Below are 72089 nucleotides of genomic sequence, written 5' to 3' on the forward strand. Positions count from 1 at the left end.
TCTAACAGTTAGCTGCTATTTTAAGATGGCTTCAAATGAAACAATTTCACTTTATTTCTCAATATTGTTTTTAAATTGGCTAACATAAATATGAGTTACTGTGACTTGTATCTGAGTTTTACCTACTAGGCCTAGTTATTCAAATCCACATCAATGTTTTACAATTACTCCATTCATAAGGTATATTTCATTGATGTCAAGGCTTTTAAATGTTCTATATGTTTTTGAGTACATAGTTCAATGTATATTTTGCAAGGTTTTTTTTGTGGTCATTTTATTGTGTCTCCAATAGATGGCAGTAGCTAAACACACTGAACAAAGAAACACTGACAGCAACAAGATGGCCTACATTGATAGACTGGTAAAATCAACTAAATACCACCTGTTAGTTTAGTGGTAATGAATGGATTTTATTTCACACAAAACACAGGCAAGACCCATTACTCACCACATTAGGTTAAAGGATGCTCAGGGTTCAATACAAGTCAAGCTCTTTACAGGTTAAGCCGTATCGACAGCATTTTAGGCAGATTGTCAATTGCCATCGAAAATAATTTCAACTCATTGCTACTTAAAATGGAAGTCTATGGGGCAATTACTTTATTGTAAGTATACTATCAATATGTTTGTTCTTTTACAAACTGGGGGTGGATTTTTTTCCCCCTGCTGTGAATTAACATCATGCCTTAAATACACCAGGAACCTACTGAACCAGTATATTCCCTTAAAACCTTTATTATTACAATATCAGAGTTGGCATACAACATAACTTCATGCAAACATGGACATTTACTGCAGGCAGAAGATCAGATTCTTCAGTTATCAACTGTTAACAAATTTCAAGTTTCAAATGCATTTAGCTCTCATTTAAAGTCCACGAAAAAAAAAAACATTTAAATATGTAATTTTATTATAGTCATCAAAGATGAGTTTTAAGGGATACAATTACGGACCAGATGGGATCTTTAAAGGGTAACTAAACACCAAAACAACTTTTTTTAGTTAATGATCTGTAAGAATGGAGCTTCATAAATGCTGTTCATTGATTCGAGTACATTTTTTGACAATTGAGTATAAAGTGTTTTGATTTTCAAATATATGGTGTAAAAACGTCTGAGTGCTGCCCTCTTCAGGTTAAACGGAAAGCTCCTGCAGTAGGGGTACTTGCTGACGTAGCGAACTCTCAGACGCCACTCTGTCACGCCCTTGGTGCGAGCTCACCACGCCCTTGGCAGCCCCTGGTATAAAAGCATCTGATTCCGTCAAAACTACTGTAGCGAGTCAGGAGTTGGATTTATGAGTATTGAAAACGATCAGGATAGCATATATTAGCATCTAGTTAGCATAGCATTTATATAGTTATTTAGATTATTTTTGAAAACAATCAGGATAGAGTATTGTTGCATCTATTTAGCATAGCATTATATAGATAATTTAGATTATTTTGTGCTCTAGTAGCATAGTACAGTTAGGATAGCTTCAAGTTAGCATAGATTTATCAGTGTTTAGTACAGTGATCAGGATAGTAACGGAATAGAGGTGGACATGGGCTTCTCCACACAGCTGCACACGCAGTGCCAAACACTGCTCGTCCTGAATGGACTCCTCCACCGCAGCGGCGTCTTGATGTGAGTGATCATGGATATTTTAATCACAATTTATGGTTAGGATAAAGTTAATCCTCTGGGGTCGACAAACGAGCCGGTGCATTTTGCTGGATTTTTTCACATAGCGGCAGAATATCAATATGAATACATGCCCACAGAGCGTGCGTTATTGAGATCAACTCGACGACAAAACTCATCAGATGCCGGTCGCGATGCGGGAGTTAAGACCGCAGTTTGAGCCAGCGGCTCGAATGGATTTGGCCCTGTGTCTACATACAATTCACCCTCATCCACTTCAGGTAAAGGGGGGGGGGGGGGGGGGGAGTCCTCGACTTCAAAAGGCAGCTACTTGCGTCGCTCCAGTCTCGCTCTATTTTAGAGTCTGACAGCAGCTGTCACTCACGGCGGGTCTCAGGTGCACGCCCCCTGGCCCCGCTGGGGTCTGCCCATTTTTTCAGCATTTTTCAAATATTGCTAGTGGGTGGAGTCAGGCTCTGACCAGGGGTTTAGTTACTCTTTAAGTCTTTGAGTCTCAAGTGGATGTCTAAAATTAAAAAGATTTCACCCCACAGGCGCGGAGGGAGAAGAAACTTCACAAATCAACTGTATTCTGTTGAATTGCTGATACAAAATACTAAAATTGCAGATGGACAATAACTCTACTTAAATCTTAAGATGTTCTTCAAAAGAACATTAAGTTCCTCTTTATAGTTTCAATATGCACAAGTTAATTTCCCAAAATGACAAACAAAACTCAAAACATCAAAGTAACATAAAAGTTGTTCTTCTGTGTTATAATTGATAGCCTTCTGTGTGGAATACGTACACCAAAAAGTGACTTGTATATTGAAAGATGTCAAATATATGTGGTACTATATATAACCGAACAAAGGTTATTAACACGTATAGTGTGTGGCACTGTACAAGCCATTTGAAAAGGAATTGATAGGGTGTCCTTTACAATAGGACTTAATTGACATTTTATCCATTTCAGAGGTTGGCCAGAGGATAAATATCCGTCACTGAGAAGCAGAACATCATCCTGAATGGGATTTTAATTGAAACTGAATTATTGAGAGACTTGTACTCTACTGACAGAAGATTTGTCTGGACTCTGCTGACAACTGGTTATTTGAATTCAATATTGACATGACTTGTGCGATTGCGCTTCTCAGGACCGACAGATTAACTGTGAAGAAACAATTAGTTTCTGCATTAAAGAGAAACTTCTGCTGAAAATGAAGCAATTATCTTCTTCAGCAAACCCATCAGGTCTGTTAATAAGTGGAAAAGTGTGAGGCCTTTGACCAGTATTTAGTTCACACTTGGTTTGCTCTCAAACAAAAATCCATTGTTGTCTGAATTTAAGCGGTAAAGGCCTTGGAAAAGCAGTAGCATGCAAAATGTTCACCGCCGTTATGCGTAATGGACCCGAGCGCACGCATCAAGCATCATGACAGTTGTTGTGGTTCGTTATTCCCCAACAGGGAGCGTCTAAACGGCAAGGGGTTGGACACTTTCCATTCGCACCCTGTTAATAAGACCTGACTCATTCAATTTAAGCAGCTCAGACAAATCTTTTACCCTCACACGTTATCAACTCTTAGTAATGTCTGGCTCCATCACATTTTCAACTTTGGATCTTTTAGGATCCTGTGCTCATGTGACTTTCAATTCTTTCACATTTTTACAATTAATTCATCTTTAATCTCGTTGAAATCTTCAAAAATAATCTCAACTAGAACTATTGTTACTAATTGAACGTGTTACTGTTTCCAAGCGCTTCGTGAAGCTTCTAAACCTTTTGTTTTGATCCAGGGATTCGAAGCATGTATCAAAACCATAGACAGTAAAAGAAATGGACAGAGCGACCCCATTGATTTCAACAGAGAACATTGAAGCCTGTTAAAAGCTGATCACCAGTCATACCATGCAGGGTCAAACTGAGCCTGTCACGTGAGCAACTGTAACTAGGGGTGTCCATGGTTAACCGGTTAACCAAGTAACCGTTTAAAATTCCATAACCGAGTGAAACCATTTTGCTCGGTTAAGTGGCGTCAATACATATTTGCACAAAACTTTTGCGGGTTTTTCTTCTGATTGTCGATAAAAAAAATATTGCGAAATGACAGCGTTTCTATTAACGGTGTTATGCGACTAAAACATTTTTTTTCCTTTCGCGATAAGCCATTCCAAAAATGATGGCAATGGACAGCCACCGCACTAGACATTATTATTATTTGTGTGAGGAGACGTGGTGTGTCATCCAAGCATTAATGGCAGGGAAAGTCACAGAGTTTCTGTGTGTTTGTCCCTCATTTCTGCTCCGCGGTCTTGATTGTGGCATTTCTTTGAGGTTTTGTCTAGTAGGCTATATTCCTTGTATCTTTTATGAATTTTAAAAAAGAACTCTGCCTCGTATTATGTCCAAACGGTCTACTTTTGTGTTCATTCGTTTCCCCTTATTTAATCCGTTGGCCTAATTGCAAAATGAAAAACGGTTGTTGTATTTTGTAAATAGCAAAGTTGAACACCAAAATGTTCATTTGAACTGTAGGCTTATACACCAAATGCTGCGCAAAAATATATAGGCTATATATAGGCTACATATCGACGAATTTGCCCCTTAAACATTTAAAATATTTGACAAATTCATATGAAAAAAAAGATTTTACTGGTTTTCTGAGGCCAAATTAGAACCTGGAAATGATATTTTCCCCCGCAATGCTGAATGAGAAGAGCCGTAGGCCTAACCACAGCCTGCAGAAATGGGATTTATAAGCGATTTATATAGGCTATAATAAATTATAATAAAATAATATAAAATAACGAGGCATTAATTATTTATTAATAAACTATTGTTTTCTAAATCATTTTCGGCTAAAAACAATGCTCCATCTCCGGATGCACATTTAGAGAGAAATTAATTAGCTACAATTACATAGTCAGAAGATATTGGCCTTCGATTGGAATTTGTTCGTTTTAAATTGGACATTTAAAGCTTTAGCCTACAAAGGATATAACCCCTGTAGACTAAAGCTTTACATGTCCAATTTAAAACGGACAAATCCGAATGCGGTGGCTGTTTCAGTTCTCTCGCTTCAGTTCGCGAAGATCATGAAGCGCGCCTGAATGTTAAAGAACAACGTTTTCTTGTTATTGTGAGTTTACGCAAATAAATGTATTTGCGAATAATGCATTATTATTTTCTGTATGACCAGAAATGAAAGAGTATTTTAAGTTGTTTGTTTCCACTGAAAGAACTGCAAGTGTTCACATGGGCGTCTCGCAGCCTTCAATGCGCGCTTCACACACACTGGATATGCGTCAAAAATATTGTGTTTATTTGTGCTTTGTTCCTTTTTTGGATAAAGGCATCTTCTACATAATATGCAGCCTAATAAAATGTTACAATAATGATTATTATTATTATTTGCGGACACGGAGTTAATGTGCTTATTTTCAATTGGCAATTTCATTTTGAAGGGTGATGGAAACGCACCTACTTTAACTTCTCTGTTTACCACTGCGTTTTATTTCTATAAATTAATTTCGTTTCAAATGGGGTGCAAACAGTTATTAAAAAGGTGTTAAAAATTAACTCTGTATCTCGAGGTTGCGGCGCGCACATGGTTAACCGAGTATTAACCGATAAGGGCCTCGGTTAACGGTTAATGAAAAACTTGAAAACGTGCAGCCCTAACTGTAACCCCTACACCTGGGTCCTACTCCAGTGGGACTCGAACCTGGGTCTCCAGTATGAGAGTCAGGCGCTCTAAAAAGGAGGCTAAAGACTGCAGCCGCTAGCGTCTGTTGCTAGAGCGCCTATTGAGATAAGAGGAGTGAGGTTTACTTGCACAGCAACTACTAGCTGACCTCCGTTATACTCATCCCCCTAAACCTCACTCTCATCCGGGTCACGGCACCAATGCAACCCCTCCACCCGGGTCCTACTCGACCCGCTCTGAGCGGGCCTCAAACCTAGGTCTCTGGCGTGAGAGTCGGGTGCTCTAACAAGGAGGCTAAAGACTGCAGCCTCTAGTGTCTGTCGCTAGAGCGCCTTTTGAGATCAGAGGAGTGAGGTTTACTTGCAGAGCAACTACTAGCTGACCTCCGTTACACTCAACCCCCTAAACCTCACTCTCATCCGGGTCACGGCACCAATGCAACCCCTCCACCCGGGTCCTACTCGACCCCCTCCAAGCGGGCCTCAAACCCGGGTCTCAGGTGTGAGAGTCGGGTGCTCTAACAAGGAGGGCAGCTAAAGACTGCAGCCTCTAGCGTCTGTCGCTAGAGCGCCTATTGAGATCAGAGGAGTGAGGTTTCACCATTTGCTCGCTCCAGGAGCTGCGCTGGATGGCGGCCGCTGTCAGCGGTACTTCCGCCTGTCCCGCGCCCAGTTTGATGACATGTTGTCCCGCATCGGAGCGAGGATCACCCTCGCCCTCATCCATCTAATCTAGCTGTCATTTATTTTTTGTTTTGATGATAAATAGAGCCAGCCTTCAAAAGTTATTAACCTGTCCTGTGATTTTTTTTCTCTCTCTCACGTCCAGACACGAATTTATGCACATATGTTGATTGTCTTTACAACATAATACTATTTCATTTAATCTAGCTATGGAATGAATAACATTCAATACAAAATGAACATGTCTCGTATATAGAAATAATGTTTTAAGTGATAAAACATTTGCTTTGTTGTGCATAATCCCACCATGCATTTAGTCATATTAACAAAATAATTTATTGAAGCATCCAGACACTTCACAACGTGAGCAAGCAGCTAGGCTCCTGATTGGTTAACGCGGCGCGAATTCACGCCAAAGTTCAGATTTTTCAACTCGGGCGGCAGACGCGAATTCGCGTCAAACGCGTGAATGCACAAATGGCACTAACTGAATCATTCGCGCTTATCGCGCCAGACGCTCAATTCGCGCGAACTTGACGCGCGAATGAGGCGTATTCGCGTCTTCCGCGCCTCGCTCCACACCTCATTCGCTCCGCAGGAATTTTTCACGCGCGTAAAGCGTCTTTGCATTGACTTAACGTTGAAATCATCTGCGCCTGACGCGCTATTCGCGTCCGGTGTGAACGTAGCAAGAGATTGTCCCTGTAATAAGTCAAAGGTGACATCCTGAACGTTAAATGATTTGGTAATCAATAGATCCGATTCTATGACATTCAATACCAAGCTCCATCATATAATTTAGCCTAGATATCATATAAAAACCAACAGCACACTAATGATTCATATATTGACTTAATTCTGTGGATGGAATTGTGACCGTCTTACCACAGTTTTATTTTAAGGACCGAAAGATCCTCTAGAGCCGGTGCGCTTCTCGAAACTCCCACATTATCATGCATGAGCTTTGTTTTTCCACCAGAACCGAGGTGGACTGGTCATGCTGTAGCCAATTACAATAATGAATTAGTCACCACTCGCAAGTGTTTCTCTCAGAGCAAACCACGTCCAGATACGTGATATCAGGAGTCCTTGTCTTTGTGGAGCTGTTAGAAACTGGCAACTGCCAACCTTTTTGCTGCATCCCAGTTTTTCCGCAACATAAATAGCAGTTTGGCTTGTCAGAATTTGCAACATCCATAATTCCCAATACATATTCTAGTGGTCAGAGATCTGCAATAGTAACTGAGCAAGGAAGAAAGATCATCAGTCCTTCCATTATAGCTATATGTACTTGTGAAAACACACTAAAACACAATAAAAATGAATTTGCAAATAGGTTTCAGTATTCAGTCTGAATTGTACGGTCGGGTTGTGTGCTTTAAGCCATCTGCCCTAATGCCTCCATCAATTCCCATTTTACTACAGGATAATGGGGAAAGTTTATGAGATATAAGTGCTCTTTGCTTAATTCATGCAACTATTTCGATGTCGAGGGACATCAACAAGCCAAAGTGGCATTAATCAGGCCCATAAGCTTCACTCATCTGCATTTTGCCATCACAACCTTTTCATTGTCATTGCGAATAGTGGAAAAATAACAGTGATTACCAGTCATCACAGACAGCAGTTCTGTCTTGTGTGTATATATAGGGACTTGTGTCTTTGCAGTATATATATATATATATATATATATATATATATATATATACACACAGGTACTTGTGTATATAGGGACTTGTGTATTTGTGTATACTGTATGTATATATATATATATATATATATATATATATATATATATATATATTAGGGCTGTCAAATGATTAATCGTAATTAATCGCATCCAAAATAAAAGTGTGTGTTTACATAATATATGTGGGTGCACATTTATACACAATTATGTGCGTATTTATCATATCTTTTCCAAACTGATTTATTTAAAATAATACGTTTGGCAATTGTGTGATGCATATAGTGCTAAATATGCCTTCTTTCTTCGTTTCTTTACCATCGTTTTTATCCTCTTTGTCTTTTCTCCTTCTCACTCGTGCTGTTTTGTATTTTCCTCCTTTTCACCTCATTTTCTCTGAATTATGTGGTAATTGATATGGTAATTGTGTTCATGCATTGAGCAGTGAAATGCATCTAACTCTCTAGATGTGATGATTGTACACAGTGGGAGGATGTCAATCAAATGAACTAGAATCGTTTTGTTTGCCAGTGTTGGCCATTATGGGGATGCCATTTGTCAATCAAAATTGACCCTATTTACTTTCCTATGTTCTCATCTAACTATAAATGATTTGATGGTGCACTTTATTGCAAAGGACATAAAATGCTATTTTTAATGGATTGGATGGAAATAGGCTATTTGTTATTTTACAGTAATTATCTGCTGATACAAAATGGTATTGTCTTTAAAATTATGCCAACATACTTCATCGCAGTTTTACTAATCTTTCTGGTGGAATTAGCGATTATATGCTAACTAATGTGCCTCATGTAAAGACACCTGATCATGTCAACACTCAAGCCTGTCTGTCCTAGCATCAATTTTGCAGTAAAACAGTTTATACAGTAGCTATAGGCATCCTATGAGAATGATTTAAAATGTTCTGAATGGACACTTTATATGGGACACAGAGCTCCTCACATGAGTGTTGCTAAACTAACAACACAATACTCTTAATAAAGAATAAATAAATTTAAATAGACTATTTCATCCAATATTTGTATTGTATTATTATTAGGACACACACCTGGTCCAAAAATACGGACAGCTTACAGTATTAACATAGACATAGTACACTACACAATATTACATAGGCATATTTACATAAAGGCTAAAACGCCAATGATTCCACATTCTAGAGGAAAACCTAACCGGACTTAGTGCCGGGTTGATCAGTGCTGAAATGATACTGTTTTCAGAGTCTGATACTCTACACATACATCTGTACTAGGCATGGGCGGTATCCAAATTTTCATACCGTCAAACCTCCTCCCTATTTTACCGCGGTATACGGTATTACCGCGTGACTAATTAAAAATTATGAGATAAGGCTCAGACGGCATCACACATGATGACACGTTCAACTAGAGAGTGTCGGTTCCAATAATGCATCTAAAAGCTGTCAATCAACTATCAGAAAACAGGAGATACACATTGTCTCACACCAGAGAATGTGAGCAGAGTGATATTTCCTCTAGAGAGGGGAGCGCATTTCTGAAGATCACGCGCCACGAGCTCTCGACGCGAGCCAAGTGGAGCCGAGATACAATTATGTATTAATAAACTAGTGTTTTCTATGTCAGTTTCTGCAAAGATAAAGATTGCATTGACGATGCAAACTGGCATCTTCATGGTATGAAAACACGAATAAAGAGTAGCCTAATGCACACTTCATATGAATAAGCCTATAGCAGAGAGCAGCCCATTTCTTTTAGCTTGTAATTGTTTTGTTTAAAAGTATAGACATTTCAAGCTTACATATATATATACACTTTTCAGATCATTAGGGGCCAAGCACCGAAGGTGCGGAGGCACCTATTGTATCTGTGCCGGTTCTTATTATTATTAGGGGCCAAGCACCGAAGGTGCGGAGGCACCTATTGTATCTGTTCCGTTTCCTATTATTAGGGGCCAAGCACCGAAGGTGCGGAGGCACCTATTGTATCTGTGCCGGTTCTTATTATTAGGGGCCAAGCACCGAAGGTGCGGAGGCACCTATTGTATCTGTGCCGGTTCTTATTATTATTATTAGGGGCCAAGCACCGAAGGTGCGGAGGCACCTATTGTATCTGTTCCGTTTCCTATTATTATTATTATTCTTCTTCCGTTTCCGACTGGGCGTCTATGGCAGCCCATAGACCGGTTTGCGGGAAAGTTGTTTTGGTTTGATATTCTGATAGAGGACAGTCCCAACTTTAAATACACCAATTTTGGTGTCTCTAACTCATTCCCTCTAGCGCCACCAACTGTCCAAAGTTTCACTTTTATTATGCTAATAACTTTTGAACCGTAAGACCTATCAACAAAATTCTTTTTTCCTCTTGTTCCTGAGCTCATGCCGATTCGATCGCACCCTATGACGTCATTTTCCGTCATAAAAAAACGGCCGCCATTTTGAATTTTTCAAAAAACCTACTTTTGCGAACTCGTCCTAGACGGTTTGTCCGATTTTCACCAAAATCGCACCGGATCATCTCCAGGCAGTGCTGACAAAAAGTTATGGAATTCAAGATGATTCGAATAACCGTTTTCGATAAGCGCGCAAACTAATTTTACGTAGCGCTTGCGAAAACAGACGTGAGGCTGTATCTCCGCAACGCTTACTCGTTTTCAGACCAAACTTTGTACGTGTCATCACAAGCATGACCTGAGGCTACGTGCTGCGTTTCGGCGCAGCGCCACCTAGTGGTCCGGAGATATGAAAAATGGCTATTTTTGCTCGTAACTTCTGAACGGTTTGTCCAAAAATCATAAACTTCATCTCGTTAGATTCAGGGCATCATGCCGAGTCGACCGATATCCAATTTTCCCAGATCGGCCATTTTGGCTGTCGGCCATTTTGAATTATGTGCTAAAATGCTGTATTTTTTGAACGCATGAACGAATTGTTACGAAACTCGGTATGGGTCATCAGTACGATGCCCTGAAGAAGCCTGAGAAGTTTCGAAACAGCGCCACCTAGTGGTGAATTTTTTTTTTCAAACGCTTTTAACTTTGGGTGTGGTACACTTATTTTCACGGGAGTCATCTTTCTGAGGTCCTGAATCGTTGCCGAGTCCAACGATACCAAATATGTCGGGTTTCGTCTCACGGATGGCGTAGCATAGCGATTTAGCGCGAAAAAAACACGTGGCGATATCTTCAAAACCGCTGTTCCGATCGAGACGAAACCATCGTCAGAAACACGGAATCATAGCTTGTTAACTAAATTCAAATGCCCAAATGCGAAAATATTGATAGTAAGGGGTAGTAAAATTGAAACAAAGTCATATGTCAGTCATTTTTTACGTGTTTTTTCATATAAATGTTTATAACTCGGAAGCGAATTGAGATATTTTCACCAAAATGGACACACATATGTATGGGGTCACTCTGAGGACACACACAAAAAATTGTGGGACTGAGCCTCTTGGTGGCGCTATAATAGAACAAAACGTGAAATTCCCATTGACTTCAATAGAGTTTTGTGAATTAAAATGCTATACTAAACAAATGCATTGGTGTAATATTACGAAACTCAGTGTGTGCCATAAGCAGCATGCCCTGAAGGTACTCAAAAGATTTTGAGACAGCGCCACCTGTTGGTCAAAAGTTATAATTAATTTCTGAGAACGCTAATAACTTTTGAATAAATTTGCCTATTGCAATGAAACTGATCTTAATAGATTCCTTGGGTTATGCCGAAAACATAGATATCAGGTTTTCCATAATCAGCCAAACTTCCTGTCCGCCATCTTTATTTCTTTGAAAAACCTTCTTTTTCGAACTCCTCCTAGACCGTTTGTCCGATTTTCACGAAAATTGAATCGTATCATCTCCAGACCGTGCCGACTAAAAGTTATGAATTGCACGATGATAGACAAAACCGTTTTCGTATACCACAGCATCAAAGTTTAGGCATGCTGCCAAAATTACTATTTAGGCTTTATCTCTGCAATGCCTTCACATTTTGACACCAAACTTTGCATGTGTCATTGTCACCTCACTCTGACCACATCACATCTATTTCGTAACTGCGCCACCTATTGTTAGAAAGTGATAACCCATTAAATCGTCTTATAAGTTAATGTTTATGTGATTTTCTTAGCCATTTGCCCAAAGTTCTCTCAAAATGCCCTTAATTGCTCCTTGCTGCAGTTGGTCTGCCACTCCTTGCCATTTTGGCATATGTTGCCGCTTTTTGCGCTTGGCCCCGGTAATGGCTGCTTGCAGCTATATTTATTATTATTATTCTTCTTCCGACTGGGCGTCTATGACAGCCCATAGACCGGTTTGCGGGAAAGTTGTTTTGGTTTGACATTCTGATAGAGGACAGTCCCAACTTTAAATACACCAATTTTGGTGTCTCTAACTCATTCCCTCTAGCGCCACCAACTGTCCAAAGTTGCACTTTTATTATGCTAATAACTTTTGAACCGTAAGGCCTATCAACAAAATTCTTTTTTCTTCTTGTTCCTGAGCTCATGCCGATTCGATCGCACCCTATGACGTCATTTTCCGTCATAAAAAATGGCCGCCATTTTGAATTTTCCAAAAAACCTACTTTTGCGAACTCGTCCTAGACGGTTTGTCCGATTTTCACCAAAATCGCAACGGATCATCTACAGGCAGTGCTGACAAAAAGTTATGGAATTCAAGATGATTCGAAGAACCGTTTTCGATAAACGCGTAAACAAATTTTACGAAGCGCTTGCGAAAACAGACGTGAGGCTGTATCTCCGCAACGCTTAATCCTATTCAGACCAAACTTGGTACATGTTATCACAAGCATGACCTGAGGCTACATGCAGCGTTTCGGCGCAGCGCCACCTAGTGGTCCGGAGATATGAAAAATGGCTATTTTTGCTCGTAACTTCTGAACGGTTTGTCCAAAAATCAAAAACTTGGTCTCGTTAGATTCAGGGCATCATGCCGAGTCGACCGATATCCAATTTTCCCAGATCGGCCATTTTGGCTGTCGGCCATTTTGAATTATGTGCTAAAATGCTGTATTTTTTGAACGCATGAACGAATTGTTACGAAACTCAGTATGGGTCATCAGTACGATGCCCTGAAGGAGCCTGAGAAGTTTCGAAACAGCGCCACCTAGTGGTGAATTTTTTTTTCCAAACGCTTATAACTTTGGGTGTGGTACACTTATTTTCACGGGAGTCATATTTTTGAGGTCCTGAATCGTTGCCGAGTCCAACGATACCAAATATGTCGGGTTTCGTCTCACGGATGGCGTAGCGTAGCGATTTAGCGCGAAAAAAACACTTGGCGATATCTTCAAAACCGCTGTTCCGATCGAGACGAAACCACCGTCAGAAACACGGAATCATAGCTTGTTAACTATATGCAAATGCCCAAATGCGAAAATATTGATAGTAAGGGGTAGTAAAATTCAAACAAAGTCATGTGTCAGTCATTTTTTACGTGTTTTTTCATATAAATGTTTATAACTCGGAAGCAAATTGAGATATTTTCACCAAAATTGACACACATATGTATGGGGTCACTCTGAGGACACATAAAAAAAATTGTGGGACTGAGCCTCTTGGTGGCGCTATAATAGAACAAAACGTGAATTTCCCATTGACTTCAATACAGTTTTGTGAAATACAATGCTATACTAAACAAATGCTTTGGTCTAACATTACGAAACTCAGTGTGTGCCATAAGCAGCATGCCCTGAAGGTATTCAAAAGATTTTGAGACAGCGCCACCTGTTGGTCAAAAGTTATAATTAATTTCTGAGAACGCTAATAACTTTTGAACAAATTTGCCTATTGCAATGAAACTGATCTTAATAGATTCCTTGGGTTATGCCGAAAACATAGATGTCAGGTTTTGCATAATCAGCTAAACTTCCTGTCCGCCATCTTTATTTCTTTGAAAAACCTTCTTTTTCGAACTCCTCCTAGACCGTTTGTCCAATTTTCACGAAAATTGAATCGTATCATCTCCAGACGGAGCCGAATAAAAGTTATGGATTGCGTGACGATAGACAAAACCGTTTTCGTATACCACAGCATCAAATTTGAGGCATGCTGCCAAAATGACTATTTAGGCTTTATCTCTGCAATGCCTTCACATTTTGACACCAAACTTTGTATGTGTCATTGTCACCTCACTCTGACCACATCACATCTATTTCGTAACTGCGCCACCTATTGTTCGAAAGTGATAACCCATTAAATCATATTATAAGTTAATGTTTATGTGATTTTCTTAGCCATTTGCCCAAAGTTCTCTCAAAATGCCCTTAATTGCTCCTTGCTGCAGTTGGTCTGCCACTCCTTGCCATTTTGGCATATGTTGCCGCTTCTTGCGCTTGGCCCCGGTAATGGCTGCTTGCAGCTATATTTATTATTATTATTATTATTCTTCTTCCGACTGGGCGTCTATGGCAGCCCATAGACCGGTTTGCGGGAAAGTTGTTTTGGTTTGACATTCTGATAGAGGACAGTCCCAACTTTAAATACACCAATTTTGGTGTCTCTAACTCATTCCCTCTAGCGCCACCAACTGTCCAAAGTTTCACTTTTATTATGCTAATAACTTTTGAACCGTAAGGCCTATCAACAAAATTCTTTTTTCCTCTTGTTCCTGAGCTCATGCCGATTCGATCGCACCCTATGACGTCATTTTCCGTCATAAAAAAACGGCCGCCATTTTGAATTTTCCGAAAAACCTACTTTTGCGAACTCGTCCTAGACGGTTTGTCCGATTTTCACCAAAATCGCACCGGATCATCTCCAGGCAGTGCTGACAAAAAGTTATGGAATTCAAGATGATTCGAATAACCGTTTTCGATAAACGCGTAAACAAAATTTACGTAGCGCTTGCGAAAACAGACGTGAGGTTGTATCTCCGCAACGCTTACTCGTTTTCACACCAAACTTGGTACGTGTTATCACAAGCATGACCTGAGGCTACGTGCTGCGTTTCGGCGCAGCGCCACCTAGTGGTCCGGAGATATGAAAAATGGCTATTTTTGCTCGTAACTTCTGAACGGTTTCTCCAAAAATCAAAAACTTGGTCTCGTTAGATTCAGGGCGTCATGCCGAGTCGACCGATATCCAATTTTCCCAGATCGGCCATTTTGGCTGTCGGCCATTTTGAATTATGTGCTAAAATGCTGTATTTTTTGAACGCATGAACGAATTGTTACGAAACTCGTTATGGGTCATCAGTACGATGCCCTGAAGGAGCCTGAGAAGTTTCGAAACAGCGCCACCTAGTGGTGAATTGTTTTATTCAAACGCTTATAACTTTGGGTGTGGTACACTTATTTTCACGGGAGTCATATTTTTGAGGTCCTGAATCGTTGCCGAGTCCAACGATACCAAATATGTCGGGTTTCGTCTCACGGATGGCGTAGTGTAGTGATTTAGCGCGAAAAAAACACTTGGCGATATCTTCAAAACCGCTGTTCCGATCGAGACGAAACCACCGCCAGAAACACGGAATCATAGCTTGTTAACTAAACACTAATGCCCAAATGCGAAAATATTGATAGTAAGGGGTAGTAAAATTCAAACAAAGTCATGTGTCAGTCATTTTTTACGTGTTTTTTCATATAAATGTTTATAACTCGGAAGTGAATTGAGATATTTGCACCAAAATTGACACACATATGTATGGGGTCACTCTGAGGACACATAAAAAAAATTGTGGGACTGAGCCTCTTGGTGGCGCTATAATAGAACAAAACGTGAAATTCCCATTGACTTCAATAGAGTTTTGTGAAATAAAATGCTATACTAAATAAATGCTTTGGTCTAACATTACGAAACTCAGTGTGTGCCATAAGCAGCATGCCCTGAAGGTACTCAAAAGATTTTGAGACAGCGCCACCTGTTGGTCAAAAGTTATAATTAATTTCTGAGAACGCTAATTACTTTTGAATAAATTTGCTTATTGCAATGAAACTGATCTTAATAGATTCGTTGGGTTATGCCGAAAACATAGATATCAGGTTTTCCATAATCAGACAAACTTCCTGTTCGCCATCTTTATTTCTTTGAAAAACCTTCTTTTTCGAACTCCTCCTAGACCGTTTGTCCGATTTTCACGAAAATTGAATCGTATCATCTCCAGACCGTGCCGACTAAAAGTTATGAATTGCACGATGATAGACCAAACCGTTTTCGTATACCACAGCATCAAATTTTAGGCATGCTGCCAAAATTACTATTTAGGCTTTATCTCTGCAATGCCTTCACATTTTGACACCAAACTTTGCATGTGTCATTGTCACATTACTCTGACCACATCACATCTATTTCGTAACTGCGCCACCTATTGTTCGAAAGTGATAACCCATTAAATCATCTTATAAGTTAATGTTTATGTGATTTTCTTAGCCATTTGCCCAAAGTTCTCTCAAAATGCCCTTAATTGCTCCTTGCTGCAGTTGGTCTGCCACTCCTTGCCATTTTGGCATATGTTGCCGCTTCTTGCGCTTGGCCCCGGTAATGGCTGCTTGCAGCTATATTTAGGGGCCAAGCACCGAAGGTGCGGAGGCACCTATTGTATCTGTGCCGGTTCTTATTATTATTATTATTATTATTATTCTTCTTCCGACTGGGCGTCTATGACAGCCCATAGACCGGTTTGCGGGAAAGTTGTTTTGGTTTGACATTCTGATAGAGGACAGTCCCAACTTTAAATACACCAATTTTGGTGTCTCTAACTCATTCCCTCTAGCGCCACCAACTGTCCAAAGTTGCACTTTTATTATGCTAATAACTTTTGAACCGTAAGGCCTATCAACAAAATTCTTTTTTCTTCTTGTTCCTGAGCTCATGCCGATTCGATCGCACCCTATGACGTCATTTTCCGTCATAAAAAAATGGCCGCCATTTTGAATTTTCCAAAAAACCTACTTTTGCGAACTCGTCCTAGACGGTTTGTCCGATTTTCACCAAAATCGCACCGGATCATCTACAGGCAGTGCTGACAAAAAGTTATGGAATTCAAGATGATTCGAAGAACCGTTTTCGATAAACGCGTAAACAAATTTTACGAAGCGCTTGCGAAAACAGACGTGAGGCTGTATCTCCGCAACGCTTAATCCTATTCAGACCAAACTTGGTACATGTTATCACAAGCATGACCTGAGGCTACATGCAGCGTTTCGGCGCAGCGCCACCTAGTGGTCCGGAGATATGAAAAATGGCTATTTTTGCTCGTAACTTCTGAACGGTTTGTCCAAAAATCAAAAACTTGGTCTCGTTAGATTCAGGGCATCATGCCGAGTCGACCGATATCCAATTTTCCCAGATCGGCCATTTTGGCTGTCGGCCATTTTGAATTATGTGCTAAAATGCTGTATTTTTTGAACGCATGAACGAATTGTTACGAAACTCGGTATGGGTCATCAGTACGATGCCCTGAAGGAGCCTGAGAAGTTTCGAAACAGCGCCACCTAGTGGTGAATTTTTTTTTCCAAACGCTTATAACTTTGGGTGTGGTACACTTATTTTCACGGGAGTCATATTTTTGAGGTCCTGAATCGTTGCCGAGTCCAACGATACCAAATATGTCGGGTTTCGTCTCACGGATGGCGTAGCGTAGCGATTTAGCGCGAAAAAAACACTTGGCGATATCTTCAAAACCGCTGTTCCGATCGAGACGAAACCACCGTCAGAAACACGGAATCATAGCTTGTTAACTATATGCAAATGCCCAAATGCGAAAATATTGATAGTAAGGGGTAGTAAAATTCAAACAAAGTCATGTGTCAGTCATTTTTTACGTGTTTTTTCATATAAATGTTTATAACTCGGAAGCAAATTGAGATATTTTCACCAAAATTGACACACATATGTATGGGGTCACTCTGAGGACACATAAAAAAAATTGTGGGACTGAGCCTCTTGGTGGCGCTATAATAGAACAAAACGTGAATTTCCCATTGACTTCAATACAGTTTTGTGAAATACAATGCTATACTAAACAAATGCTTTGGTCTAACATTACGAAACTCAGTGTGTGCCATAAGCAGCATGCCCTGAAGGTATTCAAAAGATTTTGAGACAGCGCCACCTGTTGGTCAAAAGTTATAATTAATTTCTGAGAACGCTAATAACTTTTGAACAAATTTGCCTATTGCAATGAAACTGATCTTAATAGATTCCTTGGGTTATGCCGAAAACATAGATGTCAGGTTTTGCATAATCAGCTAAACTTCCTGTCCGCCATCTTTATTTCTTTGAAAAACCTTCTTTTTCGAACTCCTCCTAGACCGTTTGTCCGATTTTCACGAAAATTGAATCGTATCATCTCCAGACGGAGCCGAATAAAAGTTATGGATTGCGTGACGATAGACAAAACCGTTTTCGTATACCACAGCATCAAATTTGAGGCATGCTGCCAAAATGACTATTTAGGCTTTATCTCTGCAATGCCTTCACATTTTGACACCAAACTTTGTATGTGTCATTGTCACCTCACTCTGACCACATCACATCTATTTCGTAACTGCGCCACCTATTGTTCGAAAGTGATAACCCATTAAATCATATTATAAGTTAATGTTTATGTGATTTTCTTAGCCATTTGCCCAAAGTTCTCTCAAAATGCCCTTAATTGCTCCTTGCTGCAGTTGGTCTGCCACTCCTTGCCATTTTGGCATATGTTGCCGCTTCTTGCGCTTGGCCCCGGTAATGGCTGCTTGCAGCTATATTTATTATTATTCTTCTTCCGTTTCCGACTTGGTGTCTATGGCAGCCCATAGACCGGTTTGCGGGAAAGTTGTTTTGGTTTGACATTCTGATAGAGGACATTCCCAACTTTAAATACACCAATTTTGGTGTCTCTAACGCATTCCCTCTAGCGCCACCAACTGTCCAAAGTTTCACTTTTATTATGCTAATAACTTTTGAACCGTAAGACCTATCAACAAAATTCTTTTTTCTTCTTATTCCTGAGCTCATGCCGATTCGATCGCACCCTATGACGTCATTTTCCGTCATAAAAAAACGGCCGCCATTTTGAATTTTCCAAAAAACCTACTTTTGCGAACTCGTCCTAGACGGTTTGTCCGATTTTCACCAAAATCGCACCGGATCATCTCCAGGCAGTGCTGACAAAAAGTTATGGAATTCAAGATGATTCGAATAACCGTTTTCGATAAACGCGTAAACAAAATTTACATAGCGCTTGCGAAAACAGACGTGAGGTTGTATCTCCGCAACGCTTACTCGTTTTCACACCAAACTTGGTACGTGTTATCACAAGCATGACCTGAGGCTACGTGCTGCGTTTCGGCGCAGCGCCACCTAGTGGTCCGGAGATATGAAAAATGGCTATTTTTGCTCGTAACTTCTGAACGGTTTGTCCAAAAATCATAAATTTGGTCTCGTTAGATGCAGGGCGTCATGCCGAGTCCACCGATATCCAATTTTCCCAGAACGGCCATTTTGGCGGTCGGCCATTTTGAATTATGTGCTAAAATGCTGTATTTTTTGAACGCATGAACGAATTGTTACGAAACTCGGTATGGGTCATCAGTACGATGCCCTGAAGGAGCCTGAGAAGTTTCGAAACAGCGCCACCTAGTGGTGAATTTTTTTTTTCAAACGCTTATAGCTTTGGGTGTGGTACACGTATTTTCACGGGAGTCATGTTTTTGAGTTCCTGAATCGTTGCCGAGTCCAACGATACTAAACATGCTGGGTTTCGTGTTACGGTTGGTGTAGCGTAGCGATTTAGCGCGAAAAAAACACTTGGCGATATCTTCAAAACCGCTGTTCCGATCGAGACGAAACCACCGCCAGAAACACGGAATCATAGCTTGTTAACTAAATGCTAATGCCCAAATGCGAAAATATTGATAGTAAGGGGTAGTAAAATTCAAACAAAGTCATGTGTCAGTCATTTTTTACGTGTTTTTTCATATAAATGTTTATAACTCGGAAGCGAATTGAGATATTTTCACCAAAATTGACACACATATGTATGGGGTCACTCTGAGGACACATAAAAAAAATTGTGGGACTGAGCCTCTTGGTGGCGCTATAATAGAACAAAACGTGAAATTCCCATTGACTTCAATAGAGTTTTGTGAAATAAAATGCTATACTAAACAAATGCATTGGTGTAATATTACAAAACTCAGTGTGTGCCATAAGCAGCATGCCCTGAAGGTACTTAAAAGATTTTAAGACAGCGCCACCTGTTGGTCAAAAGTTATATTTAATTTCTGAGAACGCTAATAACTTTTGAATAAATTTGCCTATTGCAATGAAACTGATCTTAATAGATTCCTTGGGTTATGCCAAAAACATAGATATCAGGTTTTCCATAATCAGACAAACGTCCTGTTCGCCATCTTTATTTCTTTGAAAAACCTTCTTTTTCGAACTCCTCCTAGACCGTTTGTCCGATTTTCACGAAAATTGAATCGTATCATCTCCAGACCGTGCCGACTAAAAGTTATGAATTGCACGATGATAGACAAAACCGTTTTTGTATACCACAGCATCAAAATTTAGGCATGCTGCCAAAATTACTATTTAGGCTTTATCTCTGCAATGCCTTCACATTTTGACACCAAACTTTGCATGTGTCATTGTCACCTCACTCTGACCACATCACATCTATTTCGTAACTGCGCCACCTATTGTTCGAAAGTGATAACCCATTAAATCATCTTATAAGTTAATGTTTATGTGATTTTCTTAGCCATTTGCCCAAAGTTCTCTCAAAATGCCCTTAATTGCTCCTTGCTGCAGTTGGTCTGCCACTCCTTGCCATTTTGGCATATGTTGCCGCTTCTTGCGCTTGGCCCCGGTAATGGCTGCTTGCAGCTATATTTATTAGGGGCCAAGCACCGAAGGTGCGGAGGCACCTATTGTATCTGTGCCGGTTCTTATTATTATTATTAGGGGCCAAGCACCGAAGGTGCGGAGGCACCTATTGTATCTGTGCCGGTTCTTATTATTATTATTATTATTATTATTATTATTCTTCTTCCGACTGGGCGTCTATGGCAGCCCATAGACCGGTTTGCGGGAAAGTTGTTTTGGTTTGACATTCTGATAGAGGACAGTCCCAACTTTAAATACACCAATTTTGGTGTCTCTAACTCATTCCCTCTAGCGCCACCAACTGTCCAAAGTTTCACTTTTATTATGCTAATAACTTTTGAACCGTAAGACCTATCAACAAAATTCTTTTTTCCTCTTATTCCTGAGCTCATGCCGATTCGATCGCACCCTATGACGTCATTTTCCGTCATAAAAAAACGGCCGCCATTTTGAATTTTCCAAAAAACGTACTTTTGCGAACTCGTCCTAGACCATTTGTCCGATTTTCACCAAAATCGCACCGGATCATCTCCAGACAGTGCTGACAAAAAGTTATGGAATTCAAGATAATTCGAATAACCGTTTTCGATAAACGCACAAACTAATTTTACGTAACGCTTGCGAAAACAGACGTAAGGCTTTATCTCCGCAACGCTTCATCCTATTCAGACCAAACTTGGTACATGTAATCACAAGCATGACTTGAGGCTACATGCAGCGTTTCGGCGCAGCGCCACCTAGTGGTCCGGAGATATGAAAAATGGCTATTTTCGCTCATAACTTCTGAACGGTTTCTCCAAAAATCAAAAACTTGGTCTCGTTAGATTCAGGGCGTCATGCCGAGTCGACCGATATCCAATTTTCCCAGATCGGCCATTTTGGCTGTCGGCCATTTTGAATTATGTGCTAAAATGCTGTATTTTTTGAACGCATGAACGAATTGTTACGAAACTCGGTATGGGTCATCAGTACGATGCCCTGAAGGAGCCTGAGAAGTTTCGAAACAGCGCCACCTAGTGGTGAATTGTTTTTTTCAAACGCTTATAACTTTGGGTGTGGTACACTTATTTTCACGGGAGTCATATTTTTTAGGTCCTGAATCGTTGCCGAGTCCAACGATACTAAACATGCTGGGTTTCGTGTTACGGTTGGTGTAGCGTAGCGATTTAGCGCGAAAAAAACACTTGGCGATATCTTCAAAACCGCTGTTCCGATCGAGACGAAACCACCGCCAGAAACACGGAATCATAGCTTGTTAACTATATGCAAATGCCCAAATGCGAAAATATTGATAGTAAGGGGTAGTAAAATTCAAACAAAGTCATGTGTCAGTCATTTTTTACGTGTTTTTTCATATAAATGTTTATAACTCGGAAGTGAATTGAGATATTTGCACCAAAATTGACACACATATGTATGGGGTCACTCTGAGGACACATAAAAAAAATTGTGGGACTGAGCCTCTTGGTGGCGCTATAATAGAACAAAACGTGAAATTCCCATTGACTTCAATAGAGTTTTGTGAAATAAAATGCTATACTAAACAAATGCATTGGTGTAATATTACAAAACTCAGTGTGTGCCATAAGCAGCATGCCCTGAAGGTACTCAAAAGATTTTGAGACAGCGCCAACTGTTGGTCAAAAGTTATAATTAATTTCTGAGAACGCTAATAACTTTTGAATAAATTTACCTATTGCAATGAAACTGATCTTAATAGATTCCTTGGATTATGCCGAAAAACATAGATATCAGGTTTTCCATAATCAGACAAACGTCCTGTTCGCCATCTTTATTTCTTTGAAAAACCTTCTTTTTCGAACTCCTCCTAGACCGTTTGTCCGATTTTCACGAAAATTGAATCGTATCATCTCCAGACCGTGTCGACTAAAAGTTATGAATTGCACGATGATAGACAAAACCGTTTTCGTATACCACAGCATCAAAATTTAGGCATGCTGCCAAAATGACTATTTAGGCTTTATCTCTGCTATGCCTTCACATTTTGACACCAAACTTTGCATGTGTCATTGTCACCTCACTCTGACCACATCACATCTATTTCGTAACTGCGCCACCTATTGTTCGAAAGTGATAACCCATTAAATCATCTTATAAGTTAATGTTTATGTGATTTTCTTAGCCATTTGCCCAAAGTTCTCTCAAAATGCCCTTAATTGCTCCTTGCTGCAGTTGGTCTGCCACTCCTTGCCATTTTGGCATATGTTGCCGCTTCTTGCGCTTGGCCCCGGTAATGGCTGCTTGCAGCTATATTTATTATTATTATTCTTCCGACTGGGCGTCTATGGCAGCCCATAGACCGGTTTGCGGGAAAGTTGTTTTGGTTTGACATTCTGATAGAGGACAGTCCCAACTTTAAATACACCAATTTTGGTGTCTCTAACTCATTCCCTCTAGCGCCACCAACTGTCCAAAGTTTCACTTTTATTATGCTAATAACTTTTGAACCGTAAGGCCTATCAACAAAATTCTTTTTTCCTCTAGTTCCTGAGCTCAAGCCGATTCGATCGCACCCTATGACGTCATTTTCCGTCATAAAAAAACGGCCGCCATTTTGAATTTTCCAAAAAACCTACTTTTGCGAACTCGTCCTAGACGGTTTGTCCGATTTTCACCAAAATCGCACCGGATCATCTCCAGGCAGTGCTGACAAAAAGTTATGGAATTCAAGATAATTCGAATAACCGTTTTCGATAAACGCACAAACTAATTTTACGTAACGCTTGCAAAAACAGACGTAAGGCTATATCTCCGCAACGCTTCATCCTATTCAGACCAAACTTGGTACATGTAATCACAAGCATGACCTGAGGCTACATGCAGCGTTTCGGCGCAGCTCCACCTAGTGGTCCGGAGATATGAAAAATGGCTATTTTTGCTCGTAACTTCTGAACGGTTTGTCCAAAAATCATAAACTTCATCTCGTTAGATTCAGGGCATCATGCCGAGTCGAGTGATATCCAATTTTCCCAGATCGGCCATTTTGGCTGTCGGCCATTTTGAATTATGTGCTAAAATGCTGTATTTTTTGAACGCATGAACGAATTGTTACGAAACTCGGTATGGGTCATCAGTACGATGCCCTGAAGGAGCCTGAGAAGTTTCGAAACAGCGCCACCTAGTGGTGAATTTTTTTCTTCAAACGCTTATAACTTTGGGTATGGTACACTTATTTTCACGGGAGTCATATTTTTGAGGTCCTGAATCGTTGCCGAGTCGAATGATACTAAACATGCTGGGTTTCGTCTTACGGTTGGTGTAGCGTAGCGATTTAGCGTGAAAAAAACACTTGGCGATATCTTCAAAACCGCTGTTCCGATCGAGACGAAACCACCGTCAGAAACACGGAATCATAGCTTGTTAACTAGACGCTAATGCCCAAATGCGAAAATATTGATAGTAAGGGGTAGTAAAATTCAAACAAAGTCATGTGTCAGTCATTTTTTACGTGTTTTTTCATATAAATGTTTATAACTCGGAAGTAAATTGAGATATTTGCACCAAAATTGACACACATATGTATGGGGTCACTCTGAGGACACATACAAAAAATTGTGGGACTGAGCCTCTTGGTGGCGCTATAATAGAACAAAACGTGAAATTCCCATTGACTTCAATACAGTTTTGTGAAATACAATGCTATACTAAATAAATGCTTTGGTCTAACATTACGAAACTCAGTGTGTGCCATAAGCAGCATGCCCTGAAGGTACTCAAAAGATTTTGAGACAGCGCCACCTGTTGGTCAAAAGTTATAATTAATTTCTGAGAACGCTAATTACTTTTGAATAAATTTGCTTATTGCAATGAAACTGATCTTAATAGATTCGTTGGGTTATGCTGAAAACATAGATATCAGGTTTTCCATAATCAGACAAACTTCCTGTTCGCCATCTTTATTTCTTTGAAAAACATTCTTTTTCGAACTCCTCCTAGACCGTTTGTCCGATTTTCACGAAAATTGAATCGTATCATCTCCAGACCGTGCCGACTAAAAGTTATGAATTGCACGATGATAGACAAAACCGTTTTCGTATACCACAGCATCAAATTTTAGGCATGCTGCCAAAATTACTATTTAGGCTTTATCTCTGCAATGCCTTCACATTTTGACACCAAACTTTGCATGTGTCATTGTCACCTCACTCTGACCACATCACATCTATTTCGTAACTGCGCCACCTATTGTTCGAAAGTGATAACCCATTAAATCATCTTATAAGTTAATGGTTATGTGATTTTCTTAGCCATTTGCCCAAAGTTCTCTCAAAATGCCCTTAATTGCTCCTTGCTGCAGTTGGTCTGCCACTCCTTGCCATTTTGGCATATGTTGCCGCTTCTTGCGCTTGGCCCCGGTAATGGCTGCTTGCAGCTATATTTAAGACATGTATCTTATATGCCGAGTTTCAGTTCATGTATGAATCGCGCTCCAGTCACGCGTCGGCGCGTGTCCTGATTACTATCTTTGCTTTTTATTTATTAGCCTAATCCAGGCAATTCGTTGATGAAAAAAAAATAATAATAAATGAAGATGCAATTTATTCAAAACGAAATTCGTTTTAAAGAAAGGCTTTGTACAAAACAAAACGTAATAAGTGGTCATAATCATGTCTGACTGACCCAACGTGTTTTCTATGTCAATTGCTGCAAAGATAAAGATTGCATGCAAACTCGCATCTTCGCGGTAGTGAACGCGAATAAAGAGTAATGCACACTTCATATGAATTAGCCTAAACATGAGCAGAGAGCAGCCAATTTCTTTTAGATTGTTAAAGAAGACATTTCAAGCTTACTATATACACTTCTCAGATCTTGTTTCTTATATGCGAGGTTCAGTTCATATGAGTCGCGCTCCAGTCACGCGCCGGCGCGTGTCCTGATCACTATATTTGCTTATTATTAATTAATCAAGGCAATTCGTTGATGAAAAAAAAATTAAAATGAAGATGCAATTTATTCAAAACGAAATTCGTTTTAAAGAAAGGATTTCTACAAAACAAAACGTAATAAGTGGTCATAATCATGTCTGACTGACCCATTCCAAATGTTTTCCGATATTGCGCATTTTATGATCTTATCTTAGTCATCTCATGAAGTTCCCTTTTCATAAAATCAACATACATAGAAAAACATCATATTATTAAAAAAATATGAAAGGATTGTTTTTTTTTTCAAACCTAGCTTATATTTAAGTGTCACACGGTCCGTCCCGCTGTAGACTACATGCATGTGGCGTGCTTGTGGTGGTGGGGCACAATTTTCAAATAATAATCGAATAATACCAGGCAATCTTTAAATATTATTTTTGCTTGAAATGCCCATCCCTGCCAAACTGCAGAAGTCGTGTTCTTCTTCGAGACCAAGTCACTCGGTGCGCAACTTGCAATCTTTGCCTTCTCTCCTCCACTCTCTCGTCACCACACTGTCACGTCATGAGAACCAGATATAAGCATTTTAGCCATTAAATAAATTGTATTTAAAACATTGCACTGGAGACAAGGATTCCTTGTCTCCTATTTAAGTGCATTGTTTTTTTTTTCCTGCCGGTATGACGATATTGAAACTGATACCGTTGCTATTTTTAGATCCCGCGGTATACGATATTACCTTAATACCGCCCAAGCCTAATCTGTACATGAGATTGCGCAGCACAGCAGAGTAGGTAGGCACATCAAATTAAATCTGATGTTAGCATTTGTTGCTAAGCTAACAAAACAACACTCAAAATACTAAGAAATATGAAACTACACATGTAAAATAGTACATTATAATTAGATATTATGTTAACATGTTGCTAAGCTAACAATGCAACACTTTACATATAAAAATGCACATAAATCTTGGTTAAATAGGCTTTAGGCCGAATTTCACATGAACAAACAGGAAAACTGATCTCATTGTATCCGCTTGTCGTAAATTGTTAACAGCAGTACGATCTGACAACACATGGACTTTTAAGGTAATCAGCTAACATGCAATTTATTTTTACTGGTGGTGTTTTATTCAATTTAAATATCTAAATGTTAGTGAGATGGGAAAAAAATGTCATCGGTAATGATCACCTTTTCTCGCTCGTTTAAAATGATCTTGAGTAAAATAGCTCTAATGCCACGATATAAGCATGTTGCTAAGCTAACACAGCACTCGAATACGGATATTGGGTAGTCTATTTTGATTAGATCTAACATTAGCATGTTGCTAAGCTAACAAAACAGCACTCAAATACGGATATTGGGTAGTCTATTTCGATTAGATCTGTTATTAGCATGTTGTTAAGCTAACAACACAGCACTCGAATACGGATATTGGGTAGTCTATTTCGATTACGTAGATCTGTTATAAAAATACACATATTGGGTAAAATAGCCTATCTAGATCTGAACTATCAGGTTACGGTACTAATTGAAAAGTGAAAAACAACCATATTTATATTCTGTGTTTCACATGACTCGTCAGCCATCTGCAATTATTATTGTTATTTTCCTTTTACTATGGCAATGCATTATGGGATTGTCATCTGAAGGAAAGGGCCAACATGTGAAGCTACAAAAAATGTGGCATCTTAGATAGGAACCTTTGTAATAGCCTTCACGTGAGGAGCACACATATGATGCTGTCTACATAGGCCACTCATGAGGTTTTATTACCTATATCTCTCAATAAAATCTCACAAGGGATTATATGGCTCTGATGGTGTTTATAGAGCGAGTTGATTGGCTATCGGCTGTCATGAAGACAGCGTAGGTCTGATAGCATAGAAATGAGCAGATTATTCACTCTTAAGTGAACACATGTTACTGTCATATAAAACACAGGGGATAGATGTGTTCATTAGCCAGTCACCATTACATTCATCTCTCTGAAGGAAGCATATATCATAGTCGATTTCACACACATTGATCATGCAGCATGGGTTTCGATTTCATTTATCTTCAGTAAACATTGCATAGTTTCAGCAAAGATAATAACTGAACGTAATATGAAGGAAATGTCTTTGGGAGCCACAGATGGGGATGTGATTATATTGTAAAAGTCATAGTAAAGATAAGTACAGGCCTGGATTCACACCATAGATTACATGGTGTTCCTAAAAATACAGCAAAGGTGAGAAATTATCTTCAATACTTTTATATTGCAGGCTTATGTTGAACATAAGAAAGAGTATACAAAAAATATACAAAAATATATCTTAAAAAAAAGACTAATAAAAATGTATGTAAATGGCCCTTAAGAGTGGTGTGGTCATGATTAATCAAACAAATAAATAAATACAATAAAAATGCTTTTAAATAATAAATTAAATATGTCTTAGATTAAAACATTATTTCTAAAAAATAGAATTAAAAATTAAATGCATATACTAAAATATTTTAAATAATTTAATCAATTTTCACTGACATTTAAAATAGTAAATAAATTAAAATTGAATTAAAAAATGTTTTTTTTTTAAAATCAGATCGATTTAAAATGTACTTTTGTACACATGCAGGTTCATATTAGTATTTATTGAGTTTTGTGTTAACTTAACAAAATGCTAATAAATAAATAAATACATAAAAATTAAATTAAAAAATGCTTAATTACTTTTTTCAAAAAACTGACTCAATTTTAATTCTGAATTTAAAATTTATTTTAGATTAAAAAAGAAAAAATTTTAAATAAAAATTTATTATATAAATACAATTTTAAATTATATATATATTTTTCAAAATAATAAATTCAAAAAATGTTGTATTAAATGTTTCAAAACAACTGACTCAATTTTAAAAATAAATACACAAATACATAATAAATAAATAAACAAATACATTCATTCATAGTTTGGAAAATTTGGGGGTAAAAATAAAATACATGTTTCAAATACTAAATAAATAAATAAATGCAATTAAAATGAAATTTTAAAAAACAATATTTTTTCAAAACACTTGACTCAATTGTAATTGAAATTTAAAATAAATAACTATCTCTGATATCAAATAAAAATAAGATAAAAGTAAAAATGAAATAAATTAATTTAACATTTCAAAACTTTTAATACATTTCAATTCCAATTCAAAACAAATAGATAAATAAATGAAATTTGCAATTAATTGTTCATAACAATTGACTCAATTTTAATTAACTTTCTTTAAATAAATATACAAATACATAAATGTGCCACGCTTTATACATTGGGCTTTGAAGTATTTCCAATATTTGAAGCTGTCTATAATAAGCTATGTCGTATTACACGATTCTCTGTATCACTTAGTCGTGTCATTACCTATGTTAGTCCATGCGTTTATATCCATTAGCAATATGATAATTAACATCATAAACTAAAGAGTTCATGATAGTTTGACCTATCCTTAACCCAATTAGGCCTGCTGAAAGTGCAAACTGCTTCAGTAACCCTTTTCGAAACAGACTAACCTAAGCATCTCTGTTTGATTCCCAGGACTCCTCGTTTCATTTAATTTTTCATTATGAACACGACTGATGCTATTCAGCACTCACTCAGATTCAATCACACTAAAGTGCTCCAGACATAATCATAACTCTCTAAAAGAGAGCAGTCGCACAAAAAAAAAAATAATAATTTTTGCATCCCTTATGATTCAGTACCAAGCTTCAGCATAAAATGTGTGCCAGCAGGTATTTCCATGATTTCAAATTGAAGAACAATTACTTTGAGTCACTCTGGATTCATGTTGACACACATTAATGTAACCTCTGTACCACATTTAGTGAGCAACAAACAGTAATGATTAAACACACTACAATTTATAGATATATTTGATTGTAGTGCATGAGGTTAATGTAGGGACGATACGCAACAATACTCCAAATATAACAGATCAAAATAATAATAGATCATCAATAATAGTTTGCATAAGTAATCCGATTGAATACTGAATGCATAGGTGTTGCCCATGACAATAACACAAATATACTGTTGAATGTCTAGGAATGCAAAATTAGCAGACTTGTTATTTTCGTTGAACATGTATCTTGTCCTTTTCTGCTTTGGAGAGCATTAGATAAAACGCCTTCCGTCAGTTCCGGCATATAAACAAATAGACTCATTTAACTCCGAATAAAGCAAAGAGAATGCATCTCGGCACTGTGGTGTAGATTATAGTAGCATGTAGCATTTTATGTAGCACTTTCGATTACATTTGTTCTGTGAATCATTAATGACCTACACTTACACTTTTTAGGTTGCTACATAAAGTCTGATATTGTTGTCGCAAATATTTGATGATGGTATTAGCACTCCAATCCATGCGGTGGCCATACTTCCTTGATGCTATCCACAATGCTAAGCAGTGCAGACATTTATGGCACTGTTCAACGTTTTTCTTTGTCAGGATAATGGTTTTGTTGCAGGATCTAACTGCTTAAGCTATAACTAGCTGGAATTTGACCCCTTACTGTATCAACGTCATTAGCTAAAATAACAGTACTTCAGTATCGTTTCGCTAGAGATATTTTAACTGTACCACCACCCATCTGCTGTATTTTTGACAACATCCCAACTGAACCATCAACCTCATAATGAGAGTCCACCTGTCGCTTTGGCTCAGTTTTAGACCAGTAGCATCTGGTACAGTTTAATATGCCAATATTGTCATCCTATGCATAAATGAGTTGTATCTCATTGTGTAAAATTCTCGCATTATGAAGATATTTGTCCACTTAAAACCACCTACGAATCAGAACCAAGTATTCCAGAAAGCCATGTAAAACACTCTTACAGTGGTCCACTTCTGATATTTTACTAACTATAAGTAACTTTGCAAAGACATGTCAACTAAATCTCATTATGCAGACTGTAGCAAGATTGATAGACTGTTAGCTTGTAGAATAAATTGATGTATTTTCAAAGTTACTTATGGTCAGTAGAAATGTCTGTTGAGGAACATCAAAATAAAGTGTTAGGAGATATTAAGCAGTTAGTAGAATGTCTAAAGTTGTGCATCAAAATAAAGTGTAACCTTCTAGAACTGATCAAATAAACAAAATTAAGTGATCCGACAGTTCAATGCTACAACGGACCAATCAGAATCAAGAATCAGTGCTACAACCGACCAATCAGAATCAAGAATCAGTGCTACAACCGACCAATCAGAATCAAGAATAAGTGCTACAACTGACCAATCAGAATCAAGAATTAAGAATAAGTGCTACAACCGACCAATCAGAATCAAGAATAAGTGCTATAAATGACCAATCAGAATCAAGAAAAAGTGCTACAACTGTCCAATCAGAATCAAGAATAAGTGCTACAACTGACCAATCAGAATCAAGGATACTTTCTACAACTGACCAATCAGAATCAAGAATAAATGCTACAACTGACCAAACAGAATCAAGAATAAGTGCTACAACTAACCATTCAGAATCAAGAATAAGTGCTACAACTGACCAATTAGAATCAAGTATCAGTGCTACAACTGACCAATCAGAATCAAGAATAAGTGCTACAACTGACCAATTAGAATCAAGAATAAGAGCTACAACTGACCAATCAGAATCAAGAATAAGAGCTACAACTGACCAATCAGAATCAAGGATACTTTCTACAACTGACCAATCAGAATCAAGAATAAATGCTACAACTGACCAATCAGAATCAAGAATAAGAGCTACAACTAACCATTCAGAATCAAGAATAAGTGCTACAACTGACCAATTAGAATCAAGTATCAGTGCTACAACTGGCCAATCAGAATCAAGAATAAGTGCTACAACTGACCAATTAGAATCAAGTATCAGTGCTACAACTGACCCAACTGACCAATCAGAATCAAGAATAAGGTCTACAAATGACCAATCAGAATCAAGAATAAGTGCTACAACTGACCAATAGGGATGGGTACCGAAACCCGGTATTAAACGGGCCCCGGTACTGAATTTTGAAAGACCGCTGTATCGCTAAGCTCGGACGTTATCGGTTCTGCTGTCGGTACTGGAGAAATTATTTATCATTCCTTTAAAGACGTTATCTTGAACATGTTTATATCGCCAGCCTTTTCTATATATAAACTATATTTTAATTAAACCATTTGTCTGTGATGCAAATTTGAAATTCGCAGTTCAGAAGAGAGAGAGAGCGATCTCACACGCAAAGCCACAGCACGCGCAACACGACAGCCTTTGCTTAATGAGTGACAATGAGGACAGAACTAAACATTCAACGTGGTTACACTTTAGATATGGGATATTATTCTAATATATTTTGTATTTCGGCTTCCAAAGATTATAAAAAGAAGATATTTGAGATAAAACCGTTAAAAATCAAGACGCATGATCTGTCCAGCTTAACGTCCTTTAGCCTACTTCACAGCACTGCGGAGCGCTGTCAGTTCTTCCTAAAACTCAAACGTACCGTCAGAATCAGCACGATCGGCGATTGTTGCAAAATGCTGTCTTCTACTGTTGCAAGATCAAAAAATGGCTATTAAAAACACAAAAGCCTGCGCAAGAGACGCTGTTCACAAGGCGGTGCGCGCTCCGAAACGGACTACAATGAGACAAGAAAAGTAGCCTATACTTTGGGCTTCGTGTGTCCTTAACTATCAAATATACATAAAAATGTTAAAATGACCAGCTCTGAGATTCGCTTAAACACAGTTTATTCATTTAAACACATTTATGTCTTAAATGGACGTAAATAATAGGGAGAAAATGATGGTGCTTCAGTTACCGATTAGATTTGCTCTCGGTCTTAAAGGGGCAGCAGTCTAATAGCCTAAACCTGCTGACTAATCAGCCATTAATGCAAATCAAACAACAAAAGGCAGAGAAAATCACTCACAGCTTTTGAATGAGTAACTTTAGATTTAATAAGCATTAATCTGTCTATGATAAACTATACAGTGCTATTTTATATTTGATTACTAAATTAGACAGACAGAAACAATTACCTGAAAAGATATGTTAGTACACCTTCCTGAAATTAAAGCACTTTGTATATAATTTGTATCTTTGATTAATTGTATTCTTGTGTTTGTACTTGGTTTTTTTTCATATGTGTCCTTTTTGTATATAAAACAAAAAAGCCTGCACATTGCTGCATAACAAAAATATATTTTTCTTCGTTTTGCTTTTTCTATTTTACATTTCAAAATATAGAGTTTAATTATGTTCTTAATTCTGAAAAAAAAAAAAAAACACCAAAAAGAACCGAGAAGAATCCCGTTAAAGTACCGGATCGATAAGCGGTATCGGTAAGAGTAGTAATACCGATAAAACCTTAACGATACCCATCCCAACTGACCAATCAGAATCAAGAAAAAGTGCTACAACTGACCAATCAGAATCAAGTATCAGTGCTACAACTCAACTGACCAATCAGAATCAAGAATACTTTCTACAAATGACCAATCAGAATCAAGAATAAGTGCTACAACTGACCAATTAGAATCAAGTATCAGTGCTACAACTCAACTGACCAATCAGAATCAAGAATAAGGTCTACAAATGACCAATCAGAATTAAGAATAAGTGCTGCAACTGACCAATCAGAATCAAGAATAAGTGCTACAACTGACCAATCAGAATCAAGAATAAATGCTACAACTGACCAATCAGAATCAAGAATAAGAGCTACAACTGACCAATCAAAATCAAGAATAAGTGCTACAACTGACCAATCAGAATCAAGAATAAGTGCTACAACTGACCAATCAGAATCAAGAATACGTTCTACAACTGACCAATCTGAATCAAGAGTAAATGCTACAACTGACCAATCAGAATCAAGAATAAATGCTACAACTGACCAATCAGAATCAAGAATCAGTGCTACAACTGACCAATTAGAATCAAGAATCAGTGCTACAACCGACCAATCAGAATCAAGAATCAGTGCTACAACTGACCAATCAGAATCAAGGATACTTTCTACAACTGGCCAATCAAAATCAATAATAAGTGCTACAACTGACCAATCAGGATCAAGAATAAGTGCTACAACTGACCAATCAGGATCAAGAATCAGTGCTACAACTGACCAATCAGAATCAAGGATACTTTCTACAACTGACCAATCAGAATCAAGAATAAGAGCTACAACTGACCAATCAGAATCAATAATATGTTCTACAAATAACCAATCAGAATCAAGAATAAGTGCTACAACTGACCAATCAGAATCAAGAATACGTTCTACAACTGACCAATCTGAATCAAGAGTAAATGCTACAACTGACCAATCAGAATCAAGAATAAATGCTACAACTGACCAATCAGAATCAAGAATCAGTGCTACAACTGACCAATTAGAATCAAGAATCAGTGCTACAACCGACCAATCAGAATCAAGAATAAGTGCTACAACTGACCAATCAGAATCAAGAATAAGTTCTACAACTGGCCAATCAAAATCAATAATAAGTGCTACAACTGACCAATCAGGATCAAGAATCAGTGCTACAACTGACCAATCAGAATCAAGAATACGTTCTACAACTGACCAATCTGAATCAAGAGTAAATGCTACAACTGACCAATCAGAATCAAGAATAAATGCTACAACTGACCAATCAGAATCAAGAATCAGTGCTACAACTGACCAATTAGAATCAAGAATCAGTGCTACAACCGACCAATCAGAATCAAGAATAAGTGCTACAACTGACCAATCAGAATCAAGAATAAGTTCTACAACTGGCCAATCAAAATCAATAATAAGTGCTACAACTGACCAATCAGGATCAAGAATAAGTGCTACAACTGACCAATCAGGATCAAGAATCAGTGCTACAACTGACCAATCAGAATCAAGGATACTTTCTACAACTGACCAATCAGAATCAAGAATAAGAGCTACAACTGACCAATCAGAATCAATAATATGTTCTACAAATAACCAATCAGAATCAAGAATAAGTGCTACAACTGACCAATCAGAATCAAGAATACGTTCTACAACTGACCAATCTGAATCAAGAGTAAATGCTACAACTGACCAATCAGAATCAAGAATAAATGCTACAACTGACCAATCAGAATCAAGAATCAGTGCTACAACTGACCAATTAGAATCAAGAATCAGTGCTACAACCGACCAATCAGAATCAAGAATAAGTGCTACAACTGACCAATCAGAATCAAGAATAAGTTCTACAACTGGCCAATCAAAATCAATAATAAGTGCTACAACTGACCAATCAGGATCAAGAATCAGTGCTACAACTGACCAATCAGAATCAAGAATACGTTCTACAACTGACCAATCTGAATCAAGAGTAAATGCTACAACTGACCAATCAGAATCAAGAATAAATGCTACAACTGACCAATCAGAATCAAGAATCAGTGCTACAACTGACAAATTAGAATCAAGAATCAGTGCTACAACCGACCAATCAGAATCAAGAATAAGTGCTACAACTGACCAATCAGAATCAAGAATAAGTTCTACAACTGGCCAATCAAAATCAAGAATAAGTGCTACAACTGACCCAACTGACCAATCAGAATCAAGAATAAGGTCTACAAATGACCAATCAGAATCAAGAATAAGTGCTACAACTGACCAATAGGGATGGGTACCGAAACCCGGTATTAAACGGGCCCCGGTACTGAATTTTGAAAGACCGCTGTATCGCTAAGCTCGGACGTTATCGGTTCTGCTGTCGGTACTGGAGAAATTATTTATCATTCCTTTAAAGACGTTATCTTGAACATGTTTATATCGCCAGCCTTTTCTATATATAAACTATATTTTAATTAAACCATTTGTCTGTGATGCAAATTTGAAATTCGCAGTTCAGAAGAGAGAGAGAGCGATCTCACACGCAAAGCCACAGCACGCGCAACACGACAGCCTTTGCTTAATGAGTGACAATGAGGACAGAACTAAACATTCAACGTGGTTACACTTTAGATATGGGATATTATTCTAATATATTTTGTATTTCGGCTTCCAAAGATTATAAAAAGAAGATATTTGAGATAAAACCGTTAAAAATCAAGACGCATGATCTGTCCAGCTTAACGTCCTTTAGCCTACTTCACAGCACTGCGGAGCGCTGTCAGTTCTTCCTAAAACTCAAACGTACCGTCAGAATCAGCACGATCGGCGATTGTTGCAAAATGCTGTCTTCTACTGTTGCAAGATCAAAAAATGGCTATTAAAAACACAAAAGCCTGCGCAAGAGACGCTGTTCACAAGGCGGTGCGCGCTCCGAAACGGACTACAATGAGACAAGAAAAGTAGCCTATACTTTGGGCTTCGTGTGTCCTTAACTATCAAATATACATAAAAATGTTAAAATGACCAGCTCTGAGATTCGCTTAAACACAGTTTATTCATTTAAACACATTTATGTCTTAAATGGACGTAAATAATAGGGAGAAAATGATGGTGCTTCAGTTACCGATTAGATTTGCTCTCGGTCTTAAAGGGGCAGCAGTCTAATAGCCTAAACCTGCTGACTAATCAGCCATTAATGCAAATCAAACAACAAAAGGCAGAGAAAATCACTCACAGCTTTTGAATGAGTAACTTTAGATTTAATAAGCATTAATCTGTCTATGATAAACTATACAGTGCTATTTTATATTTGATTACTAAATTAGACAGACAGAAACAATTACCTGAAAAGATATGTTAGTACACCTTCCTGAAATTAAAGCACTTTGTATATAATTTGTATCTTTGATTAATTGTATTCTTGTGTTTGTACTTGGTTTTTTTTCATATGTGTCCTTTTTGTATATAAAACAAAAAAGCCTGCACATTGCTGCATAACAAAAATATATTTTTCTTCGTTTTGCTTTTTCTATTTTACATTTCAAAATATAGAGTTTAATTATGTTCTTAATTCTGAAAAAAAAAAAAAAACACCAAAAAGAACCGAGAAGAATCCCGTTAAAGTACCGGATCGATAAGCGGTATCGGTAAGAGTAGTAATACCGATAAAACCTTAACGATACCCATCCCAACTGACCAATCAGAATCAAGAAAAAGTGCTACAACTGACCAATCAGAATCAAGTATCAGTGCTACAACTCAACTGACCAATCAGAATCAAGAATACTTTCTACAAATGACCAATCAGAATCAAGAATAAGTGCTACAACTGACCAATTAGAATCAAGTATCAGTGCTACAACTCAACTGACCAATCAGAATCAAGAATAAGGTCTACAAATGACCAATCAGAATTAAGAATAAGTGCTGCAACTGACCAATCAGAATCAAGAATAAGTGCTACAACTGACCAATCAGAATCAAGAATAAATGCTACAACTGACCAATCAGAATCAAGAATAAGAGCTACAACTGACCAATCAAAATCAAGAATAAGTGCTACAACTGACCAATCAGAATCAAGAATAAGTGCTACAACTGACCAATCAGAATCAAGAATACGTTCTACAACTGACCAATCTGAATCAAGAGTAAATGCTACAACTGACCAATCAGAATCAAGAATAAATGCTACAACTGACCAATCAGAATCAAGAATCAGTGCTACAACTGACCAATTAGAATCAAGAATCAGTGCTACAACCGACCAATCAGAATCAAGAATCAGTGCTACAACTGACCAATCAGAATCAAGGATACTTTCTACAACTGGCCAATCAAAATCAATAATAAGTGCTACAACTGACCAATCAGGATCAAGAATAAGTGCTACAACTGACCAATCAGGATCAAGAATCAGTGCTACAACTGACCAATCAGAATCAAGGATACTTTCTACAACTGACCAATCAGAATCAAGAATAAGAGCTACAACTGACCAATCAGAATCAATAATATGTTCTACAAATAACCAATCAGAATCAAGAATAAGTGCTACAACTGACCAATCAGAATCAAGAATACGTTCTACAACTGACCAATCTGAATCAAGAGTAAATGCTACAACTGACCAATCAGAATCAAGAATAAATGCTACAACTGACCAATCAGAATCAAGAATCAGTGCTACAACTGACCAATTAGAATCAAGAATCAGTGCTACAACCGACCAATCAGAATCAAGAATAAGTGCTACAACTGACCAATCAGAATCAAGAATAAGTTCTACAACTGGCCAATCAAAATCAATAATAAGTGCTACAACTGACCAATCAGGATCAAGAATCAGTGCTACAACTGACCAATCAGAATCAAGAATACGTTCTACAACTGACCAATCTGAATCAAGAGTAAATGCTACAACTGACCAATCAGAATCAAGAATAAATGCTACAACTGACCAATCAGAATCAAGAATCAGTGCTACAACTGACCAATTAGAATCAAGAATCAGTGCTACAACCGACCAATCAGAATCAAGAATAAGTGCTACAACTGACCAATCAGAATCAAGAATAAGTTCTACAACTGGCCAATCAAAATCAATAATAAGTGCTACAACTGACCAATCAGGATCAAGAATAAGTGCTACAACTGACCAATCAGGATCAAGAATCAGTGCTACAACTGACCAATCAGAATCAAGGATACTTTCTACAACTGACCAATCAGAATCAAGAATAAGAGCTACAACTGACCAATCAGAATCAATAATATGTTCTACAAATAACCAATCAGAATCAAGAATAAGTGCTACAACTGACCAATCAGAATCAAGAATACGTTCTACAACTGACCAATCTGAATCAAGAGTAAATGCTACAACTGACCAATCAGAATCAAGAATAAATGCTACAACTGACCAATCAGAATCAAGAATCAGTGCTACAACTGACCAATTAGAATCAAGAATCAGTGCTACAACCGACCAATCAGAATCAAGAATAAGTGCTACAACTGACCAATCAGAATCAAGAATAAGTTCTACAACTGGCCAATCAAAATCAATAATAAGTGCTACAACTGACCAATCAGGATCAAGAATCAGTGCTACAACTGACCAATCAGAATCAAGAATACGTTCTACAACTGACCAATCTGAATCAAGAGTAAATGCTACAACTGACCAATCAGAATCAAGAATAAATGCTACAACTGACCAATCAGAATCAAGAATCAGTGCTACAACTGACAAATTAGAATCAAGAATCAGTGCTACAACCGACCAATCAGAATCAAGAATAAGTGCTACAACTGACCAATCAGAATCAAGAATAAGTTCTACAACTGGCCAATCAAAATCAAGAATAAGTGCTACAACTGACCAATCAGGATCAAGAATCAGTGCTACAACTGACCAATCAGAATCAAGGATACTTTCTACAACTGACCAATCAGAATCAAGAATAAGAGCTACAACTGACCAATCAGAATCAAGAATATGTTCTACAAATAACCAATCAGAATCAAGGATACTTTCTACAACTGACCAATCAGAATCAAGAATAAGTGCTACAACTGACCAATCAGAATCAAGAATCAGCGCTACAATTGGCCAACCAGAATCTAATATTCCATAAAGATGTGTAAAAATTCCATAGAACTGTTAAAACAAAACAAAAATTCCAAACGGTATAGCAGTGAATAAAGCTGCTCTGTGTGAGTATAGTTCATTTTTCTTGATTTGGGGATTTGTAGTTAAAATGCTGAACAACATAGATCAGTCTCAGCGTTTCATAGAAAATCAAGAGTTTCTGTCAGACTGATGAGCTTCCTGGGCACCCCCCGGACACTTTCAAATGAGTTGCAAATGAAGACAAAGCTTTATCTCAATGAGTTCGCTTTCCCAGGTGAAATTCGTCAATAGCAATTTCAGTGGAACTTTTCTTTCCCTTTCGGCATTCTTTGACCTTGTACGCTCAACTTTTCCTTTAGTCATTTTATGAAATGGGTCTATAATGATCTAGTGTAATGAATGACCTGAATACTGAGGGGGAAATGGGTTAAAAGCACTTCTCTTCATAATTAATGTGAACTCAATGTGGAAGTCAAGCAAAACTTCCCACAAGCCTGCACATTCAGTGTAGGTTTTGTACACTGGTAAACCCACCCCAAACAGAACATACAACAAAGCAAACTGGGATTGGTCACTTTTTATCTTTTATCCCTTTAAACAAATTTTTGATCACCAAAATTACATATTTAATTATACGTTATGCCTTAAAATGGCTTGAATGTAACTCTACACCCTTGCCTCATTCGCGGTTCTATAAATACGCAAGTGAGCCCCGCCTCCACTCACTCATTCACACCAGCTCAATCGATTGTGACGTCAGAAACACCAGCGATTTCGAACCGTGTTTTTGAGACGGTTCAATGCAGTTTTAAAAAGAAAATACTCAGCAATACTGTTGACTTAAGAATTTACACATGGTTTGTCTAAAAACACCACATAAAAACAACATTAAAAACTTGATTTTCAACACACACTGTAAAAAACAAGTTAAAGTTTTTGCACTGATATTTTTTTGAGTAAATTTCACATAGAATTAAGTGAACTATTTAACTAAGTAAAATGTAACATAAGAAATTAAGTAATTTTTATTTAGCTAATTAAAGTTAAGTGAAATATAAGTGATATTTAATTGAATTTGTACTACATTTCACTCAAACAATATAACATTGAATTAGACTACACTTTTTAAATATGAACTCAGAAATGTTTAAGAAATCAATATATAGTGTGCCTCAATACTTGGTAGACAATACACAATGACGGTAACTAGGGGTGTAACGGTACATGTATTCGTATTGAACCGTTTCGGTTCGAGGCTTCCGGTTCGGTACGCATACAAACCGAACGGTTGCTTGGATAATTTTTCCTGCCGGCAAAATTCGTGCTGACGCGGCCAACACAACGTTGCGCAACATCAAATTGGCAAGCGTAATGAAAGCAGAACGAAACTGCGCTACTCGTTATGTGCTTCACGGATCGTTTATCAGTTCGGACCAGCAACATCTGTGCAGCGCGAGCCGATCTCCATCAAGCAACACTGTTACTACACAGCGCTAAGAGATCCGGTAAAGAAAACATTTGAATTCGCCACTGAGGTAATAACATCGCTGCGAGATCTAGTGAGATGGATTCACATTTCTCCGTTATTTACCGTAGATCTCTATTAGATTAAACAGCGCTGTCATGGAAACCAGGAGAAACATTGTGCCGTGAATGAACTAGTAATACTTTCGTCCACAGACCAGCAACATTCACCATGGATTTAATATAGTAACACTAACTGGAACCAGTTTGGCTGGAATGGTGAAATGCTTTCAAGTACTTCACACATCTTTTTCTAGCACTTCAAAATTCAAATATTATATAAATAAATATATATATTTAAATGTTATTTTTAATGCACTCTCAGAAAAAAATGTACAAAAGCTGTCACTGGGGCTGTACCTTTTCAAAAGGTACACTTTTGTACCCAAAGGCTGCATATTGGTACCTTAGTGGTACATATTAGCACCTAAAATGGACATATTACCACCTGAAAAGGACATAATTAGCTCATGAAATTGACATATTAGCACCTTAAATGTACATATTAACACTTAAAATGTACATATTAGTACCTCAAATGTACATATTACGACCTAAAATGGACATATTAGCTCATAATATTGACATATTACCTCCTGAAATGGACATATTAGCACCTAAAATGTACATATTAACACTTAAATGTACATATTAACACTTAAAATGTACATATTAACACCCAAAATTTACATATTAACACCTAAATGTACTTATTAGCTCATGAAATGGACAAAAGTTTACCTTTTGAAAAGGTACAGCCCCAGTGACAACTTTTGTACCTTTTTTTTCTGAGTGTGTGATGACCAAAACATTATTTGTTCATCCTTCAAAGATGACCCCCATTTATAAACCTGAAAGTTTCAAGATCTAGGAAAACTCACACTTATTTAAAAATATTTTTTCTTTAAACAAATAGGAAATTTCTCTGGCATTTCTTTCTTTTTGCTGTATCGAAAACGTACCGAACCGTGACTTTAAAACCGAGGTACGTACCGAACCGTGATTTTTGTGTACCGTTACACCCCTAACGGTAACATTTGATGGATTGTTTTTGTATTTGAATGTGTCATTAAGGAGAAAATGAACTCCAAATGTCACAAAATGGCAAGTTACTAATCCTAACAACAAAAGCAATGAAAAAATAGTGTAACATATGGAAAACAGTGAAAAATAAACCTCATTAATAATTCAAGGCCCAGTGCATGATGGGAACACCAGTATCAGAAAAGTTTAGTATTTTTACTTAATTTTATAATGTTGATATTTACGCTTTCATTTCTACACGGTTGAATTGAGTACTACCATAGAATTAACTTATTTTTATTTTTTTTATTTATTTATTTTTTTTTTTGCCTGAATTAACTTTTTCATGTAAATTACATTTTTTTGTAGTATTTAAAGAGCCCCAATCATGGATTTTTGAAAATGACTGTTCATGTGGTGTGGAATATAGGGGCGCATATAAGGGAATGAAAACATCCTGCAAATATTTATATCTGAAAGTGCACCGTATATAAAGTTATTGTCTTTCAAAAGTGAGAGTCGACTCTGAGTCTATGAAATGAATTGTTTTTGAAACGAGTCATTAGCTGTTTCGTAGTGACGTAGATACGTAAAATTAGCTTAGCTCAGCGCAGCTTCTAGGTCTCCAATGTCATTTTTTTTAAATATGTGAAATGTTTGTCGCTGTTATTGGAGTTGTCATAAAGAATAGAACGTCTTGTAGTACTGCAGTGCTTTATCAATATGTTTATGCGTTGGGCTGACAAACAATAACTGACTAGGTCATCTGACCAATCACCGCCGATTAGCGTCACGAAAAGGAGTGGTTTGGAAAAATGAGTCGTTGTACGAATCATTTGGGAGTCACTGAGCAAATCAGGTAAAAATAAATGCATATTATAAGACAACAAAAGTGTTTTTTGTCATTGCATTCATGTAAAACTGTTGGGGACTCCCAGAACAATATTAGGAACATTTCAAATGCCATAATAGTTTCCCTTTAATTCACCACAAAATATTTTTTCAGTGCAGGCCGACTTTAAGAATGAGATTCTTAACTGCTATTTTCTTCATATTTTCTAATTTAAGAATTAAATTAAGAATACTTTGTATTACTGAAAAAAGACCAAACTTATCACACATTTCTTAAAAAAATTACAAACTACTACTTTTCAAATTGTATTTCATAAACCTACATCAATGACTTACTGTTACAGAACAGGGCATTGATTTCATACATGTACACTGTAGAGGACATCAGGACTTAAATCATGTTTATCAGGCATTTTGGGAGACACAAGTGAATATGGAAATAAATGATCAATATTCATATGAAATACTAGATATTATTATTAAAATGTTGCTACTTTTACTCCAATTATTACAATTATTTTTTTCATGTTGCTCCATGAACACATTCATGTGCAAATTAGATACATTGCATTGAATGGGAATATTAATATATGCCCATTTCACCCACATATTGCATAAAGTAAAATGGTGTATCACTTAATTCCGTTATATCTTAACATAGTTGAGAATCATCTTTATACAAATTCTGGTTAAAAAAAAAATCCTGAAACACCACAATTTATTGGTGATTGAAAGAAAAATCCCATTGTTTTTGCCTATACACATAATTTCATGTAATTTTAACTGAGTCCTGGTGTCCACTACAGAGTGTCCACTACTAATTTTTCAAAACTGTTTTTTTTTTTTCTTACTAAATTCAAAAACTTTTTTTTCTTTCCTGGGTCTAAAGTGGAGCATCAAAATAAAGTGGTAACTTTAAACAAAAAGAAAAAAAGTCTCTAAATAGTCAATAACAACTGATTAAAATAAGCATGGCTGCACATCTCATGCCTGCTGAGACTGGTGCACTCCCGTGTCCGAATACCTTCGTCCGATCTTTAAACTCCAGTGGTGCTATTTAGATTCGTCATCAAGCAAATTCAATGTGTTTGGCTTCATGGTGCTCTATTATATGGATTAACACTGAAAGCAAAGAAGCAGTGGGTTTCGCACAAGAGCACAGGTCGCTGGCGTAGGCATGTGACCTATTCGTATACTTCCTTAGATTGCAATTCAAGCTCTAAGTATTGAATGAACAGCATCATAACAATCAAAGTGTCCTTACGGGGTGTGATAATCACCCGACACGTCTTGAAACGCGCATCCCCAGTTGTTGGCCAAAAGGTCAGGTCATAGCAGGTGTGTCGGGCTCCGTTCCTAACGCCGGCGTTGGGACATTATGATGGATAGTGGAAGAGATGTGTCATTACACATCAAGGTCTGAGAGATTTCCGCATCTATGAGTGTCGACTCAATTGGGAAGAAGTAATGCAAATTGATCACGCTTCATTGGTTCTCTAATTGACGTTGGGCATTGGTGACTGTTTTAATGGGAAAAACACATGAGGCTTGTCGGCAGAGGAAAAAACGTAATGCTTAGGGGACTTGTAAAGTCATTTTTCTACATTTTAAGATGCATTTCTCAATCAGCACTCAGACGGGTGGCATTTTGTTGTATCTTTGTCTGTATTCTATCTTTGTCTGATGATTGGGTTTGAATGATCTATCAGAGACTCTCATATGGCCTTTCCACAAAAGAGGGATTGATTTCTCTAGGATCTCCTAAAAAGGTCTGTTTGTGAAAAACACGTATCAAATGACGACCATTTAATATGAAAATCACAAATATAAATGTACTACATACACTCACCTAAAGGATTATTAGGAACACCATACTAATACTGTGTTTGATCCCCTTTCGCCTTCAGAACTGCCTTAATTCTACGTGGCATTGATTCAACAAGGTGTTGAAAGCATTCTTTAGAAATGTTGGCCCATATTGACTGTTCATCTGAATGTTCAACAGAAATCGAGACTCATCAGACCAGGCAACATTTTTCCAGTCTTCAACTGTCCAATTTTGGTGAGCTCTTGCAAATTGTAGGCTCTTTTTCCTATTTGTAGTGGAGATGAGTGGTACCCGGTGGGGTCTTCTGCTGTTGTAGCCCATCCGCCTCAAGGTTGTGCGTGTTGTGGCTTCACAAATGCTTTGCTGCTTACCTCGGTTGTAACGAGTGGTTATTTCAGTCAAAGTTGCTCTTCTATCAGCTTGAATCAGTCGGCCCATTCTCCTCTGACCTCTAGCATCAACAAGGCATTTTCGCCCACAGGACTGCTGCATACTGAATGATTTTCCCTTTACACACCATTCTTTGTAAACCCTAGAAATGGTTGTGTGTGAAAATAACTGAGCCGATTGTGAAATACTCAGACGGGCCCGTCTGGCACCAGCAACCATGCCACGCTCAAAATTGCTTAAATCACCTTTCTTTCCCATTCTGACATTCAGTTTGGAGATCAGGAGATTGTCTTGACCAGGACCACACCCCTAAATGCAATGAATCAACTGCCATGTGATTGGTTGATTAGATAATTGCATTAATGAGAAATGGAACAGGTGTTCCTAATAATCCTTTAGGTGAGTGTATAACAATATGGCAATATTTTACAGTAAGTATTTTTTTTTTAATTAGGACGATGATCAACAATATATGTATTGCTTAAATAACTAAAACTAAATAAACTAAAAATGAATAAACAAATAATAAAACTCCATAAATATACTTAAAAACTGACAAAATGATAAAAACAACATAAAAGCTTAAAATAAAACAAACACATGAAATACCTAAAATAAAAAGGATGGTAAAATGATATTGTCCAAACACCATGGTAATATCATGGTATTTTTTGTTCTTAAACATAGACTTGTTTGTCAAAAGCTAATTTATGCTTTTTTTATGTGACCGTGGTGTAGTTCGTTTATAGCCTACTTTACCAGTAATATTAATTAACTACTTTTTATACGGTTAGGATTAGGCATTTATTTAGGGTTAGTTGCTTGTAATTATGCTTAATGTATAGTTATTACTATAATAAATACACGTAACATGTAACAAGGAAGCTGTTAAATAAAATGTTACCGAAAAATCCTACTGGTTTTTTTTGTTTTGTTTTTGTTTTTTGTCAAGCGAACCGAAGTGATACAAAGTTATGGATTAGCCTACAAAAATACATATTCACTGCACCACTCTATTAAATAACAATGAATTATTATTAATTGTTCATTCAATTATTATCATTATTATTTCATAGTTTATTCATGTTAATGTTTGCATTCAAAACTGTATATTTAGACATGACCATTAAAACAGATCTAAACAGATAAAATGGATGAAAACACTCCACTGGAAGTGAACGCCTTTCAGTATCATACGAGAGATTTGGTTGTAACGTGTCACAATGTGTGTCCATTGTCTGCTAAAAGACACTTAACAAAGTCCCTCGACTGTCACATAACTAGAGAAGGATTGTATTTAGCTTTGTTGTTTAGTGTGCAACCGGAATATAAAGAATGAGACTAAGTCTGTAATTGTGATGTTTCATTGATTGCGGGCCAATGGAGCGCATCCCTCCAACTATTCTCTCTCTGGCCTGTGCATTAGCTCTTAGAATTGGATTTTGTTCATAACTTTAGTTTACGACCTGTACTACCAAGTCAGCAGAAATCAATTTTACTGCAATGTCTGTAAACATTTATATGAGGCTGGAAATTACACACCATAATCGCTGGCAGAAATCGTCTATGTGAGGGAGGGTGGGGGAAAAGCAGTGTTTGAAATATAAAATCTGATATTCTCATTTATGCATTAAGATGACTCATATCACCTTTCAATATCATAAAGATGTCTGTGAAACAGAAGAATGAAGCATCGCTCTCCAATCACACATCTTCCGTTACTTGTTTGTGTGTGAACGACAGAGGTGAGTGATTATGATTCACCTTGCCGAAAAGCATTCTTCAACACAATTATTTGTAAACAGCCAATAGTGGCTGTCAGCAGTCAGATGAAGCGCCACGGCTAGACAGGCTAAGCTGCTTTGACGAGCCCAACGCTAAACTTCCTCTCCTTATGCAAAGGATTGTGGGTATGCAACTGCGATTTAGGCAAACAACGACAAGCGTGAGCAAACAAGATAAAGATTGGATGGATTTGGTGCAGTAGGAAGGATAAAAGCTTTTGGGAACTCTAGAGGGAATTACTTCAGGTCAATGCCAAGAATATAAACACAACTTTTTCGTTGGATTTTTTAGGTATATTTGCATAATTATTTATGTCTTTTGAAAGTATTCAGCTGTGTTAGTGCTTAGTATTCATTGGTATACCATTATTGTTTTTTCTTAATATTTTAGATTTTTTAGAAGTAATCTTTTTTAGGCCGCTAAATAATGGCGCAAACACCAACAAAATGACGAGCGCAAACCTGTAAATCACAGTGAATGATTAATTTAAATCCTCTCCTCCCTTCAATTTTGCATCTGAAAGGAAAACTCCTATAAATGCATATGCAATAAGGTCAGCTCCAAAAATAACCCGGTCCACACCTTTTAAGCGCTAATTTTACTGTAGACTTACTGTACAGTAAGAAAGTTATTTTCCTTACATGGAAAATTAACATTCTTAGAATAAAATAATAATGTTAATCATTTCAATTTCCCTTGAGCTAATTTTCTGCAAATTGATTAATCTTTTTTTCATTTTTAGGTGAACTAACCCTTTGAAAGCTTTATCTCACTCCTAACCAGTGAATTTACTGTATACTTGTTTCATTGACTTCACTTGTTCATACGATCACAACGTATGATGTAGTCAGCCGGATCTGGGCCGTATCCAGATAAGATGGAAGACCTCTGCGTAGACACGACCACAACGCATGATGTAGTCAGCCGGATCTGGGCCGTATCCAGATCAGATGGAGGACCTGTGCCTAGACACTAACGCAACGCATGATGCGGTCAGCCGGATCTGGGCTATATCTAGATCAGAGGTCTCAAACTCGCAGCCCGCGGGCCGCAATTTTGTGGCGACCCACTTGACATTAAAGTTTAATGTGAGTGCAGCCCGCCATTGCGTTTGCCGCGTTTTTTTTGTTGTTGTTGTTGTTTTTTTTTCCTTATGGGCTACCAGATAGCCTCGTGACAGCTTACGGTGGGTTTGTTGCAATAGTTGTCATAGACAACCACGAAGTACAAACATATACTGCGCCTGGAAAAAATGAGCGCGTCGCTTCAATTATGAGCGCACTTGATGCGCGCTTACATTTGAAACAAACTTGAGCGTGCAAAATATGTGAGCGCGATATGTGAACAGCCCCAAGGCGAGCTTCTACCACCGAATCAGGCTCGCGAGCGACGTGTTGGATATCCCTGCTCTAAAACAATGTGAGAATAATCATTTTGAGCTTGTAATATGTGTTGTGTCTGAACGCGTTCAATGAACCTATTTTGGGCGAACGTGAACTGAACGTAGCCTACTGTATTACTGCCTGATGAACGTTACAGTGAACTCGTTCATTCTTTTGTCTGTGAACCGAGGAGCGAGGAGGCGTCATAAGATCATTTAAAAGGCTTTTATGAGGTCGGTGAGGATGGGAAAATCTTACATGTCTGTGCAAACTCTGCCCGTCGATAAAATAATTGTTATCTGTGGTTGTATATGGGCTGTGGCAATAATAATAGCCTAATGATAAAAAAAGCTCGCAGCAACATATGGAAAAAAAGAACTATGAACTAGATCATTTTTTGAAGTTTGAAATATAAACTGAACTAGTTCATTTTAAAATTTGTGAACTGAACTTTGATCCAACAGGTTGATAAGAAGGTTTGCTTTGATATGTGCAAAGTCAGTAATTTGCCTGAGACACATGTGTAGAAAGAATTATTTGTATTTCAAAAGCAATAATTGTTTTTCTAAGTATAATAAAAGGAAATGTGCCTTCCGAAAAAAGAAAAAAAAAACATTCAATGTAATAGTGTTTGTAAAAAGAAAATAAAAAGCAAATATGACTATAATCAAAGATGTTGTGTATAAGAAAAAGACAAAGAAAGTTTGTAAAATGAACTTCAACTGTCAGAAGGACAGCTCATGAGGAACCAATCATGTACAGAAAGGAATGTTCAATTCAGAGGAACAGTTCAGAAGAAACGTTAATAATAAAGATTGAGAAGATTGGATCAGTTGTGCTCAGTTTTTGGAATACTTGAATACAATTTTTTTTTTTTTTTTTTTTTGGAATTGATGGGGCCCAGCCTGACCCAGACTCTATCTCCAGCGGCCCCCAGTTAATTTGAGTTTGAGACCCCTGATCTAGATAAAATGGAGGACCTGTGCCAAGACACGACCACTATGCATGATGTGGTCTGCCGGATCTAGGCCGTATCCAGATCAATGGGAGGACCTCTGCCTAGACACGAACACAACGCCTGATGTAGTATACTGTATTTACAGTATATAAATTAAGTAAAGAAAGAGAAAGCAGAAACAAACTTTGTTGCATTATTTTCCTGTTATCACTGTAAAGCTGTTTTGAAACAATCTGTATTGTAAAAAAAAAAAGTTACATAAATAAAGGTTACTTGACTTGAGTGGACAACCCTACTAATCGCTGAATTGTCTCTGGGCTGTTGAAAAGTTAAAAAAATAAATAAATAACTCACAACCGAGGTAGGGTGTGCATTCATTTTCTATAATTCAGTGATTCAGAGAAAATCACGCATAGTGTTCATAAGAATATTTTTTTTCATACGCTGTTTTTCATTTCAATCCTCCCTAAAACCAAAGTTCAGAGTCTGTTTTAGCTCACAGAGCCTATAATGGAAGATGGGATTTGTGCTACCCAGAAAGTTGGACAGGAGGAAACCTGCAGTGGAAATTAATGAGTCAGAGGATTAAACAGTTGAATCAGGTTTATCTGCCTTATGGGGTGAAGGAAACTTAGGATTGGAGGGAACTTATATTTGTGGTGCACTTCTGGTGAGTTTGGGTATTTCTTTTTTTTTTTTTTTTTTTAAAGGAGCAACATATCAGTTCAAAGTCTAGGGGTACGTTTGCGCGACAACGATGTACGATGTCAAAACAGAAAGGTTTTTATTTAGCGTTTTTCACGTACAGACGATCCTCCTTGCAAAAGCTGTATTATTAATGCCAGGCCAGTAGATGGCAATGTCACTTTGTAAAGAAACACTACGCACCTGTAGACTGAACACGTAATACAATACGCATTTGTAAAACTGATAATTATTCTTGTAACATTAAATCTGGTATATTGTTTTGCAATTTTTAATGCATGATAAGGTTTTTGGTTTATTAAAAAATAATTTGTAAGTACATATTTCCGGTAACACGTTACAATAAGTTTCCTCTTGTTAACATTAGTTAACTAAATTAGTTAACATGAACTAACAAAGAAAAATTCTGTAACAAATGTATTGCTTTGTTAATGCTAGTGCCATGCTAAGTGGACATTTTTGTAAAATGTTACCATATTCCCTTTTAATACACTTATAAGATGCAATACAACGACTACTAATAATTCTTAAGAGATTATTTGCAAAGAAAAACTTTTTTATTAGATTCCAAAGACTTTATTATTGAAGGTTAATGTCTAGGTTGATCTATGTTTCTGTGTTCAAAGTCATAAACTTCTATACTGACATTATTCATGATTTATGACTACTTGTCTCTTTTTTTATGGTAGCAGAAGTATATCATTCCCTTAGATATTTGCAGTAAAAACCTTCATTAGGATCATTGACTATGACAATCATACCATATTCATCGTATTTAGGCCTATTTATATGAAGTTATTCACTTTATGAGAATGATGGCAAAAACAAAGAAATATGTAGGCTAATATAAGTCGGAGATGATGAGGTGAGTACCTTAACAGAACTGGAATGTATGTACCATGGTACATGGTAGGTTCATGTCAAAACACTGTGGCGAAATATGGTAGTTTTGGTACTTTGTTGTATATCTGTAAAGAGTGTGTGATGGTACGTTCAAGTGCTGTGGAAATTATGGTAAATACCAAAAGCCGACGTGGAAAATGCAGATGAACACTAGCCTGGTTCTACCAGACTCTCGTACATACATTTCATTTGTACAGAGAGTCTGGCCTCCCTCAATTGAGAAACGTTTCCTTCCTTGTAGGCGGGTTCACTATTAAAGTTCAAATCTATTGGATCTGCCCAGAGTCACTCACGATCTGCCATAGCCAATCGCTAATGTGTGGTCGTGAGTGACGTATGTCATGCGCCGAAACAACCATAGAGAGTAAAAGAAACAACAAGTCCGAACTCCGAATGATCAGAGGATTAAATTTACAATAGGATTTCAGTCAACGAGAGCTGCAGGTTTTGTTAATCTAGGAACAATTATTAATTCGAAATGTATATTTGACATGAAGGACAGTGATATATTCAGTCAATGCTGTAAGTTACAGTGAATGATCAGTCTGTCTGCAGATGTGTAATAAACAACAATTTTTCATATTACGTATTTTTGTTTCTTAATTACCTTAATTATGGTCTTCAAAGTATGTGTTTGTACATTTTTATATGGCATTTAGTTGTTGTTTTTTATTAAAACAAATTAACCATTGACATCTAAAACTGAAAATCAAATATAGTCTCCAAAGTATGGGTTTTCAAATTTTTATTTATGACAATTTTTTTTTTTTAAATCACAACCAATTTGTATGATTTACAACATGTAAAACTGACACACCAACCTCCTGTACGAGTGCACAAAGGGGCTCAAAATGTTCTATTCATCACAAGAATCAGTAAATTTACTGTTGGGAATCTGAGCGACTGACATGACTCCTGAGCGGATCTTCAACAATAGTTTAGCAGCCAGGACTCGGGGCTTCCGAACACCGCGAACACCAGGCTAAAGTCCAAAATGTCACGGTCATTGTGCACGAGCTGCCCAGCACAAACTTCCAACCTTTCTGCCTCCTTCACTTGGTCCTCAGTTGTGCAACAAGAGGTGAGACGACAACAATCCGGCTTTAAATTCTGTATATTCGGCAGTTTCTTTTCCAACAACGGACCGAATAGCTTTTCTCACGTCTTTCTCCGCTGCCATTACTGCACTCAAACTGACGCACTACATCAACGTCATCGTTCTCAGCCACTCCCTCTATTCGCTGATTGGTCCTACAAAAAATTGATTTCTGGAAACCTAAGGATATGGAGCGGTCCCAGACGCAGTACTGAAGTAAAATGAAATTGAGCGGAAGTGCGTAGGCGGGCGCAGCCAGGCTAGATGAACACACCCTCATGTGGTATTTTCCATTGGGCAACTAGTAGAATATTTTGATGGATGAGTTGCCTAGATGAGATAAACTTTGACCTTTTCAAAATGGCGGAGAGCACCGCGATAGTCATGAATGGTAAAAATATATATGATCTAGAAAATATACAGCATCTTATTTACCTTTTGAGTTTTGATAAATAATTTTCTTGCTGTTGCAGATGACTTAAGCCCCATTCACACTACAAGCGACCCGATACCATTCATTATCAATGTTGAGCGGGCGACTTCCGGCGACAGAGACCGTTGGGGCGTGTCCAGCGACGCGACAAAGTTGAGAAATGTTTAACTTTATGCAAATGAAGGGCGATTTTTGCGAGCGACAACCAATAGGAGTGAAGTCAGTGGAGTGCGTCACTCTTCAGTGCTGAGTTTGACCGAGGCAAGTTGAACGAGAAGCTCATTTTAGCAGTCAGAAACTGTCCAATAATGTATGATATATCTCCGTGTACATACAGTGGTGATCACCGTACTGACTTCGTGACTGAATGGTCTTGGGAACCCAAATAGACCGTCATTTGCCCGTTTGCTGCAGTTAAATAGCTGCGATGGCAAAGAGGACTCACTGTTCAGACTGATCTAATGAAGTGGCGTGTGTATGACACACCAATTTGTATTTCCATTTTTGGCGTGCTATCAAGACGCATAATCGCCTTCCAGCGTGTTTATGAACGCCGTTGACTTAACGTTATTACTGTATATATAAATATATGACTTACCTCAACCCCGTCCCTAAACCTAACCATCACTGGGGTTAATGGCATTTATGACTGTTCCCTTACCATCCTAGGAAAGAAAAACATAGCTCCCCAGATGTAGATCTACATTTTGCTTTGTTTTGCTCGGACATTTGACGGCGTGTACAGACACGCGGAATGACGCGGACGTTAATGGCGTAGACATACAGGCGGGTACACGCGGATAGCTCAAAATGCGTCGAGATAACACGCCACTTGACTCGAAATTGGCGTGTATGTTTACGCAAAAGTCATTATGTCATGTTGCACTGTTTCTCGTTCATCTTTAATATTATGCATTTTATGTACTGATTCCATTTATATTTAGACTTTTCCTTCCAAAATATTTGTTTGTAGCGAAAATAAAACGTATTTTTTGTCTAACATAGAGTAACTTCCGTGAATGTCACTCACAAACATTACTAGGCAACCAGAAGTGGGGAACGCCCTCCAGCGCAGCCACTGGCGACCTGCAGCGACAAAGTCGCGTGTAGTGTGAACGGGGCTTTAAGCAATGTAAAATAGTTTTAGCTTAATAGCAGATCTGGATCTCCATCTTTTTACCACATTACGACAACAAAAGCACTTGAACGCAACACACTGGTAAATACAGTTCACAACCCATCCTATTTTCCATAGCACGTGAGACACACTCACCTCAGTAACGTGACACTGACACGCGTCTCTGAAGTGTTCTAAAACTCATGACGCAGCAGCTGGAATCTCTCCCGATTCTTCGTGAACTTCGCTCGGCGAGTGTGTGGCCGATTCTTCGCGAGTTGCTTTTGCTAAACGCAATTCTCGCAAGGGATTTTACGTGCTACTTAAGTTGGGCCTTGAACTCGACGCAGCATCCGTACTAAGTAAACCTAATAGGCGCCCGTTGCAGGGGTGTGGTGGATAGGTAAAGCGATGGCCAAGAGGGTCCAGCTTTTTGGACTATAATTCGTTGTTAATCAGGTAACACCTGCTATATAACTAACAGGGACAAACACAGACACATGATTATACAAAAGCACAAATTCCCTCTACATCAGAACATAAGCCACTTACAAAGTAAATACATTATGAACTGAAGTGTTTTCTTGTGTTCAAAAACGTAATCATACTTTAATTAAAAGTTACTTATAAACTGATTACTGAATAACCATACACCAGTTGTATGAAGTGTGTGCAGATGGGCTGTGTCCTGTGTTTGCATTAGTGTATAAACTCTGGCCAGTAGGGGGCAGTAAATGAATGGTTCATAAGTGGAGTGAATGCCGGTAGTATAAGGCACATAAACAATGTGAGCCTGAGGCTTTATCATATAACATCGTGATTTAACTATTTTTGCTTTTACTGTCATGTTGTATAAATTCAACTTAGTTTGAATGATCCTGCTAAAGCTGGAATGATATTTTATACAAATGTCCTGATGAAAGTGCCTCTCTGTATTTTATGTCTGTGTGACACTTATATCATTACTCAGTTCTTTGCAGAGCCATAAAAGCAAAGTCTCATTTTATCTTTGTAGATGTAGATTAGATGTTTTGGAAATGGATGATTCACTCTTTCTGGCTGTTGTCAGATCAAATGATTACTTTTATTATTTTATTTAAACAATTGTAATGCATTCCACAAAAAAAATATATATATATATATTAGGGGTGTGCAAAGCAGCCGCTATTTGTATTTGTATTTGTTCAGGGAGGAAAAGTATTTGTATTTGTATTCGAGTAAAATTCAAAATAGGCATAAAAATCTTTAAAAATAGGCCTACTTTATAGTGTATGGATTCTTTAATTATATCCATTATAATAATTATGGATATGCAATATTGGTTGATTTTTTCTATAAATCCACCAATGAACATGTAACAAGAAAAGTCATTGAAAAGAAAATAACAGTCAGCCATTACCTCATGAACCATGGTTAAACCAACAACTAATAAAATACAATTGTGAACATTATGAACCCCAACACCACGGTGGAGGACGCTGTGCAGACAGAATAAGTTATATGGATAATTTATAGTGAGGAGGTTGATTATGAGCCCGACGCGAAGCCTGAAGGGTTTTCGCTATAACTACGCCTCGCTCTACATTACCCCGCTTATTACATGGCTACCTACCAAATAAATCAATAATTTGACTCAAAATATGGATATAAAAAGGAGTTTATTGATTTAAAAAACGATTGTATCGCTTCCGCTAAAAAAAGAAAAATAGTCCGTTCTGTCTCTACGTTTAGAATCCATGGCAACGCTCTGTTTTTCATAGCAACGGTGTGTTATACTTATAAGCAGCGGCCTGTTATAATAACAGACCGCATTCTACATTGGAATTCAATCAAGCCATGAAACAAATAATTACCGTTACCGAGCTAACAGAGCTACGTAAACAGAGCGAACATGAAAGCACCCGTCTGCAGACGTCAATAATGGAATATACTCCCGATCAAACTCCGCTTCCCGAAAGTTATAAACTGCCACCGGAACATAGTTAAGGTACAAACATCTATTAAACAAAAATAGTGATGCAGTTAAGTGTTTTTTTTTTCGCTCAGCCGAGCCCTCTCTGTTGCTGTGTGGAGCAGCCTGTGTCAGTCACCTCTTCCTGAACGTCACTCACTCAACTCGCGCACTGACTCAAGTCACTCAACTCGCGTCTCGTGAGGAACGCAGCTTTTTGATATAAAGTATTTCTTGTTCCCGAATACAAATATTTTTTTAAGTATTTGTTCGGAATAAGTATTCGTAAAAAACACATTATTTGTACCTTTCCGAATAACGTATTCGGATTCGGCTCCACCCCTAATATATATATATATATATATATATATCAAACCTGTATTACATATTTTCCTTTGGAAAGTACCATTTTTCTTCTTATTACTATAATGATCTCGTTTCAAACCTATATTTTTCTTTGGAAAATACCCCAAAAAATGTATTTTATCATTCGATTGGCCCATACAACTTGTGTAAAATATAATTTCTTTTTTTTTTTTTAACCTCATGTTATTTTCTTGGAAAATACCAGTATTTTTTTTTTTTTTTATAATAAACTTGGTCAATACAACTTGTTTGAAATATTCCAATTTTTTCAATTTATTTTTTATTTAGGTTTCCCTTATATCATTTCAAATCTATATTTATATATAAACTTGGTCCATACAAATTGCGTAAATTACATTTTATTATCATAATAGTGGCCTATGACTGCAAAATATTCCAACTCTTCTAAAGAAATGCGATAGTTTGTGCAAATAAATCAGAATAAGGCTTGCGTACTACTTCCTCAGTGCCAAGAGTTACCTGGGGAAAACATACCGGCAGAATGACATTGAGTTCGGCCTCATTCATTTATTTTCCATTTGAGAAAAGGAATTTTTAATTAAAATGAATGAATAAACACATTCTCGATATCTGAAAAGGTTCGGGAAACCCATGTTTCCACCCATGAAACCCCACCCACAAAAGCTCCCTGTGCCCGTGACAGCCTGCATGTTGCCTCAAGTAAGACTCAAATTAATGACCTTTGGAATAGGAGTTGAACATGCTAGCCAGCGAGCTAAAGGCCAAGCCTAAAGCTGTGTAGTTGGACTGCGGTTTGATCCTCAAAGGACTCAAATTTGCCGTGACAGCCCAGACAGCATAACTGATGAACCGGCCTCACTCCATTACCACCGCCACAGAAGAAAAGCCCATGACTATAGACTGAGAGGCCTTTTGTAGCGTAATCCACCTTGAATATAACCTGATTCAGTGGTTATTTCACCCAGCTCGTGCAGATTTTGAGAGTGATGGTGTTATTTAGGTGGTAGAGTTTCTCCTAACCACTGGCTGGCTTGAAAAAAAGAAGAAAAACAGGCAGATGAGCAACATCCGGATGAGAAGGGATATCAATCGTACTTTGAAGGAGGTTCGTTCCACTGAGAGGTAAAGTCATCCACTATTAAGATCTCCACACATAATATATGTACAATAAAGTCAACATAAAATCAAAAATGGACCATTCGTTTTCTTCATACCCATTTCTGGTCTAATTTTCTCATTTTACTTGGAAATACATCACATTAAGGAAGTATAAAACCGGTCGCAAATGGTGTTTCATATTGTCTTGAAGTGAAGTTTCGGAGAACTGCATCTGAGTTACTGAAATGAATTAAAAAGCAAGATGTCTAACAGGGATTTTACCATGGTAAACGTGTTAGGCACAGCATGACTTGTTTTAGGAACGTTGAAGTATCCATGATATTACAATGAAAGTTTGATGGATTTCAATTCTTGTCAGTTAGCTTTAGCATATGCTAGCATCCTAAAGAGATTTATTTTTTACCAGATATACACAATTTTGTCTTTTTCTTCTGCGAAAAAAATAAACAACCATAGCCATGATTCATCTTGTCTGTGGGGGCTTATACATGTTTTCTGTCTAAAGGCCAATTTATACTTCTGCGTCGAGGGTACGCCGTAGTGTACGGCGTTGGCTACGCACGTAGGCGACGCCGTTGTGAGCATTTATACTTCTGCGTTCAGGTCTTGGTTGCTCTGCAGTACTGCTCCGAAACGCTAGTTGGCGGCGGAGAGTTTTAATGTTCCACTGTGTTTAGATTCCTCGCGGCTAGGTTACTACGAGTGAAAGAGAGCTGATCATGTTGGAATTGGAGCTTATTAAGGTGGAAAAACAGTTCACTTTAGTGAAATTACTAAAACTGAAAGGCAGAAATGAGAGAAGACTTCGGAGGAGATGAAACTTGTGGAAATCATAGACAGTGGTGGAAATGCGTGAGAAGGTACGTGCGGAAATGCGTAGGAGGAAATGCGATGCTACCAAGCCAACCAATCACCGATCTTGCGGTCCGCGTCGTCGCGACGTGTAGTTACATTTTTGAGGAGGTGCGCGTCAGGCGACGGCGAAGGGTACGCGGTATGAGACGCGTCTGTGCGTATGCTACGCCGTACCTACTGCGCGCACCCTACGCAGAAGTATAAATTGGCCTTAATGCTTCTAATGCTAATCTAAAGAAGTTGTTCAGTTTGTTCCGCTCAAATTCCAACAGGAAGTTCACACAGGAAAGAAAAACACATTCAGTGGACACTTTGAGTGTTGTACGTAATAAGTCGCCAAATACTTTGGCAAAAAAATAATAAAAATAGCCTATTCCAAGAACATTTTGCTAACGTTCCCATTAAGATATGAAAATTGTATTTCAAAAAAAACGTTTTCTCTTGGTTATATGAATTTTAAGGGACATGTTTTCAAACATTATAGAAACGTTACTTTTAAATGCTCTCTGAATGTTCTGGGTAACATAAAAACGTTAAAAAATAGAGAACAATTTTTTCCTTGATTAGCTTTTGTGCTAATGTTTTGTGCTAATGCTAACATTATTGAAGACCAGATAACTTAAAAAAAAACATTTTAATGTTACTTGAAGATTGTTTGCTCATAACTTTGAGAGAACCAGAACATTGCCAGAACATTAGCTAAACATTAAAGTTCCCTGTTAGCTAGGGTGGCAGTTAATCGCTAACTGTTAGCCATTAGCTGTAACGTTTACTAAAGGCCTGCTGCATTACAATGAACTGAAATGTGTCGCAGACTATTTTACGTCTTCAAACGTTTTGAGGTTTATAACAGCAGAATAATCTACAAATTCAGGTTGCCGTGAAAGTTTTTACCAGCTATTTCTTCTTAAATCGCTTGCCATGTTTTACTTTGAAAGACGTTGAGCTGTGCTTTAGTTCGATAAGAAGCACCCGAGGCCAAAGCTTTATGATCACTAGTATATCACAATGATATCCTCTTTGAACCTTCCTTTAGCTGCCAATTACCTGATCCGTCCTTTTACTGTTAATTAGCATCATTAGTTTTTTTTCACATGAAGCCCCGGGGTGTTTTCACTACAGCTGCCCATTCACTTAAAATTCCCTTTAAAGGATGAACAAATTGATGCAAAATATGATAATGTGATATTTCTGCAGATCCCTTGATATAAAACATTTTACTCGTGTATTTATGTGTATAATTGTACCTCGATTTCAGTCCTGAACCTTGGGAAAGACATACTTTAGCTAATACCTCATTAATGCGTGCATCAACAGCAGTGTTGTAAGACACTCAGAGGTCACACTTGCCCACACAAGGGCTGGAATCGCAGAGATGGAGCGATTTCTTCTCAAACATCAATCCCTACACATAAATAAATCCTTTTAGATTTAATGAGCTCTGCTGGGGAAAATTTCTAAATGTTTGGACATCTTCCAAGTTGCAGTAATCCTTGTTTTTCCCCCATACCTTCATCAAAAAGTAAGAGATGGCAAATAATTGCTGTTGAAAATGATTGCATATAGCATTGCGATCGGATTTTTTCTTGAAACACCACAGTATTTCACAGGCACAAGTAAATGTACCCATATTTTAAAATGAATTCTTATTTATTTAGTTTGAAATCAGGTATACTTTTAATCATTTTAATTATCTTCCTATGAAACCTTTTTGAATATCACTATGCTATGTTATTAATAGTGATTAATCCGAGTCTTAATTAATCTTCAGTTTTTAATTTCATGTTTATTTATATATGAATATATTTGTATATAAATGCAAATTGTACTGCAACTATGCAAGCATACAACCATCTTAAAAATGAAATTATTAGTATACTTTTACATTATTTCATTACATTTCATTGCATTACAAAAAAGAAAAGTAATCATTTATGTTATTATTAATATTTATAATTAAATTATTTGTAGAAAAATAATGGTTATTTTGCATTTTATAAAGATCTCTCACACACATATACTTTTATATATATATATATATATATATATATATTCGGCCCGGGACTCCATTAAAAAAAATAATCGTATTAATTCGAGGCTTTGGAATTAGTTAATCGAAATTAATCGCATTTTAATTCCATAAATATTTGAACTGAGAACAGTGAGAAGATTTATTTTTCACATGTATTTTTAGTATACCATTGAATAATGACTGAATACATAAGCTTAAGCAACAAAATATTGTTAATTTTTGTTCAACCAAGTCCAGCAGACCAGTGTATCTGTTTTGCGTTGAGGTGAAACTTGAGGGTCGATGTGATATGCGAATTCCTTGTTGCATAGCTTGCACACAACCATGCTCTTAATGACACTTCCATCCGTTCGTTTTTATAACAAAAATTCCCATCCACGGGAGTGACGGGACCAACCAAAGCGGTCTTGTCAGCTTCTTCGTTCATGTTCATTGTGGTTTGTTGTTTAGTTGTCTGAAGCATAAACTGTAAAAAAAAGTCATGAATGCTAGTTGGTGCTCCAGTATTTTTTGTGTAATTAATTAATGCGTTAAAGTCTGTAATTAATTAATCTTAATTAACGTGTTATATATATATATATTTATTAGGGCTGTCAAACGATTAATCGTGATTAATTGCATCCAAAAAAATGTGTTTACTTTTTAAATGTGATGCTTTTACAGGGTGCACTGTGTGTAATTATTTTAGTGTTCTATAATTTTAGTGTAAAATGTTCTATATACTGTGCACTAATATCCTTTTGATGCTGCACACTATTAAAAATGAGTAGGCATTACGCATTAAAAGTATGCCTCTTCTGACAGAATGTGTGTGTTGCATGAATACTGTCGCGTGTATATTCCTGGTTTCCTGGAACTCATACATCTAACCTGAGGGGTCTGGAAGGCCACAGTATTATCTAGCATGTTTAAGTGGCTTTAAGTAAGACAGATGATCCAGTGGTGCCGGTATCTATCGAGTAGATTCTTCTTCGACTCCCTAATTCTGTCTTTTCCCCCCTGAAGCGGAGTTCACACTCAGCAGTTGTCTGTCACCTCATCGCAGTGGAGAGACTCGTCTCCTAATGGAGTTACAGAGCTCCCATCAACCGTGTCCTTGTGCTCTTGATTTTAAATGACCATCATTCACCAAACATTTATGGCGTTATGCAATTACATTTTATTGGGCGGGGGAAATTCTGTGTTCGTATTATTAAAGGAATAGTTCATCCAAAAATGTCATTGTAAACAGTTCCAATAAAAGGATGAAGAAGTCAGAGTGGCAAACAGATCTAAGTTATTAATGTCCGAAATCAACAAAAAGGAAATCCTGTGGGGCTCTCTGCCATGCACAACAAGCAAACCCACAATCATCTTTCCAAGTGGAAAAGTATCTCTCTTCTCTTTCCAGGTCCCCGGGTTGCTTATATCCCATATATCCGCCATTTACTAGAACTAGAGACAGGTGTTGATCATCATTTACTTGACCCACTTGCTGCTCGTCTCCGTACTCATTCTCCCACTGTAGACTTTAACACATCCCCCTCGCCACAGTTATTATTATTATTATATACTATTATAGGGGTGGGCGATATGGAAAAAATATCATATCACAATTTTTTTAGGAAAATCACGATCACGATTTTTTATCACGATTCTTTTTCAAGTTGGTTTTAATATTTTGCAAGTGGCTGTTCATTACAGCCAAACTAATGTCCCTGTGTTAAAAACAAAGCCTTAGGTAACAAAAGAAAAAAGAAAGCCACACATTTAGGCCAGTGGCGAAGATAAAAATCTTTGTCATTATTTTCTTTGTTATTAAAAAAAGACAAGATAAACATTACACAAATTAATAATTCATATTAAATAAATAGTGCTTTATTTTTTCAGATGCAGTAGGTGTATTTAGCAGTAGCATTGAAGTAATTAAATGAACAAATATGAAATTAAAACACTACATAGACTTCACTGAATAAATTGATTCTTATTAAAGATATATTAAAGTTCTCAGTCAGTGAGTGATTTTCTCCTTGTGTTTTTGTTTTGTTTTATTAACACTAAAGGGATAGTTCCCTCAAAAATGAAAATTGTCTTAATTTACTCTCTCAAGATGTTTTAAACCCGAATAAGTTTCTTTCTTCTGTTGAAAATAAAAGTTATTTTGAATAATGTGGGTAACCGAACAGTGGCTGGTCCCCTTATATTTTTTTTTATAGGTTCTCTCCTGGAAGTTAATGGGGACCAGAAACTGTTTGGTTACCCACATTAAAAAAAAATTGTCTTTTGTGTTCAGCACAAGAAAGAAATTAATACAGGTTTGGAACAACATTAGAGTGAGTAAATAATGACAGATTTTTTTTTTTTTTTTTTTGTGAACTATCCCTTTAAGGACAAGCGGCAGTAGGCCACTATTTATTCCTGTTGCTTTTAGACCAGCACGCGACGCGTTTAATATAGACGCATATTACTCCAGATATTCTCTCAAATGTTTGCTTTCACTTTAGACATAGCCTGTTTATGTAAACATTGTGTGTATTTAACAGTATTAGCTTAATAAGACTCGAGAGAAAACTTAGTCCAGTATTCAGGTGCTGTTTGACAGGCTTCTAGTGCATGTGAGCGTCGGGGGTTATGCGGTCAGGAAAGCGCACGTTAGAACAGCGCATCAGCGCGTGAATTAATGTTTAACCGGCAAGGCTTATGCAAATAATGAACTTGTGTGAATTGCAGTGTCCCGTACCTATTCATTAACGTGTGATCATGTGTAGGCTACGTCGCGTTGTACAGTTGAGAGACGGAGGCGCCAGAACTGAACTGATAGAATGCACTGTAACACGATACTACGATATTTCTTCAAAAGCAGATCGTGGAGACATTTTAATCGTCCACGAATAAAAATCGTCATATCGCACACCCCTATACTATTATATAGTTGAATTTAAGAATCATATCGCTTTGATTGGTTGTTTTAAAGGGATACTCCACTATTTTTGGAAATAGGCTCATTTTACAACTTCCCCAGAGTTAAACTTTTAAGTTTTACCATTTTCGAATCCATTCAGCCGATTTTCTGATATTTAGAAGAATATCAGTAACCAGACAGCTTCTAAATATCAGAAAATCGGCTGAATGGAAACGGTAAAACGCAACTGTTTAACTCTGGGAGAGTTGTAAAATGAGCCTATTTCCAAAAAAGTGGGATGGGTATCGTTAAGGTTTTATCGGTATTACCACTCTTACCGATACTGCTTATCGATCCGGTACTTTAACGGTATTCTTATCGGTTCTTTTTGGTGTTTTTTTTTTTTTTTTTTAGAATTAAGAACATAATTAACTTTATATTTTGAAATGTAAAAAAGTAATGCTTTAACAAAACGAAGAAAAAAATATATATTTGTTATGCAGCAGTGTGCATAACAATTGTTTACAATTTGTGCTTTGTGCATAACAATTGTTAACAATTTGTGCTTTTATTGTTTTATATACAAAAGATAGGATACAATTAATCAAAGATACAAATTATATACACAGTGCTTTAATTTCAGGAAGGCAGTGTTTCCGCTACATTCATTCTCCCGTGGCGGGCCGCCACGGCTGCAGCTTTTCAGTGACGTCCGACATTCTGCATATTGTGTTATTTTGTTAAGCCCCGCTAAAGGCATAAAAAACTTTGTAAAGCACAATCAAGTTTTCACACTATATTCCAAGACTTCTAAAGTCATTCAATAGCATAATGTGTGGTAAAATTAATATTTTAGTCTCTAAGTTAAAGTTAACGGAAAGTCATCTCGCCTCAGTCATTCTCCATGCATTCAGCATTCACAAAGCGTGCGTTCGGTTGCGACAGTAACACGACGACACTCTCTTCAAGATCAATGTTCCCGATATTATACTTTATTTTGTAGATAAAGCATAAAGGTCTATGATTTGCATAAAATGACTATCTTGCTGGAGTGGAGTTTATTGCCCTTTAGAATACACTAAGCATTAGTGCTGCACGATTAATCATATTGCAGTCGTAATAGCGATCTCAAACCTATGCAATTATAAACGCAAAATGCCGCGATTTTATATTAAATAAACAAATTAGGGCTATTAACGCAGCATCTCTTCTTTTTTGTCATCCTTTGACTAGTGTTACAAGATCCCCCTCTTATTAGTGCAAATGCCTTTTCGCATTTTGCACGACAAGAAGTGAAAAGCTGCCTGTGAGTGCCCTAGAATAGATGAGACTCGCATGATGCGCATGCACCTACCGCGTGCCAGAATAAACATTTCTCTTTCGAGCTTGAACGAACAATAGCACACACAATTATGCCAAAATGTCGTTTTGTCTAGTATCTTCATAACATAAGAAAAGTCTATGGATGAAAAGAGTTGTGCTATAGGCGCGTGTGAGATCCGCGTCTCGGCAACGGGTTCTCTTAAAGGGCCAGCACGAATAAAGCGTTCTGTCAGTAAAGTTAAAAGAACAAAGGGAAATTAGAAAATTACTCACTGATCTTGACTAAAGAACTTTTGTAGCTTTAATAAGGATTATTCTATATATAATTTATGATTCATGCAGCGCAGACTGTTTGATAACTTTATTCAATTTCTGTACCTGTTAAGACAGGAAGGGCACAGGTAAATATGTTTTTTATTATGGGTTTATGTGGGGATTGTTTGAAGTTCACTTAATTTAAAAGCTGTTATATATTTTTTTAAGCCTAATAATTTTTTTAAAAGTTGATAGCTTTCAATTGTAATGATGGAATCACTGTAATGTTGGTTTGGTTGATGGTTTATTGATAATTATAGGTTTTATCAATCATTTATTGTTGTTATTGTTTTTAGTTTGAGTTGAGAAATAAACATTAATCTGTGTGCATTTTACTTTAGAACCAAGCAAGTTGGACTCATGAAACCATTTTATTATATCGGAATCGCATATCGCAATTGAAATATTGGCTCAATAATGGCAATATGACATTTTCCCAAATCGTGCAGCCCTACTAAGCATAGATTATAGATATCATGCCTTCGCTATGTTCTTTTCAATGTGAAGCGTTGCGTGCTGTGACTTGGTGTTGCTTCAAGTGCATCATTCTGCACACGGGATGCGCATGATTACTTATAATACTTTGGGGAGACAAGGGGGCGTGGCCTAAGGGAATATATCTCGTGGGCCACGCCCCCCCCTCCCCTCGGGGAAATGGGCCTGCCCCCACAGCTTGAAAAAATCCTAGAGGAAACACTGGGAAGGTCTACTAACATTACTTTTTAGGTAATATATTCTGTCTGAAAATAAATCTAATTTAGTAATCAAATGTAAAATAGCACTGTATAGTTTATCATAGATAGATAAAGTTGCTCATTCAAGTGATTTTGTTGTTTGATTTGCATTAATGGCTGAATCGTCAGCAGATTTAGTATTAGACTGCTGCCCCTTTAAGACCGAGAGCAAATCTAATCGGTAACTGAAGCACCATCATTTTCATCCTATTATTTACGTCCATTTAAGACATAATTGTGTTTAAGTGAATCTCACAGGTGGTCATTTTGACATTTTTATGTATATTTGATAGTTTAGGACACACAAAGCCCAAAGTAGGCTATACACTTCTTGTCTCGTTGCAGTCCGTTTCGGAGCGCGCACCGCCTTGTGAACAGCGTCTCTTGCGCAGGTTTTTGTGTTTTTAATAGGCATTTTATGATCTAGCAACAGTAGAGACAGCATTTTTCGACAAAAATGCCGATCGTGCCGATTCTGACGGCACGTTTGGGTTTAGAAAGAACCGACAGCGCAGCGCTGTGAAGTGAAGGAAGTTGCGCTGGACAGATCATGCATCTCGTTTTTAACGGGTGTATCTCAAGTATCTTTTTATAATCTTTGGAAGCCGAAATCTAAAATAAAATTAGAATAATATCCAACATCTAAAGTGTAACCACGTTTGAATGTTTAGTTCTGTCCTCATTGTCACTCATTAAGCAAGAGCTGTCGTTTTGTGCGCGCTGTGGCTACACGTGAAAGATCGCTCTCTCTCTGTTCTCTCTCTCTTCTGAACTGCGAATAGCAAATTTGCATCACAGACAAATGGTTTAATTAAAATATAGTTTATATATAGAAATGGCTGGCGAGATAAACATGTTCAAGATAACGTCTTTATAGGAATAAATTGTAACCTACGTGTATTTACTTAATTTCTCCAGTACCGACAGCAGAACCGATAACGTCCGAACTTATCTATACAGCGGTCTTTCAAAATTCAGCACCGGGGCCCGTTTAATACCGGGTTTCGGTACCCATCCCATTCCCTACTTTTAACAAGCGAAAATGTTGATTGCCAACCTTTCGCATGGGAACTCTCACTACATCCTATAATAATAATAATAATTCATTACATTTATATAGCGCTTTTCTGGACACTCAAAGCGCTTCACATAGAGGGGGGGGGGGGGTCTCCTCAACCACCACCAATGTGCAGCATCCACCTGGATGATGCGACGGCAGCCATATTGCGCCAGAACGCTCACCACACACTAGTTTACTGGTGGAGAGGAGACAGTGATGAAGCCAATTGGTGCATATGGGGATGATTAGGAGGCCATGATGGACAGAGGCCACTGGGCAAATTTGGCAAATTTTGGGATTTTTTATGACCACAGAGAGTCAGGACCTCGGTCAAACGTCTCATCCGAAGGACGGTATTGTATCCTAGGATACAATAGGGAACAAGTATGTTGAAATAGTGTATCATCAACAAATTAAAGAAGGTCTAAGAGTTAGGAATGACTTGTGGGTGAACAAATAATGTTTTTTTGTTTGTTTGTTTGTTTTTTCCAAACTAATCCGTTAAACGTTTAATTTAAATCCCTTGCATTTCGAGCAATGTTTGTCTAGGAGTAAACGCTCAGCTCAAAGGTTTATGGTCTATTTATAGATACTCCGATTTAGAAAGTGAATGAATACAGCATAATGTGGTTGAGCATGAAGAGTCTGAATAGAAAATGAGTTATGGCAGAACATCTGAGAATACTTCCTGCGGTTGTGTAACCAAAACCCATAACCGTCATCCATTCACATTGTCACTTTGATGTGACAGTTTCAGGATAATTGTGGAGAAAATACTTTCAGTTTTGACAACAAATCAAAACAAATAACATGCTTTCAGTCACATATATTAACGGATTGCTAAAATCAAGTCTGGCTGTTTATGGAGTGAAATTACTTTAGGAAAGGATTGTGACAAGTTATCCATTTAGGATAGAAATCTAGGATAGTTTATGTAGGACAGGTATTTTAATATTTTTTTTCTAAACGTTTTAAAAACTGATTTGTGTGATGCTGTTATTTTGTAGCAATGAACATAAATTAATATTAAACGGTCCATTTCTAATGTGAACTGTGGTAGAATGAGTAACAGGGTAACGAATTGTTAAGATTCATATGCTAATGTGCGTCTACAATATTGTCAAAATATTTTCAGCAAAAAAAAAAAACAAAGCACTACAGGATTTTATTCTCGACTATTGTAAGGCTACAATAAAAACTCAACAATTTAACTCTGGTCAGAGTAAAATGAGCCTATTTTCAAAAAAAAAAAAAAGTGGTGTATCACTTTAAACAAACACAAGCAAAAAATTCAGTCAAACTTACTAAAGTAGTATCAGATAAAGCTGTCCTGGGGTGCGTTTCCCGAAAGCATCGTTAGCCAACTATGGTCGCAACTATAGCTTGTGACCATAGTTGGCTAACAATGCTTTCGGGAAACGCAACCCTGTCCGGGTACACGAGTGCTGAATGGCCGCTGACGCCCAGGAGCTGGATCTCCGACAATGTCTAAACAAATTGTAAAAGAGGTGCTATGTTTATATTTGAGTCACCTATTTGAGGTCTAAAAAACTACATTCTCACCTAAAAAACTCTTAAAACTATATTATGTGATTTAACAGTAGTATTTGTAAAAAAAAATAATGTGGATTTGCTCGACCTCCATGAAAGACTCCACAAGTGGAGTGATGCAAACGGTGAAACGGTCAGAGTGCTGATAGCGCGAAACAAACTCTCAGCCAATCAGATTCGAGAACCAGAACGAACTGTTGTATATAGTACATGGACATTAAACATGCAAAGAGCCACACACACAAAAAGGTAATTGTATTTTATAAGACAAACATAATTCAAAAAGATTTATATCTCTCCAAAAGGCTCATAAAGACAATGGAAAGTCTACACAAAAAGCTGGACATGAAATTACACCAGCTTTGAGAATAAATGGCCACGCTGTGATCTGGCTGGCGAGGAGAACATTGTATTCTCTTCTGTGAATTTCTCACAGCAACTGCGAAACAGCATTATTGTTGGATTTTTTTGATTCGTTTGCTATTTGATTTGGGTTTTTTTTTTTTTTTCTATAGTTCCTCTGTAATCTTGACTGATACATTAACTTCTCTTCTTTCAGAAGCATGGCAGTCTCCTTTACACCACGGAGTAAAATCTCCAGAGGAACAGAACAAAAGGTCATTCCTTTTTAGATTTAGAAGCTGAGTACACATGGTACAGGAGTCAAATGGGGAAAAAAACATGTCCTTGACCTCAACATCTGATCCTTTGCCTGTACGGATGAGGGAACAGCATGCAGTGCCAACTTGATTTAATTGTGCTCTTATAAAGGTTCACAAATTGATAGCGCTCTGTGGTTATGAATGCAATACAAATGACATATCAGAGGTCACTCTACACAGCAAAAAGTGAATAAATAAAAAATGCTAATTTTGAATGAAAAAAATATTAGATTGCATCAGTCTAAGGCTAATTTTATTGTTAAATAATATGTCTTGTTAGCAAAAATTACGATATCTTGTAGTTTTAAAAAGTGTTTTATATGCATATATTATAGTATTTATATATTATAAATAATACATTATATAGTATAAAGTCTGTGTTTACATAATATATTTGTGTGTGCTGTACATAATTATTTTGTATATATAAATACCTATGCATGCATGTATATATTTAAGAATTATTTGCACTTAAATTCTGTATAGATATATAAATACTTTATATATGAATAACACATTTTCTTAAATATAAACATGCATGTGTGTGTATTTATATATACAAAATAATTATATACAGCACACACAAATATATTATGTAAACACAGACTTTTATTTTGGATGCGATTAATCGCAATTAATATTTGCACAGCCCTAGTATTTACATGTTTATTCTTGACTGTAAAAATAATATGATCAGTTAGTTATAACAACATGTTTTATTTAACTAAGTTAAGCAATTGTATACTTTTTTATGTCATTTTAATGTAATTTAAGTTGAAATGACTTAAATATCCAAGTTGACTGTACTTAAAAATTTAAGGCAGCAATTTTTTTTTACAGTTATGGTTTTCTATACCATCCTGTGTATTATTTGTTTGCGCGCGTGAGTGTACTGTTACATTTATTGTTTGGTAGATTAGTAAATTTACAGAAAATTTGACTATTTTCACAAGTTGCCACATTTGCATTAAACAACTGGTTTACTGTAAACTTTACCGTAAATGTTCAGAATAATAACAGTAAATATAATATAAACTATATAAATAATTGGGGCTTTCAAATGATTAATCGAGATTAATCGCATCCAAAATAAAAGTTTGTGTTTACATAATATATGTGGGTGCACTGTGTATAATTATTTTGTATGCATAAATACACACACATGCTTGTATATACTGTATATAGATTTATATATAATTTATATTATATATAAATATTTTATATTTAAATATTTTTTTTTCCTTAAATATACATGCATGTGTGTGTATTTATATATATATAAAAAATAATTATACACAGTTCACCCACATATATTAAACATAAACTTTTATTTTGGATGCGATTAATCGTGATTAATCGTTTGACAGCCCTATAAATAATAACTGAAAATGCCTCTAAGTTATAACTTTCCATGCTTTTCAATTATTATAATGAGATTTTAGAATATTTTTTTCTAGCAATTGTACATGCATTCTTTTGTAAAATACAGCGACACGTTCTTAAACTGTAGCAAAATCGAATTCACAACGCGAGTTATTGCGTATTTTAAGGCAAACTACTTATATGTCAAAGTTTTTCTCTTCTTTTTGGACACAGATTGAGAGTCAAAACGGTAACTCTAAAATAAAAAGTTACCGTTTTGACTCTCAGTCTGTGTCCAAAAAAAAAAAAAAAAAAGAGAAACACTGACAATTTGCAGCAGCATGTGCACATCCCCAGTGAATACCTCCCAATTAGACACGACCCAGACCCAGAACAAGAGCATCATTCCCCGCACCTCTGTAAAGTCCTCTGAGACTTTGTGGCCCGCGTGGAAACATCCGTCTGTTTCTAACCCCCTAGCGGTTGTGAACTCGGGTAAATTATGATCCGGTGCACCTGGCCCTGTGTTCAGCAGTAACCACACACCAGAAGCTTCCAGAAGTCATCATTTTGCACAGCTGCGTGGCTCCTCAATCATTTTTAGCACTTATTTTGGGGCTCGGCATCATAAAATGTGCACCACATTGCACTTTGGTGGGGAAGTAGGACTTTTATCAAATGATGAGCCCTTGAAATCTAAAATACTGGAGAGGAAATAGACAAGAATGTGACTCAGAAATGAACAAAAGGTGTTTGTTGTCATGTCTATGTCACTTTTCGGGTCACATGGGTTTTTAGGGCCTGATGGCAAAGCATTGATGTGTTACAACGCTAATGCGAGTCCCATTTCACCAATCCCAACACACTCTTAAAGCATTGACAATGTTTCTTCCTCAAATATAGAGATATATGATACAACATGTTGTCCAGTATTTACACATCCAATATAAACCTCACTAAAGATTAAATAAGATTTATGCATAATGGGGTTTTAAAAATATGCTTAATATTTCAGTGTACTTTCAAAGTTATTCATAAAAAGCTTTGCTTACTGGGCATTTTGTAAATTTCAAATGATTTGCCACTCGGGTGGTTACAGTTCATGGACGTGAGAAAAGCTTTTCCGTTTAGAAAATTAGAAGCGTGATATGATCATTTCAAGGGATACTTCTGAAGCAGCAAAAACAGACAGCTCTCATAAATCATCTTTAAATATTAGCATGAACCTGGAATACTACTACTAATAATAATACAACTCACAGTTTAATTTCTAATCACAAATAAATGAATGTAAAATATAGTATTAATGCAACAAATAGGAATTATGAAAAAACGTAAATACATAAATATTTTTTATATTAAATAAATATGCTAATTAATTTAAATGGATTCACAGATCCATCATATCCTTCTTAATATCTAATTTATAAATCCATACATCTGTCTGTCATCCATCTAAATTTCCATCCATCCATGCATCTTTCCATTAATTTACATTTCTTTCCAACCATCTATCCATCTGAATATCTTTATTTAATCATTCCTTCCTTCCTTCCTTCCTTCCTTCCTTCCTTCCATCCATCCATACATCCATCTCTCCATTCATTTAAATTTATTTTCATCCATCTGAATATCTTTATATAATCCATCCATCCATCCATCTGAATATCTTTATTTAATCAAAATTTATTTTCATCCATCCATCTGAATATCTTTATATAATACATCCATCCATTATCTCTCTATTGATTTACATTTCCATCCTTCCGTCCGAATATATTTATATAATCAATCCTTCCTTCCATCCATCCATCCATTTATCTCTCCATTAATTTACATTTCCATCCATCCATCCATCCATCTCTCCATTTATTTAAAGGGCACATATCATGCAAAATCCACTTTTTTAGCCGTTAAATCCATTTTGTTGTATATTTGGAGTGTTTAAAAGTACAGAAAAGATGAAATTATTCACTTCAGGTGCTTCGTTTATATCTTTATATTCTGTTTTTGTCATATTTTTCAACCTGTTTAGATTTTTCTGTTCTCTATTACGTTTTTTGAACAATTTCGTCACAGTATTTGCAGCGGAACTGACAAATAAGGACATTGACTACCGGTCCAACACTTCGAGCAATCCGCCATTATTATTTCTCACTCCGATTTTGTAGTCCGAGCTCAATGATGCAGAAGTTACGAGAGGGCTAGTCAAAATGTTCGGTTGTTGGATGTAGTGACCTGAAGCACTTCAAGGATCCCCACTTCAACAACCTCCGCCAGTATACAGAAGGCTTTGCCGATTGACTTCGTCTGAATGAGGGTAAATTCCTTCTATCATTTAGCTGCTGTGTTTTCTGATGCTTTTCTACACGCAAGTTATCATATTATTATCAATACAGATTTTTAGTGGTAAGATTAGACCGCAGTCATTTTTCTTGTCAATGTGCTTGTTTTAACAAGAGAAATAGTCGACTTTCACTAATAACACAACATAGTTAACTTACATACCACTGCATCCATATGAAGAGGTTGTTCTGCAGGTTCGTCGTCGTCTTTATCAACTCGCTCACTCTGGCTCGAATATGTAAGGCTTGATGGACAAGACTTCCGTTGTTGACATTTTGTTAACGTGTGAATAAAAATTTTCTTTGAAGCTATAGTAATCGTATATCTCTAATCAAACTACAATAATGGCCGAAAGCGGGGAGTTGAACCGACCGTGAACTCAGCGAACTGGAAAGCGGGCGGGGAAAGACGTAACTCTTTTTTATTTAAAGGAGCCACTTCGAAACAACTTACTCACAGAAGCACATCAGAAAAGGGGTAGAAAAGGGGCCTGTGGAGCTATAATAATGAGCTCCACAGGCTTTTCTACCCCTTTTCTGATGTGCGTCTTTGAGCAACTTGTTTCGAAGCGGCCCCTTTAAATAAAAAGGAGATGCGTCATATCCCACC

Source organism: Pimephales promelas, chromosome 2 (genome assembly GCF_988280905.1).
Source record: "Pimephales promelas chromosome 2, fPimPro1.hap1.1, whole genome shotgun sequence".
Classification (NCBI taxonomy): domain Eukaryota; kingdom Metazoa; phylum Chordata; class Actinopteri; order Cypriniformes; family Leuciscidae; genus Pimephales; species Pimephales promelas.